The sequence below is a fragment of the Apis laboriosa genome, unplaced genomic scaffold (genome assembly GCF_014066325.1).
Source record: "Apis laboriosa isolate Shangri-la unplaced genomic scaffold, ASM1406632v1 scaffold42_cov153, whole genome shotgun sequence".
Classification (NCBI taxonomy): Eukaryota; Metazoa; Arthropoda; class Insecta; order Hymenoptera; family Apidae; genus Apis; species Apis laboriosa.
The window spans coordinates 285,445-353,245 of NW_025223257.1; the positions used below are offsets into that span (position 1 = coordinate 285,445).

General features: G+C 31.2%; 11 protein-coding genes, 1 long non-coding RNA gene and 1 other non-coding gene across 23 annotated transcripts; 3 read left to right on the plus strand and 10 right to left on the minus strand.

Moving 5' to 3' along the window:
• Positions 1 to 14,512: 14,512 nt before the first annotated feature.
• On the minus strand, positions 14,513 to 16,074 carry LOC122716099 (protein l(2)37Cc). Of its 4 annotated transcripts, none has more exons than XM_043938852.1 (4): positions 15,961 to 16,074; positions 15,442 to 15,540; positions 14,933 to 15,354; positions 14,513 to 14,854 (listed from the first exon to the last, which is right to left on the minus strand). In XM_043938852.1, exons 2-4 carry the CDS (start codon positions 15,524 to 15,526, stop codon positions 14,546 to 14,548), a joined length of 816 nt encoding a protein of 271 aa, XP_043794787.1. In that variant the 5' UTR covers positions 15,527 to 15,540; positions 15,961 to 16,074; the 3' UTR covers positions 14,513 to 14,545. The 4 variants fall into 4 exon arrangements, with proteins under 4 accessions (XP_043794787.1, XP_043794786.1, XP_043794789.1 ...); XM_043938851.1 differs by having other exon boundaries at positions 15,928 to 16,046; XM_043938854.1 differs by lacking the exon at positions 15,961 to 16,074 and adding an exon at positions 15,810 to 15,828.
• A 508-nt stretch (positions 16,075 to 16,582) lies between these two features.
• On the minus strand, positions 16,583 to 16,656 carry Trnan-guu. The gene has a single exon. It is a non-coding gene; the product is annotated as a tRNA-Asn (tRNA).
• A 258-nt stretch (positions 16,657 to 16,914) lies between these two features.
• Positions 16,915 to 22,965, minus strand: LOC122716081 (vitellogenin-6-like). The gene is made up of 16 exons (XM_043938809.1): positions 22,828 to 22,965; positions 22,686 to 22,724; positions 22,278 to 22,570; positions 22,073 to 22,213; positions 21,836 to 22,006; positions 21,617 to 21,759; positions 21,155 to 21,532; positions 20,740 to 21,068; positions 20,030 to 20,652; positions 19,046 to 19,944; positions 18,853 to 18,970; positions 18,517 to 18,750; positions 18,101 to 18,448; positions 17,744 to 18,026; positions 17,343 to 17,661; positions 16,915 to 17,232 (listed from the first exon to the last, which is right to left on the minus strand). Exons 1-16 carry the CDS (start codon positions 22,841 to 22,843, stop codon positions 17,043 to 17,045), a joined length of 4,524 nt encoding a protein of 1,507 aa, XP_043794744.1. The 5' UTR covers positions 22,844 to 22,965; the 3' UTR covers positions 16,915 to 17,042.
• Positions 22,966 to 24,172: 1,207 nt separating this feature from the next.
• On the minus strand, positions 24,173 to 25,063 carry LOC122716160 (inosine triphosphate pyrophosphatase). 2 transcript variants are annotated; one of them, XM_043938983.1, is made up of 2 exons: positions 24,861 to 25,063; positions 24,173 to 24,770 (listed from the first exon to the last, which is right to left on the minus strand). In XM_043938983.1, exon 2 carries the CDS (start codon positions 24,767 to 24,769, stop codon positions 24,197 to 24,199), a length of 573 nt encoding a protein of 190 aa, XP_043794918.1. In that variant the 5' UTR covers position 24,770; positions 24,861 to 25,063; the 3' UTR covers positions 24,173 to 24,196. The 2 variants fall into 2 exon arrangements, with proteins under 2 accessions (XP_043794918.1, XP_043794919.1); XM_043938984.1 differs by having other exon boundaries at positions 24,996 to 25,044.
• Positions 25,064 to 25,439: 376 nt separating this feature from the next.
• Positions 25,440 to 26,920, plus strand: LOC122716159 (26S proteasome non-ATPase regulatory subunit 7). The gene is made up of 4 exons (XM_043938982.1): positions 25,440 to 25,649; positions 25,813 to 25,905; positions 25,989 to 26,167; positions 26,242 to 26,920. The coding sequence occupies exons 1-4, from the start codon at positions 25,475 to 25,477 to the stop codon at positions 26,755 to 26,757; spliced, it is 963 nt and encodes a 320-aa protein (XP_043794917.1). The 5' UTR covers positions 25,440 to 25,474; the 3' UTR covers positions 26,758 to 26,920.
• A 785-nt stretch (positions 26,921 to 27,705) lies between these two features.
• On the minus strand, positions 27,706 to 35,281 carry LOC122716156 (protein artichoke). Its single transcript, XM_043938975.1, has 11 exons — positions 35,149 to 35,281; positions 33,594 to 33,809; positions 32,338 to 33,508; positions 31,569 to 32,275; positions 30,726 to 31,050; positions 30,356 to 30,622; positions 29,810 to 29,963; positions 29,525 to 29,737; positions 28,689 to 29,412; positions 28,285 to 28,607; positions 27,706 to 28,213 (listed from the first exon to the last, which is right to left on the minus strand). The coding sequence occupies exons 2-11, from the start codon at positions 33,758 to 33,760 to the stop codon at positions 27,729 to 27,731; spliced, it is 4,536 nt and encodes a 1,511-aa protein (XP_043794910.1). The 5' UTR covers positions 33,761 to 33,809; positions 35,149 to 35,281; the 3' UTR covers positions 27,706 to 27,728.
• Positions 33,356 to 35,169, plus strand: LOC122716161. 2 transcript variants are annotated; one of them, XR_006346970.1, is made up of 3 exons: positions 33,356 to 33,488; positions 33,582 to 33,811; positions 33,891 to 35,169. It is a non-coding gene; the product is annotated as an uncharacterized LOC122716161 (long non-coding RNA). The 2 variants fall into 2 exon arrangements; XR_006346971.1 differs by having other exon boundaries at positions 33,582 to 33,747.
• An 855-nt stretch (positions 35,282 to 36,136) lies between the features above and the next one.
• LOC122716158 (L-threonine 3-dehydrogenase, mitochondrial) lies at positions 36,137 to 39,258 on the plus strand. 4 transcript variants are annotated; one of them, XR_006346968.1, is made up of 7 exons: positions 36,137 to 36,697; positions 36,825 to 37,088; positions 37,348 to 37,608; positions 37,972 to 38,238; positions 38,303 to 38,510; positions 38,941 to 39,021; positions 39,136 to 39,258. XR_006346968.1 is itself a non-coding variant. In XM_043938981.1 (6 exons), exons 1-5 carry the CDS (start codon positions 36,544 to 36,546, stop codon positions 38,461 to 38,463), a joined length of 1,107 nt encoding a protein of 368 aa, XP_043794916.1. In that variant the 5' UTR covers positions 36,137 to 36,543; the 3' UTR covers positions 38,464 to 38,510; positions 39,136 to 39,194. The 4 variants fall into 4 exon arrangements, 3 of the variants coding, with proteins under 3 accessions (XP_043794916.1, XP_043794915.1, XP_043794914.1); XM_043938981.1 differs by lacking the exon at positions 38,941 to 39,021 and having other exon boundaries at positions 39,136 to 39,194; XM_043938980.1 differs by lacking the exons at positions 38,941 to 39,021; positions 39,136 to 39,258 and adding an exon at positions 38,617 to 38,888.
• LOC122716157 (DNA primase large subunit-like) lies at positions 38,451 to 40,959 on the minus strand. 2 transcript variants are annotated; one of them, XM_043938977.1, is made up of 7 exons: positions 40,570 to 40,959; positions 40,096 to 40,433; positions 39,791 to 40,024; positions 39,563 to 39,697; positions 39,127 to 39,505; positions 38,907 to 39,062; positions 38,451 to 38,831 (listed from the first exon to the last, which is right to left on the minus strand). In XM_043938977.1, the coding sequence occupies exons 1-7, from the start codon at positions 40,733 to 40,735 to the stop codon at positions 38,572 to 38,574; spliced, it is 1,668 nt and encodes a 555-aa protein (XP_043794912.1). In that variant the 5' UTR covers positions 40,736 to 40,959; the 3' UTR covers positions 38,451 to 38,571. The 2 variants fall into 2 exon arrangements, with proteins under 2 accessions (XP_043794912.1, XP_043794913.1); XM_043938978.1 differs by lacking the exon at positions 39,791 to 40,024.
• A 295-nt stretch (positions 40,960 to 41,254) lies between these two features.
• On the minus strand, positions 41,255 to 42,984 carry LOC122716124 (nucleoside diphosphate-linked moiety X motif 19-like). The gene is made up of 5 exons (XM_043938902.1): positions 42,812 to 42,984; positions 42,225 to 42,561; positions 41,879 to 42,114; positions 41,599 to 41,757; positions 41,255 to 41,533 (listed from the first exon to the last, which is right to left on the minus strand). Exons 1-5 carry the CDS (start codon positions 42,884 to 42,886, stop codon positions 41,255 to 41,257), a joined length of 1,086 nt encoding a protein of 361 aa, XP_043794837.1. The 5' UTR covers positions 42,887 to 42,984.
• A 503-nt stretch (positions 42,985 to 43,487) lies between these two features.
• Positions 43,488 to 44,157, minus strand: LOC122716125 (succinate dehydrogenase assembly factor 3, mitochondrial). Of its 2 annotated transcripts, XM_043938904.1 has the most exons (3): positions 44,110 to 44,157; positions 43,907 to 44,027; positions 43,488 to 43,731 (listed from the first exon to the last, which is right to left on the minus strand). In XM_043938904.1, coding segments are annotated over exons 1-3 (303 nt in total). In that variant the 5' UTR covers positions 44,112 to 44,157; the 3' UTR covers positions 43,488 to 43,551. The 2 variants fall into 2 exon arrangements, with proteins under 2 accessions (XP_043794839.1, XP_043794838.1); XM_043938903.1 differs by having other exon boundaries at positions 43,907 to 44,151.
• Positions 44,158 to 50,704: 6,547 nt separating this feature from the next.
• LOC122716094 (cysteine dioxygenase type 1) lies at positions 50,705 to 54,012 on the minus strand. Its single transcript, XM_043938846.1, has 5 exons — positions 53,532 to 54,012; positions 51,596 to 51,737; positions 51,411 to 51,516; positions 51,165 to 51,334; positions 50,705 to 51,055 (listed from the first exon to the last, which is right to left on the minus strand). Exons 1-5 carry the CDS (start codon positions 53,759 to 53,761, stop codon positions 51,020 to 51,022), a joined length of 684 nt encoding a protein of 227 aa, XP_043794781.1. The 5' UTR covers positions 53,762 to 54,012; the 3' UTR covers positions 50,705 to 51,019.
• Positions 54,013 to 54,993: 981 nt separating this feature from the next.
• LOC122716135 (calponin homology domain-containing protein DDB_G0272472-like) lies at positions 54,994 to 61,957 on the minus strand. Its single transcript, XM_043938924.1, has 8 exons — positions 60,809 to 61,957; positions 60,202 to 60,669; positions 58,422 to 60,128; positions 58,023 to 58,244; positions 56,221 to 56,867; positions 55,601 to 56,152; positions 55,285 to 55,509; positions 54,994 to 55,141 (listed from the first exon to the last, which is right to left on the minus strand). The coding sequence occupies exons 1-8, from the start codon at positions 61,955 to 61,957 to the stop codon at positions 54,994 to 54,996; spliced, it is 5,118 nt and encodes a 1,705-aa protein (XP_043794859.1).
• Positions 61,958 to 67,801: the final 5,844 nt, after the last annotated feature.

The window sequence follows — 67,801 nt, forward strand, 5'->3', positions numbered from 1 at the left end:
AGAAAATTGACCTCATCGTCGAGCTCATCAAATTTAAAATTCTCGACCGGAGAGAATAGATTTGCGAACGCGATAATCAAATTTATTCGGAAGTGCAAGTTTAGTTTTAGGTTAGCGACGCGATCAGAGGTCTCGTCGCTAGGAGCGGTAGATTTAGATTCTTTTTTTTTTTTTTTTTCGAAACGCTTCACCACGCTTCATCGTGAAATGAAAACGATTAAACGTGGCGCACAGTGGCTCGGCTCGCTTAAATCGCGTTCGTTTCGCGTGCACGTTTCACACCGTGAAACTCATTAAACGATCTCTCCGTCCGCCATGTTTGCATATTCAAGCGCGACTACCATTGAAACGCGTGTCGTCACACTTTTTATGCACTTTTCCACGTAATTTGTCACCGGATGCGCAACGCTTGCGTCCCAAACCGCACCAACCATTTTTTCCCCGATGGAAAAATGTGTTACAAAAATCAAAAGACCCGCGCTTTTCAAACTCTCCTCGCCGCAATCTCCGCGCCCTCCCCTCGCCTATTCTCCAAACCTTTCTCGGACTCTTCTTTCCCAAACGGACGACTCTCGCTCGAATATCATCGTCTTCAAGACACTCGCCCACCTCGTTAAACGCCCCGACACTCGTCAACGCCAACAGAACGGTCTCTGCTTTTTTCAATGCGATTCTTCTTGTACGTTTTGCAACGAAGAAGGATGCCCTGGGTCCTCCACGGATTTCTTCCCGTTAACGATTCGCTCGTGGAGGAAACGAGAGGAGGATCGCGACAGTTCCGTCTGAAAGAAAAAAACTTGAACTCGAACTCTTCGAAACGAACGCGTTAACGCGATAATTAACCGGTGACGCGGCTCCAAGTGTCACCGAGTAATTAAATCGCCGCGATTTACGCCACGATGTAGCGTGCAATTTCGCGTCTTCTTTCTTTTCCTTTTTCTTCCTTCGTCTTTTCCTTCGAGCGAAGCGCGTAACGTAACGAAACGTGGAAGAAGACGAAAGGTAACGGTAATAAGCGATGGATCGATAAGAAGCGGCGGAACCAACGCTCTCGGGGAACGACCATTCTCGTTCGCGCATTCTAATTGGAAATTAATCAATTTCTCGTAGCAAAACATTTAATAGGATAATTGAAACGGTTGTCGGTAGCACCCGCTGGGTCTTATTAACGCCCGTTTAATCGGTCGACCAAAGATCAAAGAGAGGGGGCACGAAGAAGGGGCGGCGAAGAAATTTCCAAGTAACAACTTTCTAGACACCGACTGACCTTTTTTTTCCCTCCATTCTTCGAAAGAAACCGAATTCCTCCCATCTCTGTCGCTCTCCCGCCGAAGGAGGAACCATTATGCAAATGAAGAAGCACCTTTTCGAGAAAAGAATCCGTGCGAAAGATGGAAGAAGAGGAGAAACGGAGAGAGAGCGAGAAAGAGGGAGAGGGAAAGAGAGAGAGAGGGGGGTTCCTCGAGGTTTATTTATATTCAAGCTGATTTCCAATTATCGAAGATACGAAGGAACGAGAGCACTGCCGGCAGCGTACGAACGTACGAACGAGGGGAGGAACAGGGGGAAGGTGCGTGATCAGGATTCATCTTTGTGCTCGCATGTCCTGTCGCAGTTTGCCGTCTTGCCTTCTGTTCCTCTTTCGCGCTTCGGACCGGTAGCTTCGCCCCGTCTTCTGCCTTCCCTCCTCTCGTGTTAACGTCCGCCGTTGGCTCCCCCACGAATTATTTCGTAAAAAAGTACGCGGTTCAACGCGTGAAAAAGAAAAAAAGAAGAAACGAAAACGGAGTTTCTCTCCTCGATGAACTCTCTCTTCGTCACGCGCGAATAAAAATTATCCTACTATCGTTCGATGTATTTTTGCGATTCTTTCTCTCTTTTCCAATCTCGATTTCTTCTCTCTCTCTCTCTCTCTTTCATTCTTTCATCGAGCCGTATCGCGAAAAATCAAATCGATTCGAACGGATCCCATCGCGTTTTCAACCCTGAAAAAGAAGGGGAAAAAAAAAAAAAGAGCGAAGCCATAATAAAAACCTTGGTGATGATTCGCCAAGGAATATAATTTCGCCAACTTGGATTCGCCTCTCGGTCGAATTGAAAGAAGGTAGCGTTTTCCACGACAATTTCCTCGGGACAAACTGAAACGAAGGAATCTCTTAACTTCGTTTTAACCAATTGTTACCGCGAGTGGCAAGACTTACTCCCCCCGTCATTCCGTCCATGGATAAACGAGACGCGTATCCCTTCGTGAAAGTAACGCCCTATACCACACGTACATATAATATATATATATATATATATATATATATATATATATATATATANGAGGATAGCTACAACAACCTAGTGGTCGTTCGAGTGAAAAGACCGCGTCGAGAGCCGCGGCGTTATTATCATACCTTCCTTTTTAATAGGAAACTTCGCGGACGGTTGGAAGACTCGCTGAAGGGTGAAAGGGGTAAGCGATGCTCCCGGGGAAAAGGAGGAAAGCGATGACGAGGAGAGGGAGATGAAAAATGCAAGACAACCGAACAACCGCGATCCGAAGAAGCGAGATAGATTTCGTAGTAACGGAATGGAGGAACGGAAGGGAAGATGAAGGAAGATAGAGAGAAACGAGGACTCTCTCGCGATTAATGAGCGGTGTTTGTTGTTAATTGCTGCCGCCATTAGGTTGGCATCTCCTCGCGAGCTTCCCCACCACCTTCCCCTAACCTTCTTCCTCTTCCTCTCCACCGTCTCTCCTTCTCTCCCCGTCTCTTTGCCCCCTTTCCTTCTTTTTTTTTTTTCTTTTCTTCTCTATCTTCCCACCTTCTTCTTCTCGCGCTGTCACCCAAGGGGGTGGTACACGGAGTTATACGAGAAATACACGTACACCCGATCCCACGTATACACGCGCACAGATCGAAACTTCGACTATCGTTGGATCCGTTTCTGCGTGTTTGCAAACGAATACTTTTGTGGATCGGTACATAATGCCATCCAGCTATATACATTTTTTCCTTCTGTTTATATAGAGTACGAAGATATATATATATACAAGAGCCGTGCACATCTAAAACTCGCCGAGTTAAATCTACCACCGAGTCACCCTCCAGCGGCTCCTCGAAAGCGGGGCGCGCATGTTAATGATCGCCCGCCGCGGCCTTTATCTTTTCCACCTCATTTGCGCGCCACGAGTGGGACCAGGGAGTTTGCGACTCGCCAGAAGAGAGAGGCAGGGGAAAAAAAAGGGAAGGAACGACGACTTCATCCCTCCCCCTCCCCGACTCATCCCAGCCGCTAAAATATTTGCTCGCACGAAGATCACCGTAACCGTGCTCGAGGAAAGGTGTACGTGTATCGCGCGCGAGAAGTTCAGACCGAAGATGAGACTCGCCCCCTTCCACCCACCATTTTTTCGACTTCATCCCCTTTTTTTCCCAGCCCGACCACAACCAACCACCGGCGTCAGAGCTTGAAGAGAGACTTGAACGAGGAGCTTCTTCTACAGGTACGATTCGTGTGGGTGAGCAGCAGTGACGAGCGAGGGTGGCGCGGTTTCCTCTATCCTTCTCGTCTGTTCCTCCTTCTCCTTCTCTCCCCTTTTCTTTCCTCCGAGGGTGCCGCATGGTTTCCCATCTCTTGCTCGAACGATGACGCGATTTACGGAGAAATTAAGACGCGAGATACGACTACGAGGCGAGAGAGCTGGGGTCATTTTGACGATTATTACTACTTCTTCTACTTTTTCTTCTTCGAGTTCTCTCTTCGGAGAAATTTAATTATTCGTACCCCCCTCTTTTCGATACTTTGCAACACGTACGATACGCGTAAGAAATTCGGTGTGTCCGATCTTGTCCGATCCGAAACGATACGATTTTCTCGAGATATAGTTCGAGAGAGAGGGGATCTTTCGAGAGAGAAGGAAATAGGGGAATAGGGTAAAGGGAAGAAAGGTGTTGTGTAAAGGTATTATCGAGGAGTACGACGGCAACAGCTCGCAGCAACTTTCTTCTCCAACAACTAATGTGATAATTACTCAAGCGGAAGTAATAAAATTAATCTTGGTGGTACCGCCTCATCGCCTTTCCATCCTCCTCACCCCGCCACTCCTTTTAATCCACCGTTGAATTTTGGTGGCTCTGCCCTCTTATAAATCAAAGCCAGTTTAGCTTTTAATAATTCGACGGAGGGGATGGTCGAGCGGATAATATACGCCCCAACTTCCTCCTTTATTCTCCAGCACAAGAAGAGTGTCCCGTTAATATCTGCGATGACAAGTAATTCGTTACGCATTTTCGCGGAAAAACGCGAGAGGGAATAATCTTTGAGGGATATCCCGTTTTCGAAAGAAAAAAAAAAAAAAAAAACNAAAAAAAAAAAACACTCTCACTCTTTCTGCTTACTTTTAATTCTTAATGCGATTAAGATCAAATTGCACGGATCGTTGCGGAAAATTTGTGGAAGAAAGGGACACGAGAGTACGAGAGAGAGTGGTTGAAACGTTTGTCTCCCGGGAGCGGAGGAAAGTCTGAGGGTACACTGGGTAGGTTGCTCTGGGTAGGTTCTCTGGACATCGAGTAAGTATCAGTAAATAATCGCGGCGGACGTTACATTACTCGGCGGAATTTATGATTCGGGCCCCGTCCGGTCACGTTTGCCGGAGGGCTCCTCCTCGAAGACGCTCCTCGAACAGCAAAAAAAAAAAAAAAAGAAACTTTGCCGAAGAGGGAAGAGGAAAGAGCGAGGAGAGGGAGAGAGAGAGGTATCCCGGAACGGGACAAGGAGGAAAAAAGGTCGAGGTGATGATAAAATCCTAGAATAAGAGACAGCCCCTGAAACACGATCCAATTTGCCACGGCGCGCTTTTTACCAACGTCTTAAATATTTACGCGCGTAATCGAGACGCGTATTCGAAGAAAAATCCAACATTTTTCCCTCTTGATTTGATAACTGGAGAGGAAGGAAAATGGTGAAAGAGAACGCAGAAAAATGGGAGAAAATTGGAAGAGATTCAGCGGGGAGAAACGGGAGGGGAAAGAGTAAAAGGTAGACGGGTGGAGAGAATCTCGTGCACGATCGCTCTTTTAAACGCATCCCGAGCTAATTTGCCACGGCATGTTCACGAGGTGATAAACACTAGGAGGATTCGAGTGTAAACTCTAGCTCGTATCACGATTTACCAGCACGAACGAATCTTTAACGAGTATCATCCGGTCGAGAGAAATTGGAAAAGAACGAGAAGATCGGAGAACCGGTTATCTCAAGATTTCGAAGCATTGTGGGGGGAAAGGAAGGAGGAGAGGTTGAGGAGTGAAACGCGGTGACACGCGATTCGCAACAATGTATTCTTTCGTTTCTTCGAAAAAAATTAACGCAACAAACAAATCGTGAAATACCATGAATTCACGAATTGTTTCACGAAGAATTTCCTTCTTAAAATTTAAAAGCGTGATTTTAATAGGAAGGAAAATCTTCGCGGATAAAAGCAATTAAGTTAAAAGTTATCGCGGACTGACCATCTCTGGGAAGATTAATTTAATACCCGAGTAAAATCAATCAACGAGAATTGATGTTGGTTCGAAGAAGAGTGGATGCCGAACGACTCACGGGTCGGCTGACCAATTGTACGAAGCGAAAGGAGGAGAAGAAGAAGAAGAAGAAGAAGAAGAAGGCAGTATTTGCTTTGCGACGTAGCGGGGCCCGTAATCAGTGTAAATCAGGGGACACGTAAATCACACCCTCTGCGGTAAGAGGTAACGGGTAGTGTAACGCATGGCAAGAAGAAATAAGTGATCGTACGCCAATAGTAATTTAAACTCGCTCCCGTAATACTTCGTAGCATAGTATTTGAATACCAATTTCCTCTTCCTTTTTCTCTTATTCCAGATTCATTTTTAACTCTATCGTGTCTTCCACGATAACGAAAAATAGGTAAATTATTAAAGGGAACGAGTTACTCGAACGAGAAAAATTGGTATTGTATTATTTTCTCGCGATTACGAAATCAATTGATTTAAAGATTCTACGGCAAGATCGAGGCGATCGAGACGAGTATATAATAAGGAACGATGTAAACCGTATACTCGTATTTTTGGCTACGTGATTCACGTGAACGGCTTGTGTGGTCGTCGGTACCGCCCCCGATTGCTTTCCAAACCCCGTGTAAGAGAAGCGAAACGAGAGATTCCATACCACCTGTTAATCACATATAACTGATTAAATTATTAATATTCGGATAATTATACCGTCCACGCCTCGCCATTAATATATTTTCGTTATCGATTCGTCATCGAGATTCGTCGTCCCGATCCCACGATCCATGATTCGTCGAATCGATCGTACGTGCATCTAATTTAAAGCAAAAGGAAACGATTTTCGAATGAAATTTCCAAAGTCGTTCAATCTAAAAGTTCTCGTTTCAACCTTATTGGAATACTCTCTCAGGTACATACTCGTATTTCCCCCCTCATCGATGCATACGTGTGCATAAAGCACGTGCGCCTTCGTGACTGATTCACTACACGCTCGAGCACGCTCGAGGATCGGTCGGTGCAGAGAGATCCGTCGATTGCAAATCCGTAAATCATCGGCAGGAAGAGGCGTTTACGCGCAAACGAATTAATTGAAAAGGCACCTCGTCGTCCTCTTTCTTCCCTCCCTCCCTCTCTTTTTCTCTCTCTCTATTCGGCCCTTTTACCTTCTTCTGCTTTCACCCTTCGCTCCACTCCATCTTTTCTCCTCAATTTTTACCTCTATTCTCCTTTCTCATTCCCTCTCCGTTTATCCTCCCTTCCCGCTTTTTTATTTACAAACCGATATATCGAAGAACAGCAGCATTGCTTGTCTTTCTCGAAACGACGTCTATATATATATAAATAGATTGATACGTTTACAATTCTTTTCGAAAGTTTATTATAGAAACACATATTTAAAACAGGAGGAGGAGGGAAGGAGAAGAGAGACGAGGCGAGTAATTGTTCGCACAGGGATCCCCAGGTTGATCCCCGCACGATGAAATTCGAATCGGGGAACGATCGTTTCTCCGGTGTTGATCCCTCTTCGTTCTTTGCACACCTACATCTTCCTCCATTCCTCTCTCTCTCTCTCTCTCTCGCGAAACCTACGGTATCGGGCTATCTATCTTCTTCAGGTTCCACAGCCCGGTCAGATACACAATATCCCGATACCTTATCGCCCACATGATTTCTGGTTCGTCTACGTCCAGAAGAAACACACGCACGCGCCCTCTCCTATATCCCGAGCATTCGCTTCCTCCCCTTCGCTCCTCTTCGACGGGCCAAGAAGTAACACGGTCTCTCGCCTTCTCCTTCTCGGTTTCTCGCTTACCATCTCAATAACGCGAATGACTGAATGGGCCTGGAGCCTCGAAATCCCAACGAGATAACCTTTATTGTAATTACAATAAGGCATTATGCGCCGAGATCCACGGGGGTCGGAGGTCACACTTCGGCTGAGATCTTCACTCTCCTCGAATCTCTATTTTCCATCACCTCTGTGTCTATATTCGTTTCTCTCTTTCTCTCCATTTTAAATCTATCAACTTTGATCGTGGATCGAGAAAAATATATGCGTATATGGAGCTTGGTATCATAATTTTATGATAATTCTTCTTATTTCGTGCTCCTCGGATTTTCGATTACGATAATGTAAAAGAAATATCGAATTCGTCGAATATCTATAAATCTTACCTATCGAATTACCGATTTCTCTGTACTGAAAGGAAAAAATTCACACTCTAAGATTATAAATTTTTACGCTCGAAATGAAATAAACTTACACGGTATGGAAATTAACTACTCCTTTCTGAATTGAATCTCCTTTAATCTTTCCTTGATGAAACATCAATGATTTGATGTTAGAAGAATGATTAGAAGAATGGGAGCAAGTAGCGAACTTTATCTGAAAAAAAAAAAAAAACGAGGAACCGGTGACTTAATCGAAATAAATTTGGACGGTTGAAAGGAACGAATGCGTCGAATGCATCGAAATCGTGGCAGAACGAATCGTGGTGATATTATCGAGAAGGAGTGGCTGCTCGTATGCACGTATCGCGTTTCATGGCACGGCCATCTTTATATATGCAGACGGGCCACGCGTGGAAGGTCTGCGGTAGGCGACATGTTCACTGGACATGACTTATTGCCTACAAGCGCCACTGTAAATCTCGGCGTTACAACGTCTGCTTCTGCCACCGAGGCGCAAGGGCGGCAACCGCACACCGAGACACATGGAGATCTTTGAAAAGATGCTTGGGGGGTGGTGGACCTCTTTTCTCTCTCCCTCTCTCCCTCTTTCTCTCCATTCAACGTGAAATTAAGCTGGTTGCACTCGTTTCAATTAAATTCCAACAGGATAATTTTTTTTTTTTGCTCCTTCTCTGATGATTTTCTATTTAATACGAATATTGGAAATGTACGAGCGTTATTTCTTTTCTTCTTTTTTTTTTTCCCCCTCCTCTTCCGCCGGATAAAAAGTTGAGAAAGAGGACGATGTTTCTTCGACTGACGTCACGGATTTGACGAAATTACGCAGAAAATTATAGGTCCAACTTCCGGTGCTGAAGCGGAAACGATCGAAGACGCAACCCCATTCTTATGAAGCGAACTGTAATCAAACATTGATTGACAAGCGCGATCAATAAATTAGATTCGAGTGTATGTTAATTCTTGTTACGAAATATTCTTGTTCGCGATCAGAAAAATTTTGGCTTTTCTTACTTTAACGATCGAACTGCCGATACGTCGAATGGGGCGAAATCTAATGATAAGGTAGCCCTAATAGCCGACTGACTATAGGTCTCTTCACGGCTCGATTCTAATTGAATTAGAAGATCCGGAGGATTTTCGAGGCAGGGACCAGGAGCAGGTTAACCCACCATTTACGAGCAACCCTTCATTTCGAATAGCGAGAGCGCCAAGGAAGATTCAGAAGCACCCTCGGCCAGTCTGTTTGCTTGGCAAACGATAAAATAATGAATCCCCGCACTACGCGTTCCTCTATTGGACTCGAGGAATTAAAATCTCGTGCTGAATTAAGAGCACTATTCGATAAATAAATTAGGAAGAAAGAATCGCGTAACTTCCTTTGGAAAAGTTATTCCAAAATTAAAGGAAAATATAAAGCAGGTGCATTAACCTGCTATACGTGTTACGTCAATCTTTTTTCCCTTCTTAATGAAGATTTATGATATATAATCGCGCTTTCGTGATTTAGATTAATCTTGATAACATTATTAAACAGCAAGCATAAAAATTTCGATAAAATGGAATCGTTATTTTCTCTTAAGAAAAAGCTTCGTATATATCATTCTATAAAACGAAATCTTAAGTTTTGATAAAAAAAAAATAAAACCAATATCAAGTTTAATCTTCGTGAAAAACGTGATATTATTTATAACTATAAATATTTCTTAAAAACCTATGCCGTACACAAAATACAGTACGAGGTAAAGAAACTCACGAATCGTTAATTCCGACGTACCTCGGGCGTACGTCAAATTGACATCCATCTTCACAGGAACCGTCAATTTCACGACGATTTGCACCCGCGGGAATTCGTCTTCACGTGCAACGAGTGACCGTTCACGAAAAAGCTCGAACAAAAAGGAGGATCGGTTTGAGGAGAGAGAGAGAGAGAAGAGGAAGAAGAAGAAAACAGGTACCGATGACCGCGGCACGTCGCGTGACGGAAGAACCCATGATCACAGGCACACGCACGCGCGTATTTGCATCTTGCATTCGCGTCTATTCACGATGAAAAACCAAAAATTTGTTAACCAAGAGAAATAATCTATCTGTTCAAGACGAGTCTTCTTAAGACTTAAGAAACATGTCTATGTTCTAACAAACTTAATTTTTAATTCGATATAAATTCGATGAACGATCCATGAATGGATCGAATTCGAATTTTTACATCTCGTAAAATTTAAGATAAATTAAATTAAATAATTCGAATTTTATTTACATCGATTCGATATCAACCCCGTCTCTTGTGACGATTTTCGTGAAGGTGCATACGCATGAAGGTAACAGCATCTGAGGATGTAGCAATTACGTCTGAACTCCTTGCCACAGATGGACGGGACCGCAACCACGGAACGCCCCTTGCGTTACACACATGTTACAAGTTCCCTTCTGTCCTTCTTCCCTTTCCTCCTTGCCCCTCTCCTCTTCATTCCTTCCTGACCGAATTAATGTTCGTACGGTCAGCACGAAAGACGCTCCTGTGGGAACAGCAAGACGCGGCTTTGTCGACGTCCATCCTGGTCGAGGAACGCCTTGGTGAACGATTACGGAGGGGGAAGGGGAGATAAACTAGAACAACACGAGTAGGAAGATGAACTTGGAGAACGCATTACGGGTTAATGAGGACAAGCCGAGTAACGAGCAAGGTAAACTAGAGAGTATCAGCTGAAGAGTTGAGCACTTGGAATTCATTAGATAATCTTGTATAGAATGTACGTGCTATCGATGTAACTTAGAAACTGATATCTGAAATGACGATAATTTAGTCAGATTGGTAAAATTACAAGTCAATTACAAAAATTATATACGAGTTCGAGTCTCTTGTTAAATTCGTTGCTTCGTTGTAAATTGAAAAAAATTCGTTCTAGTTTCACCGTCAATCGTATATGCAAGATGATCGCTGGATAACGGTGACCCTGAACACACAGCAGGTAACCCCATAGCCGTGAACTTTCTTTTCTCGTGTGCCGTTGACAATGGAGAACGACGCTCGTCTCGCGGAGTTCTGCACGCGATGACCTGCGTACTTCCTGAGCACGCTCGAAGAGGAAACGTCCTAACGGGAGCAGTAGCCCCACTTTCTGTTCGAAAAACTTCACCCTTTGTTCCACGAGGCTTCGCCGCTCCGTTCAAACTAGCCGAAATCGGAATAGAGACACGCGAGAAAGAAAATAGCGTAAAAATAAACGGCGAGGGGACGGAGAAATGATTGTTTAAATGACCGGTTATCAAGCGCAGTTGGCCAACTAATTCACGCAATATTAAGCGTAAGTTGGTTACCTCTCGTCAAGACGCTCGAGCTCTAACGCACCCTGGAGGTCGTGAAAGGGATGAGACGGCAGTCACGTGTATTCTGCCCGGCATAGTCGCGAGATTACAGGCCGGCTCGAGGCTGACTGCGATGTAAATCAATCTGCCACGGAACTTCCCCGAGGGTCTGGTCTAAACTGTTCGTTCTATGGCGAAAAGTGAATGGCAATCGTACGAGGTGTCGGATGTTCGAAACTAAATTTTCTTATTGCTGCTCTCGTGCATCAGCGCAACAACGTTTTCGAACCTAGAGAAGAAACAAAAAAAAAAAAAAAAAAAGAAAAAGTATGAGATGAATGGCGAGACTACCGTTGGTCGTGCATCAACTAGAAGAGGATCAACGACAAAATCGTGCCAGCTGCATTTATTGAAAATTACTCCTCGCGTGCGAGCTGCACGAAAATGAGAACGATGAGGGTGAAGAGATGCAGTCGAACAGCCGATCCCAAGATACGATTATGCTAACCGAATGGCGCTTGCCTTAATAAGTTGAAACACATTTAAGATGCAACGTATCATCGTATATTGGGATTCCTAATTTTATTCTTCGAGCGATAAATTAATAGATATTTGATGAAATATCAAGTTTGATGAGAGAAAATATTATACATAAATAGACAACGATGACGACATTTCGACATTTATTGATCTTTCTTACCGAAAATGATAGCAATGACTCGCACGAATCTTGCTATCATTTTTGCTATCATCATCCGTAAAAGCGACTAATGAAAACACACGAAAGCACAAAATATGGTTATTTAACGTCGTGACCCATTCAATTTTCTGGACTTTAATTCGGACGATGGTCAATGTGTTTCATCATATGCCCCGAAGTCCTATATTCTTTGTGTGTAGAAAGAGGGATGTAATTATGAACCATCGAGGGATGTTTTCGTTTCCCGCTTTAATTAACAATATCCGTACAGTGGTCCACGTTAGTCGCTTCAAAGCGGTGATTTCTTTAGCATGAACGAACAAAATGCTACGTGGATATTCGTTATCGTACACGTGACTCGTGATTAATTCTAGAATGAAATAGAATAAAGTATGAATATATAGAACGAAGAATAACGAAAGTACCATATATATATGTGTGTGTAGAAGATATTATAAAAACTATCACCTTACTTTCTGGATATTTACGAAATTGTGCAAGTTACGAACTCTGGAAAGGAAATTATCGCTTTAGGCGATCGTGTCTCCGAGGAAGGCCATCGGCATATGCGGTTCGCGTGCATCAATGCAACCGTAGGATCGCAGTAACAGGTGCAGATGCAGAGGAAGCAATCGTCAGCTCGACAGCCCGCGGTGCATGTGCGCCTATTATGATTTCTTTCGTAATTAGTTTCCCTTCTCTCGTTCTCTACGTTCCTCGTACGAGTGTCCAGCTATTTATTTATTTCGTTGTACATACGCATGGCCTGTGTCGAATTCTTTTTCTCATTTGCAGTACTTATGTCATAGGTATTTGGAATACCTATCGACATAATCCTGATCTTCCTTCAGAAATTTTATTATTATTTAATTTTAACACATTCTTACACAATATTGCATTACTATTATTTAAAAGCGCATATCATTTCACGTGTCATAATTTTGAAAATATCGCGAAAATTTCATCATTACTCTTCGCGTTCGTTTGCCGTTTATGGCGATGTAGCAATTTACATGTTTGCATTAGTATCAATAGGTAAATTGCTTACGCTTACAATCATTGTCGTTTCAAGTGAAAATTTATCGAAAATACGGTATATTATGGAAAATAATTAACAAAAGCTATGAACTAGTAACTTATGAGAATCCCTAAATTTATGACTTTTCTATTTTAAGTCATAAATTAAAATTTATTAAAGAACGTTTTAATAATAAGCTTAAGCCGAGTGTATACAATTAAAAAATACCTGTATACCTTCTCGATCCATCAATGTTCATAGAAACGAGGTAATGTTTAAGTTATGGGATGGTCCTAAGATCTCAAGGTACTACATATCCGAGAAAGCATCTTGCCAAGGGATTTCACCGAGGGTTAGCTGTTTGCGCCTCTCGACAAATAAGGGGAAGTCGTTATCCTCTGGATGGGAGGAGTAATTAACTGCTTCTACCTCCTTTCTATCCGTCCCACCTCTCAGCCAGTATCCTTCCTTTCCGGCTTCGGCTTCTACTCGAAAGAGCAGACTTAAGGAGACCCGCTTAGGCTTTCACGCGGTCGTGTCTTCATTATTCACGCTAATCTGCTTTTGCCTCGTACTCCAACCGTCTCGATCTTGCTCCCTTTCTCTTCGAAACCGAGTTCTCCCCGATAATTCATTATTTTTTATTATTATAAATACTAATCAAATCTTGCATGTTTTCTTCAAATTGTATCTATACTAATGCAAAGAATAAAAAATCGATTAAGCAAAAGAAATTTTAATATAACGATTTATGGAAATTGTGTTAATCTCACAAAGTGTTATTCCAATTTCGACGCAAACTATTAAAAAAATCCCACAATGTTCGTCAAATTCTAACAAATTGTTTTCTTTATTAACTAATAATGCCGACAAACGTTGAACCAGTGGACCCTAACTGCGATAATCTTTCATTAATTTCTGGTCGTTGATTAATCGTCATAATTGATTGGCGATTCGAACGAATGAATGACTGACTGACTGCGATAAGATTTCTAATATCTTCTCGATTAAAATTTCGTGATAAAATAATTAAAATTAAATATGAATATAATAAAATATTATATAATTTCAAGGTATAAATATTTCTAAAGAAAAGATTCAATATTTAGAAATTGAATAAGATGTGAATGAAATAAAACCTCCTAAAAACACCTACTCTGAAAAAAATAAAATTGGTAAATCTTTTACATATTAATCTTTGAAATATTTACTAATTTACACAATTATTCACAAATACACCATATATTAAGTACGTCGTAGGTGTATTCGATTTATCCAAGTTATAATATAAATTTTATTAAAAATTATATATTTCCTGTAAAAATATTCATTATTTTGATATTTAAATAAATACATCTGAATTATTAATTTATATGAATATATGAATGGTCGAATAAAAATAAGGCAATTTGGTAAAATAATCCTGAAATAAAAAAACGATCTCATAAATAGTTAAATATTTCGATTTTAAAACATTGTTTAAAATTTTTTAATTTAACATTTCTAAATCATTTAAGATTTCTAAATCATTCAAGGAATCTTCTTCTGGAAAATAATTGACCTAAAACTACCAAAAATAAATGATATCAGTTTTTCAAGTAATCATTACATAACTGTGAAAAAAACATGTTCGAAATAATTAAGAATATAAACTAAAATTCTAGAAAAATTATTTTCATTTATCTATCTAAGAACATTTTTGCATATTAAAATTTTTCTATTGATAATACACCATTACTGCATCAAAACTCATACATTACAATATAAATGCACAACTTATATATATAATTTTTATTCGAGTTTATATTTTTACTGCGGTAAGTTAAGTAGAACATTTTGACCTGGGGGCAAATAAGCTACTTGACGAGATCTAGAAAGATTATGAGCTATGTCTTCTGCAGCTTCAATTCTTCTAAGTTCAACTAAACCATCGCCTGCTTCACCAAGGGACTTTGCAATTAAACTAGCAGCTTGGGCATCACCTTCTGCACTAATAATAGCAGCTTTCTTATGCTGTTCTGCTTTTTCTACTAAGAAACGGGCCTTTTCTGCTTCTTGCTGTGCTACTTGCTTCATTTCCACAGCTTGAGTAAATTCTTTTCCAAAGGTTAAATGTGTCTGAAATAAAAGAGATTATAAAATCAAATAAAGTATTATATATCGGCTAAAAAACAAGAACAATTATGATACACTTACAATAGAAATATCGTCTAAAATTAATCCAAATTGTGTAGCTCTTTCTGTTAAATCTTCCCTAACCTTTTGAGAGACAATCTCTCTCTGTGTGATTAGTTCTCCTGCATCAAACTGAGCAACTACAGCTTTTAATACTTCATTTGTAATAGATGGCAATACTCTTTCAGCATAATCTATACCAAGAACAGTATAGATCTTCGGCAAAGAATCTGGTATGGGTCTGAAGAGAATACGAAGTGTGATGTTTACGTTTTGCAGATCTTTACTTCCAGTGATTACAGGAATATTCCTTGGTCTAGATCGAACATCAAATATGATAGGTCTCTGTACCCAGGGAATAATAAAATGTGTTCCTTCTCCTACAACTTGGTTCTTTATTCCAGTAAATCTATCAAAAATAACAGCTCTATGACCTCCATCAACTAAAATAAATAATTTATAAAAATTATAAATAAAACTCAATATATATCTCACAATAACTTTGTCGTATAATAAATGTATAAACTAACCATTGTATAAAGCATTATTAACAACGATACCAGTCAAAGTTAAACCCACACCGAGCTGTCCTAATCTATTCCAAAACATAGCCATTTTTAATAAAATATCTGAAATAAAAATAAAAAATCATTTGAATAAAAAAAATAGATAAAATATATTATGATGCAACACTAACCAACTTAACTAAAAGCGTGGTCAAACAACTTTAACCTATAAACTAATAAAATTATAATATGAATTTAAATAATACGAAATAAATGTGAATCATTATTTTTATCGAATTATAAAAGCATAATTATATCAAAGAAAGTAGTATTTGATAAAACTACTGTTACAAAAACAAGTAAAATATTTAAAAATGCTATAAAAAACCAACCACATGCGGTCTCGAATCGAATCAGTATATGATTAAAAATACGTGTAATTAAAAATAGAAAATACTATTATATTAAGTAATGATTAACATTTTTCTTATTAATATAGTTTATTCTTACGTAATAAATGCTGTCTTTCGAATAAGAACTCACTTTTCTTCTCGTATTGCGTATGGGTGTCGGCAAAAGTAAGATGGAGTCTAGCCAAATTTCAAGCAAGTCGACAATAGCGCCACTTAGTTTTTCGGAGGTAAATTTAAAATGGAAATATTACGAATAAAGAAATATAGAACAGTCGCAATATTCAATATATATGGAAAATAACTAAAATTTAAATAAGATTACATAATATATGTTACATATCAAGTTATATATTACATAATTTATACTCCAGAGTTTTATTCTAGCCTTTTATTTTATTATTTTCTGTTCCTATAAAGTATTTTAGTATGTAATTCACTCGTGAAATTTCTAAAATCTATCAAAAGAGGTTAGTACATCATTATTTTCATTACGTAAAATTAATTTAATATTAAATATTAAATTTTTGATTGTTTTTAAATATTTGTAATGGTTCTGTTGCAATAGGTATTAAAATATTAGAATATTACACTTATATTCACTTATTTATATTACACTGTTATATTACACTTATTTATATAATATAGATTTTTAATAGATTTATAGATATAAACGTGTATATTATTCTTGTCAATAAATATAGAAAAATTATATTACTTTGATTGCAAAATTAATAATAACGAAAAAAAATAATCGCCCCCGGGTGGGCTCGAACCACCAACCTTTCGGTTAACAGCCGAACGCGCTAGCCGATTGCGCCACGGAGGCCACGTGACAAACGTGTTCAAATTATAAAATTTAAAATTTATTTTTAACAGTATATTTAAATTTTCTTTTTTTTATATTTATAAGATAAATTTTAACACATCGTTTCTTTTTCTTTGATAATTAATATGATATAAATATACGTATATCGTATATTATAATAAAAACAAAAGTTAATGATAATCTTTATAAAAAATTAAAAATTTTCCAAAGTAAAATTTTATTTTTTTATTCTTTGTAACTACATCATCATTCCTAAAAAGAAATTATTGATTGTTAATATAATTATAATATTAAAATCAATAACTGCTATTAAATGATTCTAAATAATGACACTAAACATATTTCATAAGATGAAAAATATGATTAGATGATTTCATTTCATTTTATTAGAGATATGAAACACTATGTACGTCTGGAATTTCATCTTTATGCATAACATCCATGTTACCACAGATTCCAGTTACTTGACTCTGAAGATTAGTATGCAGAGAAACTGTTACACTGTCTACTTTATAGAAAATATGAACTGGTATTGTTTGTGAATCAATTACTACATAGTTATAGGCAGTGGTTAATCTGTACAAAAAAAATATATATATATTACAGTTATATTATAATATATAGATAGAAATATCTTTAAAAAATAAAATTAAAACAGAATAAATTTATTGAAAAATTAAGTTTACCTCATAGGATAAGAACGTGATTCGTTCTCGGATACTGTAATACCTTTTTGGTAATCATCAATAATTTTATTATCTATTTTCACAGATACTTTTGTCTCAAGAGGCATAATTTCCATTTCATGTTCACCAATATAAACTCTTAAAGCCAATTTCTTATTTTGTACTAATTTCACAAAGATACTATACGTATGATGTATGTGATCACCAGACATCAAGATCCATTCATCTGATCTGATAAATTGAATGATACCATTCCAAGTAATAGTAACGGCATCATTAATAGTGGGATTAAGAAGTCGAGGATAAATTGTGCACAATCCTATAGGCAACGTAAAAATATATTTAGCAATTCAGCATAATAATTTCAATTACCATAATAATAAATAATTAAAAAAACTTACTAATTTTTTCATTAAAATAATCATTCAATATTGACGTAGAATAATGAATATTATTCATCCATATATTCCAAATTGGATTACCAAATGGTAATTGAACTAATTCGTAACTGTGTGTCGAAGTTGTAACAGCTACATTAAGAACAGATGTCAAGTATGGGAATTCTAAGATAATCTTCGCGTTTCCAGGCTGTACATGATTCCAAGTATGTTTCATATGATCGAAGAAAACAGAACGCAATTTATCATGAACTATATTTACAGCCGACATTATTTGCTGAGGTACCTATAAAATAAATAATAAAAATCATTCGCATTAAATTATCATCGCTATCAATCTTAAACTATAAAAAAATTTACCTTTCTTACGGTCATATCTAAAGTATATTTCCTCAAAGTTGAATGAAGTATATCTTCTTCAATGCATTCTTTAGTCTTAGGAACTTTCGAACTCTTGGTATGGAACAAAGGATTCTGACTTTGATTGTAACATTCAATATACATGCTGTCATAGCTCATTTGATTCTTTTGTTCTTCTAACATTTCGCCTTTCATGATGATTGTGACATCCATTTCATCGCGTACACACTTATCTTCTTTCGTTTGTCCCATAGTAATCGTCATTTTTGTATTAGTTTCCTTCTTTCCATTAACTGTTAATAAATCATCAGTAATCTCTGGATATTCATTCTGTGCCTCAATACATATCTAAAAGAATATATCGAATATTCTTTACTGAAAAAATGCTTCACTTAGGAATTTTAATTCTTACAAACCTTTAAATTTTTCTCTTCTGGTATGGTACGAGTAATCATAATTCTCATACTATTATTAACATGTCCCTGAGACAATACAATGTTAAGATTCATATCCCATTGTCTTATAGATTCATTAGTGGAAGCTGCTTTAGCATTTAAATTTCCACGAATATCGATTCTCTTACTGCGTAAAAGATCCATTTTTTGTGTCTCGTGAAAATCTTGAATGCTAACTTTTCCAATTAAGTCGATCTAATTAAAAAAAAAAAAAAAAAGAAAGAAAAAGAAAAAAAACATTAAAAGAAAAATACACGCGTATTCTGATGTTATTATAAAAGAATTTTTTCAATTTACCACCGAAGTAGGATAAACGATACTTGGTTCAGCTTTACATACGAGAGAACAACTTTTTCCTTGTCCCAAAATTATGTCGCTCATTATTTTATGACGGATTGCTATAACAGCCTGTATCCTGTATAACGGAAATAAATTTTGATATTATTCTTTTTCCTTGTTTTTTTTATTATCTCTTAAATTCAATACTCACATACTGTTTTCGATTGTCTTTGACTCTGAAAGTCCTGTAAGCCATTCATCCACAAGAGAAACCGGAATAAAATTATTGTCGCAATGATATTGCATCTTAAAACGAGTTCCAATATCCTTTGAATCGAAAGTATTCTCGTATGTTTTCAAATTGACGTTATTGGTAACAACTTCATAATGATGGCAAGTAGAACAGAACTTTTTCAGCAGATCATGCTCATCGTTTAAAACGGTGATATAATTTTTACCGTAAATCGATATTCCTGCAACCGAGAAATCCGAAACTGGCAATCTTGGCCATGTAACTTTAAGACTTTTCGTTTTCCAGTTCCAGCCAATGCTCATTTCACATGGTGAAACAATATCGAAAGACGATGTCTTACGAACAGAGTGCCATACATCGACAACAGGATTGTAAATTGACATCGTGTGTTCGCCGTGCATCCATTGCTGATATTTAATTTTTGGTTTCAAGATTAAAAGATTTTTATCTTCAGAGACTTCAAAGCTTCCTACGAGGGAGAATAAAGAAGGTACTCTCGTTGCCAAAATGGCTGGTACACCAAGATCAGTAGGTACATGAATTTCGTAATGATCGTGATATAAAACAGTCTGCCAATTAATAACATCCATGTGTTCAGTAATCAATTTTTTCCATTGTTTCAATTCATTGAGAATTTTCTGCCAATTATTCTTGGTGCAATGGAATATCGAAACAACATTGTCGTTCATTGTTAAAATGACATTAACGTTAATATCTTTAATTTTCGGCATAATCTTAGCTGCTGAAATTAATACATTCTTCACGTTGTCGTTTTTAATCGCTTGTACGACATTGCCGAACACATTTTCATCGATATCCTTAATAATCTCGCTCAAACCATCTATATTCCAATGGATCTATGATATATAGAAATATAATTAGATGATATTACAAGAAATCTTATATTATATTTTTCATAATAAAATTTATTGCAATACTCACTCCTAATTTAGTAACAGGTTTACGTGCTTTAACAGATGCGATATGTTCGATCGAACCAACGTACGGTAAACCAGATGTGTGATCCACAATTAAGGAACCTTTCACTCTTTCGTTATATTCATATTTATTATCCACGTAATCGACATAAAATTTGCGCGATAATGGACCAGTAACGTTCCTTACTCGAACGATCTTTAATAATTTCTTAGCCATTTCTCGAGCTTGCATCAGACAAGGATCCACCGAGGTAGCAAGTCCTTTGAGGGTATCCACGTAATAATTATAGAGATGTTCGTTCTTTTCGTAAACCATCAACCAGTAAACATTTATAAATCGTCCTAATTGAGGAGTTTCGTTCATCAGGACATCAAACGCGGCAATTCTAACTGCTGTTGGAAGGGTAATATCGGTTAGAACCGGCCAGAGTAAGTTGTAACAATAACGGGGATGTTCGAAGACTACGTTTTTCATGATCCAAATAGCTTGTGCACGAATGTTGTGCGGTTTATCAGATACAACTTCATCGCCACGGATTATAGGCTCCAAAAATTTCAGAATCTGAGTTAATCTTACGTTTTTCATTGCCATCATGTATACCATCTTCATATGATGCGTCGGTTCGTCTGCAATATTTATTATCGATTAAATATTGATAAGAATAATCAATATTAATAAAAGAAGAGCTAGGTATTATAAAAATTGCATTATACTTCTAATATGTTCCATGAAGTGATGCAAGTATTTATCCAAAAGAGGATCTATAGCTCCAGTCTCCTCGTGCTCAAATGTTTTACGAATCAATGTAGCAAAACAGAATATGCTTGCTTCCTTAACTTCCACAGAAACAGAATCATCTAAGCTAAGAAGTTCTTCCATCTGGACAAGCAGTTTTTTCGAAGGAACTTTCACATGCATCGGAAGATTTCCAAGCATCATAATTGCATTCCATTTTGGAACGCTCTTTGTTCGAACTACATTTCGCGTGAAAAAGCAGGCAGCTGGGGTTCCCACACTTGACAGTATTCCGAGGAAAATATTTCTAATAAAAGAATAAGAATGTGAGAAAATTTATCTCAAAATATATTATCGTATTATTTTCTTCATAATCGACAAAATGTTGCATACCTCTTTACTATCTCATTGGCATCTTTACCATTTTGAATCTCGCTGTACACTTGCTCCAACGATGTGACATCCATGTAACTCATAACGTGTAAAATCCTATTGATCGTTTGATCATGTTTCCAATCCGATTGTTTCTTGTCGATTTGGCTTTCTTTGAGATAACCGGCAACTTCATCCAACATCTTTCTCAATTTTATAATAAGATCATTGAGTTTGACTATGTGTCGACCATGAGTTACGTCTATGTCAGCTTGAGGAACGTACGAAGTCGTAGGTTCATCGTAGATAACATTTTCGATAATTGAAGGATTTAATCGTACGATGTCCGATAAGTGTGACTCGGATACAGAAACAACATTTTTCAGATGCAACGTTTGACTGAAAAAACGGATATTGTTCTAAAATAAAATTATGATATTTTTCAATCTATATATATTTATATTTATTCGTTTTGGAGATTACTTGGTCAGAAGATGATGCGCCTCTGATTCGGCCACCCACGGTAGATAGTTGATCATTCCATGACCAATTAATTTTTTTATAAGAACTTCATTGTCTTGATTTTCTACCACGAAAATGCGTCTACTAGCAGTGCTCATGTCGTCCTAAATATAAGATTAAAGAAAAGAGAAATATAGGATTAAAATTGTTATTTCTATTATTTCAGAGAAAAAGTCTTACCCATTCATTTACATGACATTTCTCAGAATCAAAATGGCTCATCTCGTGGTAAGAAAAATGAGTACAATTCTTCGATTCGTGAATCTTCGTAACAACGAATTCTTTGTTAGATCCTATATGGTCCAATGGATGAACATTATAAGCCACTTGACAAGTACCGTGAACGGTTTCCTAGTGGTAACAACCAAAGAGAACATTAAAGAAAATCTCAGAGTGTTCCCATCAGTCGTTACCTACCTCGTGAGCGATGAAACTATGTGATTTTATCGGAGTTTGAACTCGAATATTAGTCATGTCCAATTGAAGCATGGAAACGATACCCTTTTTCATGTTTTTTGACCATCCTGGCTCGTTTTCCATAAATTTTACACCTTTAAGCTAAAATATAGAAATAAAAATGTTAAGAATTCTCTCTAAAGTTTCTATTCAATTTTCTTCTTACGTGTCCATTTTCGTCATAAATGATGAGGAAAGGATTCAGAATCGCATTTGCTACGTCGGGGATCGATTCCATAACAGACAATGATTCATAATGTTTCACAAATCCATTGTATAGTCCATATTTCACATTGGTCAAATTAACATAATAAGTATTCTTCGAGTTTGTGTCGGTGATATGTTGTACGTTAAGTAAACATTCGATGCCATAGTTGGATACGAATAAAGACGGCTCGACACCAGCCTTCACATCGGCGATGTATTTGTAAGTTACAAGTTTTCCATGTGGAAAAGGAGCTGTAATAATATTAGATAAAATTTATTTCTACAATTCGATTATCACAGAATTCACTTCAAGTTCTCGTTTATTTTAGTTATCTTCGAGAACTTCTTTATATTTATTTTAACGTACCCGGAACGGCAATCACCGTAGTTAGGATCCCCAATAATACTAAAAATTAAAAAATATATATATCATTTCAAATTATTAACAATATTTTTGAAAATACAATAAAATTACAGGAAACTTGTTTTCTTCCTTTTTTGTTACTTACCGATTAGGGTATTCATTATAGTGTAACCCTTGTAAGAAGACTACTAACTCTGCTGTGCTGCATTCTCCTTTTATATGGCGAAAAATCTGTAAATCCCGGTAGAATAAGAAAATGCAAATATAAATGATAACCCCTCTCGAAAGGGTGTTGCGAACTGGCTATGCCGGTGTAATCAATGAGGAAGATAACCCGTTCGTGCACCATCACAAGTTACATTACTACGTGAATAATTTTTTAAAAATATTATCAGAATCAAGTTTAACTTGACTCATACTTTTTATACCTGATTGTATATATTTCTATATATTAAAAAATCTTCATTCTTTTTTATTCTACGCACTCATGAATTATATGTTTCATTAGATATTTAGATATTTCTATTTTATTTATAAACAAAGTTGCATATAGGAATAGAATTAAAATTTTAAAATCCAATTTCTTTGAAACTATTATAGATATCTTTTGTCTAACAGTTATGAATGAAAAAAAAAATACTTGTAACTTTTTATTTCACTCATCCCGCATACAGATTTTATTGCAATTTTCATATATCGTAAAAGATTTTTATGTTGACACGGAATATCATTGATTAAAAAATTGATTGAAATCATTTATTTTATTACGATAGAAAATTGATTGGAATTTTCCCTGAGATTATTTTTTTATACATGTAAATTACAATATTGTTGATTAATAAATATAATTGACTTTATCAATAATGTTTAAAAAAACAACAAATAATTCGATTGCGTGTTTACCGTCGCACATGACAATCAACAATATAATTGCAATGATTACGTTATACCATTTAAGTCGATGAACAGAAATTAATGGTACTATAAAATAAAGACTTCCCCTTCTTTGTATCTATTTATAGAATTTAAAAGATCGAAAACTTAAATTTTTACCGATAAAATAATATAATACAATACAAATACAATACTAAAAATGATTGCATCATTTTACAAGCATTTAGATAAATATATCGTCAGTATTTATAATTTGTGGAATGTTGATTGTCGGAATCAGTTTTTAAATTATTTTCTTGCTGTTTACCGTTAACTTAAAAAAATTTTTTAATAAAAAAATCTATCGGCTATCGCCACTTCAGCCAAAATGTATTTTAAATGCTAAATCATATTTGATAAAGCCAGGATACTACGTAATAACACTAATAAAAGTTCTGTGTTTCGATGATACATAATCATTCATTAAAAAATATATATTTAAATAAATAGTAAACAATTTTCTATCAAGAAACAATTAATATATTTTTCAATTATGATAATTTGCAAATATAATTATTAATATTTATAGGAATTATAAAAATAAATAAATATTGTACTTTTAAAAAATCCAATTTATTGATTTATTGTTCAACGTTTTTCAAAAAGTATTCTTTTAATTTCTCCAGTGCTTTACTACGATGAGAAATTTTATTCTTAACTTCTTTCGGTAATTCTGCGTAAGTTTTATCATTGTCCAAAGGCTGAAAACATGAATCCCAACCAAAATCTCGTGGACCTCGAGGACTCACGATAGTTCCTTGCGTTCTACCTTGAAACAATAAAACTGGATCTTCCAATTTTCCTGAACAATAAGCAAAAGTGCAAACTGCTTCCGCAGTTTTATCTTCCCAACCATTAAGCATTTGGTATAATCCTTCTGGTCCTAATTTGTCTAAAAACCATTTAATATAAGGACCAGGTAAACCGCTCATTGCATTAAAACATAAGCAAGTATCTTCAATAATAACAGGTCCTTTTATTAAATCAGCTGCTGCTCGACATTTGTTTCTGCAAATATCATCTATTTCTCCTTGATATTCTGGAAGATCAATCTTCTTACTTATAATTTCTAATGGAAAATTTTTTCCCAGAATAGCCACAAACTCCTCTAATTTCTTTACATTTCCAGTTACAAAAACTATTGGTTTCGACATTCTGTAAAAAATTTTGAAATATAAAACTTCGCGCCTTTTTTATTCGATTGGTTGGTAGACATGGCTATGATATATCTATAGATGTGTATACCTGCTATGAGGCGAAAATGTGAAATGTGTTGGTTATCTTTTCAACTAAATTAAATAAGATTTTATTTAAGGATATAATTAAAGATGTATTTTATGAATATTATATTTGTTGCACTTTGTTAAACAATTTCTATACCTTCGAATAAAAACTATTTTTCAATATTTAGTAATCGAATCGAAGCATGTGAAACAGCATCTTTTCTCAACAGTGTTGCTAACTGTAATTTCTTATCCCAAATGAAAATATATTATTTATAATTATAATAAAAAAGATTTATTTTAATCTTGTAAAAACTTTATTTTTTATTTTATTTCACTAACATAAATTGAAAAAAATTATATAAAAATTAAATATAAAAATTTTTTAAATAATCTTAAGAGAAAGTTATTTCTGAATTTTGAATTCAATTATTTCTTTAAATATTATAATATTTTTACTTTTTAGAAATATCTTTGCAATTTAATTTTTAACATGATATAAATTATATATTTTCTTGGAAACGGTATTTATATTATTTACTTTATATAGAAGGGTCTTTTATGAATGATTCAGTGAATAACTTTGGATGTTTCTGCTGTGGCTACATTCACGAAAGTTAAAGGAATTGCTCAAAAATGCCGAGTCAAGAGGTTGTAACAACGAAAGTTGTGGTGCATCCTTTAGTTTTATTAAGTGTAGTGGATCACTTTAATCGTATGGGAAAAATTGGTAATCAAAAAAGAGTTGTTGGTGTTCTTTTGGGATGTTGGAGGGCGAAAGGCGTGCTAGACGTGTCAAATAGTTTTGCAGGTTAGATTGACACTACTAATATTCACCATTTCCTCTTGATTTTTATAGATTTCGGTCATAAATTTATTATTTCTTCATTAATTTATTGTTTCTATAATAATTTTTATAAATAAAATAAAATTATTTTCATTATAAAATTAAATATTATTACTTTTATTTATAGTTCCTTTTGATGAAGATGATAAAGACAAAAGTGTGTGGTTCCTTGATCATGATTATCTTGAAAATATGTATGGAATGTTCAAAAAAGTTAATGGTATGCATTTATTTGTATGCATGTGAATTTGAAAGCAATCAAAAATTTAAATTTTATATTTTTTTTCATTTATTATATCTTAGCTCGTGAAAAGGTAGTAGGTTGGTATCATACTGGACCTAAATTACATCAAAATGATGTTGCAATTAATGAATTAATCAGAAGATATTGCCCCAATTCTGTTTTGGTCATCATTGACGCTAAACCTAAAGATCTTGGTCTTCCAACAGAAGCATATCAAGCTGTTGAAGAAGTTCATGATGTAAGTCTCATAATATATTTAGTGTATTTGATATATTTATATCATAATCATTATAATAAATAAAATTATTACAGGATGGCTCTCCAACATCTAAGACTTTTGAACACATTCCTAGTGAAATTGGTGCAGAGGAAGCAGAGGAAGTAGGTGTAGAACATTTATTAAGAGATATTAAGGATACCACAGTTGGTACCCTTAGTCAAAGAATTACAAATCAATTATTAGGTTTAAAAGGCCTTCATGAACAAATTAGAGAAATTAGAGATTATTTGCTGCAAGTTGGTAGTGGTAAATTACCTATTAATCATCAAATTGTTTATCAGCTACAAGACATTTTTAACTTACTCCCTGATATGACACAAACTAGCTTTGTTGATTCACTTTATGTGAAAACAAATGATCAAATGTTAGTTGTGTATCTTGCTGCTCTTGTTAGATCTATAGTGGCTTTACACAATTTAATCAATAATAAATTAACTAATCGTGACGCTGAGAAAAAAGAAACAGATAAAAAGGAAACAAAAAAGGATGAGAAGAAAGAAGAAGAAAAAAAAGATGAGAAAGATAAAATAAAAAATAAAAGTCAGTGAACAAAGTGAAACTGAAACTAATTTGTGTGATTGAGACTGTTAACATTACAGAAGTTCACAATTGCAAAGTTTGTTTATACATGTACAAATGTATTTTGTGCTTACAAACAATTGGTATTTCAAATTAACACCAAAATAAAACAAATGACGAATGTTTTTAAAATGTTCTATCACACATACATTAAATAAAAGATATAATGGTAGAGATGCAGTTACACATTTCCATGATTTATAGCAAACACAAATTCGATTAATAATTTTGCACAATTATTAAGAATTTTAATATTAAACGTTTATAAGATGTATAACATAATAACTGTGTTCACAGATAAACTTTTTTTTTTTCTAGGAATGAGCAACTGCTTCAAATTACCTCTAACTTTTATATAATGTATTAATGGATAAAAAATTTCGTGATTTTTTCATGAACCAATATCATTCAATTGTCATTAACGATACATTTGAATGTACCGAAATTTTCTATATTATCTGAAAATAGCAGATAAGATTCTTATAATATACAGTCCTTAGGTATTATGAACATGTTTTCTAGAGAATTTAAGCATTCTTAATCATTACATTACGTTACTAATAAACAAAAATCGATCAATTCAAGCTTATAATTTTATTTATTTTTCATGAATATATAAGAACTCTATAATATAGTCATCAAGAGATGCACAATGTATCAATTATGCATTTCTTTGTATCATAAAAATTCACATTTAATCACGAAACATGAAATTTTAATCTAAAAATAAGTTTTTATAGTGCAGGTACCTGTTCAGAAGATGTAATTTCAAATAAATAATATGTTTTTCATTATCAAAACATTTAATATAATCTAATAACACTTGAATTTTCTTCATTTCGTTTTCATCATTCAGATCAATCATATTACGCGCAATTAAAACTTCAAAAATGAATTATTCAATAAATTAATTATTGAAAATATTTAATCTTTCATGTTTTTATATGAAAATGTATAAAATAAGATATATTTGACTTAATAAAGTCCATCGAGCCACACTTGTCTTTTCACCTCCACTATATACTACACCAACAAAAGGTTCTAAATTAGTATCGTTATAATGTTGAAAATACCAATTAAATGAATTGTCTTCAAGAACTTCAGCATTCTCATTGGAAGATCCATCTATTCCGAATAGTTTTTCCTCTTCATTTTCCAAATTTCGTTGAACAGCTTCAGCCATAGATTTCTGTTTTTCTGGTTCAGCAACGAGACCAATACGTGGTGATGGAACTTTTGTTATTGTTGGCCTACCTAATGGACGCAAATTTTGGATCAATGAGGGTATTTGACCTCCTGGAACTAAAAACGCTGAAAGCGGTGATGCTTCCGTTTCTCGAGAAGCTTGAGATGTGGAATTCTTCCGATTTTCCGAAAATGTTGAATGAAAAGTCGAACGTTCTGTTATAATAGCACTCGGATCATCTATGATTGATATTAAAATATTATTTATTTGAAATTATATAAAAAAATTATGATGAAAAGTATAATTTTACCAATTGATTCGTTTCGAACGTTTGTCGCGAGACTGGACGTTTCTTGAAATTCATTTGCTTCGGTATTCCAGTATACATGTTTTTCCCCTTTTGATATCTCCGTCGATGTTTCTTTGGATAAAACATCTTTCGTCGCTTCCAAGGCATTTTTCGGCGTAGTCCAAACGATTCTACTCGCGACTTCCACTTGTAATTTTTCTTCGTTTTTAATCGCTTTCTTAATCATTTCCAGATTTTCTCCGTTATAAGCTTCAATAGAAGTTCCATTTGCTTCGTGATGCGATTCATCTGATGCAGTATCCTTCGTTGAATTTATGGCAGAACTAGAAAAAGATAGAACAGATAGATAAAATGTTTATGATTATTTTTCTACATATGCATTTCTATCTAATCAATCTGTTTACCTAATTTTTTTCACGCCATTTATTTGCCAATGAAAATCAGATTCATTAACAGATACTGTGGATAACTCTTCCCTTTCTTTCGGCCCTACTTTAGACTTGTTTGTTCTTAGGTAAGTTCTTTCAATTTTTGCGATTGTCCCGTTTCCGCTCTTCCATCGTTTCCGTTCTTCTTGCGTAGCGTTCGAGTTCTTCGAGGTTTCGTTTTTAATTTGTCTCTCGTATGTTAATCTAGGATCAACGATAGGCACAAATCCACCTTGTCCTCGCGGTAATGGTATAAAACCTCCTCTGTGAATTTCTGGTTCCGTAGGCGGAAACGTCCTGTAACGACCTCTTTCAGGTCTTCCCGAAGAATCTTTCCTCTCGAATTTTCTTCTTGAATTTCCCCAAAGATTGAAGTTAAGACTAGGCAAAGGTACCCCGAAGAAGGTAAAACCGGAACTGCTAGGAGAGGGAGGCATCGAGGTAATTTTTTTTATGGGAATGGTATTATTCGTCGTAGTTGAAATCTTCTCCGTCGTCTGAATGGTTTTCTCATTGCTCGTTGGTACAGTGGTTATAAATTGAGTAGATGTGAATGTTACGTTTGATGTGTCATTTTTATTCATATCATGATAATCAGGATACTCGTAGAAATAATCAGTATCTTGAATATTAGGAGGATTTCTCGTCGAAGATTCCTTTAAATTCATCCTTAACGGTACCATCTCCGTTGCTCCAAATACTAATGAGATATTTAATAAACATATTGTCGATAAAAGAAAATGATAATTTGAATATTTTTATAATATTTTTATATATATTTTATAATTTGATTGTGAATAGCTGTTACTCACTAGAAGAGGAAACAGGATACGCTGCAATGTCGATCATTTCCGCCTCACAGCCAGGATGAATCGGATCGATTTGTCTTTCGCGTTGACAATCCTGACGCGCTAATCTAATTTCTTTGAATAAAGATCCATCGGCGCATCTTGGACCTTCGGAGGAAGCTTGCTGTAACCATCCTCTCAACCATAACATTCCACAGGAACACGAAAGTGGATTACCTTTATCAAAAGAAAAAAAGAAAATTAGGAATCAGTACATGAAATAACGGAGAGAGAAAAAAATTGAAGTACCATCGATATCTAAGACAGCGATATTCGATCTCAATCTTTTGAAGGCCGCTTCCGAAACGGAAGCCATTCGATTACTTCTCAAGCTGAGAACCCGAAGTCTCGGCATTTTATCGAAAGGCGAACCTTGGATAGTGCAAATACGGTTGTTGTCCATCTGCAATTAAAGTGGACAACGTATGTATAACGATCCGCTATCTTGTTAATTAACGATGCTGCTATACAATTGCTCTGCTAGCATAACGAGTGGCCTCGCACCACGGTTCGTGGCGAAGTTTCACTCTCGACGAGAAAGTATTCCTCGTTATTACTAAAGACTATCCCTACTACTACTATCATTTGCCCATTCTATGTTCGCGTTAAATACAATGGTTACGAAAATTTTTAATACGATTTTTATCCTAACTATTCCATGGATTCTTGCTTTCAAATTATTTATTTAAAAGAGAGAATTATCACGCTATTTCAGGTTATTAATCCTTTTAATTAGCGAATTCCTTAAATGATCCATAAAATAATTCTTTCTCCTTTTACTTTCAGTTTACTTACTTTTAATTCAACTAGCCATTCCATCGATGATAAACTGTTGCTGGATACCCTGGATAATCGATTATTGCTCAAATCTAAAACTTCCAGGGAACGCAAGCTATCCAAGCCAATGTAATCCAACGAAGGTAAATGATTGTGGCTTAAATTAAGGAAGAGAAGGTGAGGCACGTTAATGAATGCATTACTCGCAATTTCCTGAATCCGATTTTCCTGAAGTTCCGCGCTTTGCAGTAATGGCAACTCGGTGAAAGCTCCGCTTGGAATTATCTATGTAATTCGAAATGACGATAAAAAATGGTAGATTTTAATAATAGTTTTTAAGAAAATATATATGTATATATGCATATATATATATATTTTTTTCTGCTACCTGCAATCGATTCTTTCCAAGTCGTATCGCTTGCAGCTCTGGCAGAGCTCTGATAGCGTTTCTCTCGATAATTCTCAGATCGTTATTTTCCAGATCAATTAATGTTAACTGTGGCAGGCCATCGAAGGCGCCCTCGCGCAACTCACGAATACGATTCCTGACGAGTTTGAGCTCGAGCAAGGCCGATAAACTGCTCAATGTTTCCGGTGACAGGATGTTCAGCTTGTTAAAGCTCAAGTCTAATACTTGAAGAGCTGTTAAGCCGTGTAACGATCCGGGTAACTCGGTCAAAGTATTGTGCGACGCGTACAATTCACGAAGGTCTCTGCAATTAACAACGTTTCCTCCCTTTGATACGGAATCATTAAATGGAAACAGGTGTTTCGTTAATTCGTCTGTTTAAATGCATTTAAATAAATTTAAGATCAAAACTTTAAACTTTAATAAAAAATTGTTAGGTTTCGAGAATCTGTAAAGAGCATATTGCTATTAATATCTATTCAGTTGAATGATCGATAAATAATGATTAATTAATATCGACTTTTTTTCTTCGATTAATTTAATCGATTAAAGTTCACTTGCTTGTTAAAGTAACGCAAACTACATAGTAGAAAATTAACGATACGCCAGGATAGTGCTACCTAACAACTAGAAAGAGACATTCAACACGAAGAACTTTCTAGGTACCAATTTGCTAGTGATGCAACCATATAACCACAAGTGAAACTGCTTTTCTATTCGCGTGTTGACGTGCAAAAAATGGCGCATCTTAATATAGTTTTGTACGCAATATGGTAGCATTATATAGTTATAGAAACTGTAATTTTTTTCAATGGATATTACCTGGTATTAGAAAACGTTGCATGAGGTATTTGAGCAAGATTATTCCTGCTGAGATCTATCCTCTGTAATCGAATATTTTCCTGGAAGATATCTGGCCTTAGAACTTCCAAACGATTTCCCCGTAAGCTCAAATCCATCAGCGATCTCAGCGGTCTAAAACTTCGGCCATGTAGGGTGACTATTCGATTGTATCTCAAATCCAATTGCTCCAATCTCGATAAACCTTCGAAAGCACCTTCCTCTATGAGTCGAAGAGAATTGTAGCCGAAGTTTAACTTTCTCAAATTCGGCAAATCAGTCAGACTGCCTGGAAGTATCCTCTCGATTCCGTTTGCACTCAGATCCAAGGATCTCAGAAGCGGGAGATCCAGATCTTGAGAAGATATTGCTGGTAAAATAACCATACGATTCATAGGCATGTAAAGGTGCTCTATGTTGCTCGGTAAACCCGGAACTATTTCAAGCATTCGATTCCAACCGACGTCCAATTCGTAAAGATTAGTCAAATGATTGAACGTGAGCGGATGGAGAACGGAAAGCGCGTTTCCAGAGATGTTTATATGCTCCAATAATGGCGTGCCCAAGAATGAATCGGGCTCTATAAGGCCAACCGCATTTCCACTGAGATCCAAACGTCTCAAACTTGGCAAGTTCGCTAATAAACGAGGTTCTATATGGCGGAAGTAATTTTCAGAAAGATCTAGTCCCTGAAATTGTAATATGTCACGAGATTATGACAAGAGATTAGGAAATGTTTCCCATCACTTACTTTCAACGCTGGTAAGTTCCAGAACGGCGCTTCCAATAAGTTTGACAATGAATTATTTTTCAATCGAAGTTCCCTGAGAGCGGGCATCGCGGTGAAGGTTTCTCTTTGCAAAAAGGCCACTCTATTGTGATCAAGGTGAAGTCTTTCCAACGTAAGATGTCCCCTTAACGATCCAAAGGGTATCTCTTCGATTTGATTGTGGCTTACGTCGAGGAATTTTAATCTGGGCAAAGCTTCCATTATAGATCTCAGTTCAGACACGTGACTTAGATCGTTGTTGATTAACCACATCTCTTCCAATACGTTTCCAGATCTGTGCGGGAAGAATTCAGGATGTACGTGATGTATGAGATTGTGATTGAGATCGACAATTTTCAATGCCGGCATTCTTTGAAATGCTCCAGCGAACACTTCGGTAATATAATTTCTCGACAAATACAAGCGCGAGAGGACCGATAAATCTGTGAATGCCCCTTCACCAAGACGATTTATGCGATTTCTGTCCAGACGTATCATCGAGAGGGAAGGCAGATCCATGCAAGCCCGTCCAATCATCCCGGCATCCACGATCGAATTTCCAACCAACGAGATCTCTTTCAATTCTGGTAAATCTATCAAAGCTCGAGGATGGACCCAATGAATTCCACAGTCCGTAATATTCATCAACTCGAGCCGCAGCAGACCCCGGAAGAGACCAGCTTCCAAACGTATTAAACGTGGACTACCAAAAACGTGAAATTGTTCCAAGTTAGGCAAGTCTCGAAAATTTCTTGGGGCTAATTCTAACAGAGCCGGTGAGTTAATCTGGAGATATCTGAGTTTTGGTAGTCCAGAGAATCTAGGAAGCTTTTTCATCGCTCTACTCTGCAAGGTTACCGCCTCGAGACCCAGTAAATTTTCGAGGCTGTCTACAGGTAACGAACGTAAATCCGGTTCCACGATAAATAGTTCTAACAAGGAATCGTGAAGACCCTCTAGCCACCCTGACGACACTCTTTCAAGACGATTGTTTCGAAGCATTAAACGAAGAACACGCAGACTAGCAAAAACTTTGCCTGGCAGACTAGGTAGATTATTGTTCTCCAAGATCAACTCGTCAACTGGTCGATCTAAATAATGACTCACTGCCTTTAGGCCCTCGAGAACTTTTGGTAACTCACTGTGACTGCACCTATTGACACAAATAAGAAATGAATCTTGTCTGATGATCTTTCTTTTTCTATTTTCTTTTTTTTTCTTTTAAGTGTGACACTTGCCATATTTGAATCTCCATGTCACGAGTAGAACATCTACAAGGTAGAATCCTCTCTTGAGTAGGACACCCGTACTCCGAATTTAACTGAGCATCGACACTGATAAAGGATAACAGTGTCAGAAAGCAGCCAGTTATAAAGACGCCTCTATCCCACGGTAATTTAATCATAGCGCATTTGGATCTTGGTCTACGACCTCAAACACCAGTCCCACATTTTCTGTAAAAATCATTTTATCTCTAACTGTTCAATTTATAAAAGCATAAATCTAATTTTTTCTTTTTTTTTTTTTTTTTTTAGAAATTTGGATATTGTAACTAAATGTTAACTGTCTTTGTACATAAACCGAAGAACATGCTGTATATATACATGGTGTCGACACGTCACGGTCGTAGACGACAAAATTAATGTTTCATACCGTAAGCTTAAAGTTAAAGACCGCTAGGAAAATCTTTCCCCGCGATAATTACTGTCACCCGAAATTGCACGACACGGGTATGTCTTGATTAAATTGATAAAGCATTTGTATTAATCGCAACAACGTATTAAAACGTTTATTTATTTCACGAACAATAGTCAAATGCTCTTATCTAACATCTAATCATCAAAAGAACAAGATATTTGAGTAAGTAATTTAAGAGAATCGATACGGAAGACGAAAGTCTTTTTACTCTATCTGATAGAACGAAAACAAAGGTTTTCTTCGAGGATAGTGTTCACGGGTGACTACGTGTGTTTCATAATGCGCCTTCCGTAAGTAGAAACAATCGAACGACCTAAAAATGCATTCGGACGTAAGGAATGTTGATATGAAGCAATTGTTAATTAAAATATTTAATCAAAAAAACTGTATACGTGTATACAGCCCGTAACCATATGTTTTGTTGAAAATTTAAGGGAGCGCGTCAGAATCCAGATATACAGGTCGTTACACTCACGTGATTACATTTGCATTCCTCTAAACTAGATTAACCTGATTGTTACCTGATAATACCTGAACCTATTACCTGATTGTTAGGAAATCGGTTTTCATCGTTCAGTGAGCTTTAAAATTAAACTATTCAATTTGATCTTTTCTATGAACATTCCTCGTTAAATGAGTCTTCGCGTGACGCAAATTGCAAACGGTTGACATAATCCTTTGTTGTATATCCTATTAGTTACGACTTACAATTGCGTATAATTGATACAGGTGCAGCATCTTTTTTATTAGTTTTTTATTAGTTATAAACTTATAATGCGTATAATTGATACAGGTGCAGCACCTTTTTTTTTTTTACTGTTAATGTCCTGTAACTATGATTGAACTATAGTATACGATCGTATATGATACCAGTGAAAGTGATATATGTTTCCTCTGTCTCCTTAGTTCTTATTCTTTCTTAAATTATAGCAAGTAATTTTATGCAACTTTGAAATAGATAGTGTACATACATTCTAAGCAAATAAAAATAAGATTGAACGATGAGAATCGCATTATTTTCGTTATTTTTATTATTTAATCAATTGCAATTTAAAATATCAAAATTACTCAATTCTTCGTATCGATCATTCCTACCTTTAGAGTTCTCCTAACTGACCAAAAGTCTCGATTTATTCCCGAATAAAAAACGTTTCCACTTTTCAAAATTTTATTGATTATCTTTAATTTAATTATTTATATTTTCTAGAACAATGTGATTAAATAGCACTGCCTATTCACAAATTAAAAAACAACACGTCACGTTTGGAACGTCGTTTCGAAAAGTTAGAAACTCGGTACTCTCGTTACGAACAGATACGAACTAACTACATGAAGAAGTTTTGTACAAAACGTGCTGATGCACAAAGTCGAGGGGAGAAGATGACTGTGGCGTGGGTGATGGCGAGCGGGACGAAAAGAGAATTGCGAAGTGCTGTGTCCAACCACCGTGAAGGCACGCTTCCAGGAAATTCTTCCCTTTCCACCAAATCTTTACCATCTACCAAATTGGCGACAGTGACAAATTTCGAATTTAAAATTGCCTGTCTTATAAATTTTTCAGGCTTCAAATCTATCAGAAGATTTTAAAAAAAATTACGAGCGATTTCAACTAGAGATATTTTACAAATATTGAAACGATGATATAAAAATAAGGTTTGTAAAGATTTGTAAGTTAATATTCGTATTATTTAACTGTAAGATCACTGTAAATAATTTCAGTTTATAATGTAATGTTCACAACAATTTTTTGATTTATATCGACAAGAATCACGATTTCTATAATTTTCTTGAAAACGTGCAGCTAAACGTGTTCCAGTCCAGATGATATGAATACCATCTTCTTTTATTCGCTTTTGTCAAGATGTAGGAAAATATACATTAATTTGATTCAAAATAATATTGAAAAATTTTCCATTCCTCCAGAGCTAACCAGTATTTAATTACTGATTAATCATTCAGATATAGCACTTGAATATCTTTTTATCTATTGACATCTAAAATCTATATTAAAAAATAAATTGAATTAAATATTAGAATATTTAAATGAATAATTCACAATAATATATGATTTTTAATAATAATAACACTATATAAATTTTTATTAGATAAATATAAGTACTATAAATATATGAATTACTTATTTTAACTAGATTCATAAAAATTAAAAATTCTGCATTTATTAACGCACAAATACAAAAAAGAAAAAATCTGTGTTGCAACTGGTTTTCAGAATCAAGAATCCTGTTATAATATTATGATTATGCGAGCCTATGGCAGTTATTTAAAGATATTGAAACAGAAAAGTCCTTTTAATTTATTATGTTCCTTTGAGAATTTCTTTATGCAGATAAAAGTTTTCTTCGAATTTTTTCAAATTTTTTTTTAATATATCTAACGTGACTGTAACTGGAAAAAAGAAGAAAAAGAAGTGTATTTCATTAAGAATTGCCACTTGTTTTTGATTGAATTTTTTATTTCGGATTTCAAAACATGTGGTGTAAAAATTTATTAAAAGTTTATCAATGGTTTTCAAGAAACATTTTAAGAGATTATTGCATCATGAATTGTTCATCTCAAGAAGTTGAAAAAATTGAAATTAATAAATCACGTATTATCAAAAAATCACCAAGAATACTTATTACAGGTGCGTGCATGATTTTAAAATATCAATTAAAATATTTGTTCCAAAATTAATTATAACAAATTTTTCTTTGCATCTTGCTATGGATTTACATAAAAATTTAATATTCTTTACATTTTTATATTATAAGGTGGTCTAGGGCAATTGGGTACCGAGTGTGCAAAACTATTTCGTAAAAATTATGGAAACGAAAATGTAATTTTATCTGATATAATCAAACCGACAGAAGAAAATTTATCAAACGGACCTTTCATTTTTGCCGATATTCTTGATTTTAAAGGACTACAAAAGATTGTAGTAAATTATAGAATTGATTGGCTTATTCATTTCAGTGCTCTTCTTAGCGCTATAGGTGAACAAAATGTTCCTCTAGCTGTAAGAGTCAACATAGAAGGTAAAATAATCATTGAAGTTCTATAAAATAGATTAGATTGGAATGAAATCGAATGTCTTATTAAGTGAATCTTATTAAATATCATCGTAATAATTATAATATTAATATAATCATGAAAGAAAGTATAGAGAAAGTATGTAGCTTTCATAGATATCTTTAAAGAATATCTTCATATAAAATTATTCAAAACGTAAAAATTTTTTAAAATCTAAATCTAAAAAAATTTCTATAAAAAAATTAATATAATACTTTATATTAGGAATGCATAATGTTATTGAACTAGCAAAGCAATATAAATTAAGAATATTTATTCCTTCGACAATTGGAGCATTTGGTCCAGATTCACCACGCAATCCTACTCCAAATGTAACTATTCAACGTCCACGAACAATTTATGGCGTTAGTAAAGTTCATGCTGAATTATTAGGTGAATATTATCATCATAGATTCGGTCTTGATTTTCGATGTCTTCGATTTCCGGGAGTTATCAGCAGTGATCCACCAGGTGGTGGTACTACAGGTATATATTTTATTATTATTTTGATTTTTTATTGTTATTTATTTTGTTTTATTTTATTTTTATTTTGTAATAAATATATTTTATTATAAAAATATTTTCCTACCTTAAGAAATGGAGCATTAAAATAATTACATAATAATGCAATTTATTGGTCTTTAGGGACAATAGTATGAGTAAATTGTTGAACGTCTCTTGATCGTGAACCGTGAGGTCGTTTCTTGCATTTCCCTTATTTTCTGAAGCGTAAATCTTAAAATAACAGCAAAGTAACATTATGAAGAAAACTATATAGTTTGTGATAAAGTAATTTTTAATATAATTAATATTTAAATGAATAATTGTATAACTTTATTTTTTTAATAGACTATGCAGTAGCAGTTTTTCATGAAGGATTACTCACTAAAAAGTATGAATGTTATTTAGAACCTTATACAAGATTACCAATGATGTACATAGAAGATTGTTTATCAGCGCTTTTTCAATTTTTAAATACTCCAAGTGAGCAATTACAAAGAAGAGTATATAATGTTACTGCTATGAGTTTCACACCTGAAGAATTATTTACTGAACTTAAAAAATATGTTCCTGATTTAAAGATTTCATATAAACCGGATGCAAGACAATATATTGGTTCGTAATATTTATAATTATTAATCTGCAATATATATAACAAAACAACATATTTAAATTTTAGCTGAAAATTGGCCACAAGTTTTCGATGATAGTGATGCTCGTCGAGATTGGGGTTGGCAACATAAGTATAACTTAGAAAAACTTGTAAAATCAATGGTACGCGATGTAAAGAAAAATTTTTCAAACAAAAGATCATTAAAAGAAGTTAATAGCTATGTATGATATGATTTAGATAATTGATATAAATTATATTATATAATTATCTTAAGGTATGAAAATACTATTTATTTTACAACAAAATATAAAACTTAGAAAATATATTTTTTATAATTACATATCTTCACTCATTAATTTCTCAATATCTTCGTCATTTAGATAATTTTCTATTCTTCTTGGAGTTAGTTTAGATGTTCTAACTGGAGTCATATTCATTTTATCAATTTTTCTCGATGGTGTAGTATTTCTCTCTGTACTTTTTGGGGTAGAAATATTTCTTGAAGGAGTACTTCTGTCAATATTGGGAGTACTAACTCTAGGAGTTCCAACATTTAGTTTTCCAGTTTGAGAAAGTTTTTCTTTATTTTCAAATTCTGTAAAACAAAAAAAAAAGAGACAAATTTATTTATTAAATTTATATATCTTTTTAATTTAAACTATTATTATACCTGCATCTTTAGTCAATATGGCCCGACTTTCTAGGAAATATCCATTTGGATGAATAATAGGTTTATCTGGCAAACGATTATGTAAAACTTTAAAGTATGCTGTACAAGCACCAAAGTAATTATCATTTTTTGCTAGTTCTGTTATTTCATTAATACCTAAAATATATAAAATTTTAGATATAATTCCTTACAATAATAAAAAGAAAGACAATATACTTACTTGCTGCAGGTATGCCATAACTAAACAATTTTTGTTTTAATGATGCATTATCCATATGTTTATATGGACAACCATTAAATTCTCCAGGACTTTGAACAGAAGACATAATTTTTTGACATCCAAGAGGAGTGTAGTTTGTCTGTCTGCCTTCTTTACCATAAGTATGTCTTATAGTATAGGCATATTCCTTATCAAATTTTACTGAATCAATTTTTTTTGTGAACTCTGTTTTCCAAAAGGATAAAGAATCTTCCATTGTTACACCAATACCTTTTATAAATAAACCATATTGTATACGCCCACTGTTTTTCAGATGATGATTAGATTTAAGTGCTTCATGTAATATTCTCATGCACATAGGATATGATGTTTTTGATAACTGAAAATTATATAATATTATTCAAAAATAAAATTATATAAAAAATAAATAAATTACCTCATCTAATTTATCTGTGGGTGTAGCAGAACTAGTCCAAACAACACATGTTTTATCAGAAATATTAGGTACAGATTTAAGATATGATTGTATTCTATCATCACCATGCATACGCATAATAGACATTTTTGCAGCCTGTGCATAAGATTAAACTAATTATAAATCTAAACAACATTTGGTTATATATATATACATAATAATGAAAAATAATATAAAATAAAAACTTACTGGCATACCATCAAGTAAGTTTTTTCTAAAATAAGAAAGAAACAAAGATACTAAATCTATTTGTGGTATATATGCTATTCCTTGACTTAGATAAACTCTACGTGATCTAATTAAATCAGAAACTCTATAAAAAGACACTTTATAAAATTCTGTCATATCAATATTTAAAACTTTTATGGATGAAGTAGATAAACGAAGTTCCTCCCTAATTTCATCCTTTTCTTCTTGTGTAATCTTAAGAAAATAATAATAAAAAAAATGATCATAAATTTAATGAATTATTTTACTTTAGCTCAATTTCTTACCTGCTGACAATCAATATTATGCATACTAAGTAACTTTTCTATTCCTTCTTTATCTAGTGAACTAAATCTTAATTTAAATAATTCTATTTCTTGGTTAATAAACCACATTTGACGATCTGATTCTTGACAATGTGATAATCTTGATATAAAATGTGATATATGATCTTTTCTTCTACATTGTAAATCAATTTCTGTTGATGATTTGCAACCTTTTGCATATAAAAGATGTGCAAAATATTTAAGGCCATCTTTCATTAAAGCTGTATGTAGATTTTGTTTACGGTCTTCTTGTGTCTTAAAATCTGTTCTTATTGCATTGTTTTCCACATGTTGTAAAACTATAAAATATGATGATCATATATATATATATATATATATATATATATATATATATATAAAACTACTTTTATTCATAATAGAAATTAATAATAATTATAAAATAATAAGTTAATTATAATTTTCTATAAAACTTACGTTTTAATCTTTCTCTACCCAGTTCCTCAAATTCTGTAAGTGAAATTTCTCCTGTTGGAGGAAAATCATACATATGCAGGTCATGTTGATAAATATTTTGAAGATCAGAATAATCAATATTATTTTTAACATTAATTGTATAGCGTCTTCTTTTAGTATATTCCATTTTCTATAAGAAAATATATCCACTTTTCTTTTATTTAAAATGCATTCATAAACTTACGACATATCGTTCAAACAATTTTTTACATAAGAAAATATTGTATAACATTTACAGTTAGCAAAACAGTTAACAATAAAAAATAAACGTATCTACTTAATATTAATTTATTTATGCATATACAACTATTGCCAACACATTTTGAATGTAAAAAATCTAGTATTTCACAAGAAGCTTAAGCCGCCATTACTATCATACTATCTTTCCCGCGCTTTTTTCCCGCTATTTTCTTACAAAAATAATTTAATGATTTATATATTATTCATATGTAAATATATATATATATATATATTAGTTTTTTTTTTTGAAAAACAATATCAATATATATTTATTAAAACTTAGTATATAATTCATCAATATCTTTTGATAAAATGAATTCTTGATTATAATATAATATACAATAAAACAGTACGTATATATATATTAAAAAGATACTACTATACATCATTGTATTGAATAAATCTATTATGGTTTAATATGTTTATGTACTATTGCAGTAGAAATATTTTTCAATTGAAGAGGCGCTAAATGGCCATCGGCACTATCAAAATTTTGTACATAAAGTTCTTTCACTTGAATATTGAAAAATTCCATTCTATTTTTTATAGGAGATATAGCTCGAAATTCATGAATAGTAATATCATTTCTATTAATAATTTGTTTGTCAAGAAAATTAACTTGATTCGGATACATTGAATCTCCTGGTAAAACATGTACAATCCCATCCAACAATTCTACCTTTACCTAATATAATAAATATGTTATTAAAATTGCTTTTTAATATATTTTTTTTAATATTTTTTACATACTGGTAGATTTAAGAGCACTCCTATTTTACTCCTATCAATTGCAAAATCCAACAAATTATCTATGCTTTCGAACTTTGCTATTCTTGCAATTTCATATTGTTGTGGTGGTGGAAATGCAATTTTTGGAGTTGAAAATAAGAAATTTCCAGGCATATCCCACTAAATTAAAATATCTCATTTAATATTATTATAATTTTTAAATATTAATAATATATTCATAATTATATTATTCATTTATTTAAATATAAATTATATTATTCATATATTAAAACAACTTTACTTTCAAATCTTCTATTTCTGTTGGCTCATGAAAAGTTTGAGGTAAAGAAGAAACACAAGCTAAATAAAAAGCAGTGTTATAACGTCGTCCAGTAAAATAAGTCGGTGTTAACCAATTGCTCCATTCATAAAGAGACCATAAATCTGGATAACAATTAAAATTTTCACACAATGTATAAAATTCTCTAGCATCATTATGCACTCTTGTTTGCCAATTATGCAATTCACTTTTAGAAACTGTACAAAAAAAATTGAAAATTTTATAATTATTATTTATTTATTTTAATAAAATAACTTTTTATTTTGTAATATTTTCACAAATATTTTAATATTTTATTTAATCGAACTTTTTATGTTCTGTGCCCAACCAAAAGTATCTTCTCGAGATTGTTTGCAAATAAGTATACCACATTCTTCAAAGGTTTCACGAATTGCAGTAATGCGTAAAGAAATTTCTTTTGGCAATTCATTCGATTTGAATTGGAAAATTTGAGGACGAATAGAAGTATTTGGAGTCAAAGATGTGAAACTATTAGTATCAAAACCGAAGGTAGTAAAAAGATCATGCCATTTTAAATCAGCATCGGACGGATCTATTATTCCTCCAGGAAATACATATGTACTTGGTAAAAATTTTGAATTTTGATGACGTTTCAGGCACAGTAAATTGTAATTATACTGAAACTAGATGATATTTATTAATATTTTAATTAGTATTTATATTGTAATTGTTTTTCTAATTAAAAGCATAATATAATAATTTAAATTCTCGCGCGTATTTGGCGTATGATTCCATTTTCGATATTATTATATTTTCTAATATTAAGTTATATTTTATTATTATTTTTTTTTATTATAATAACAGAAAATAATCAATATATTTATTATGTACATAATAAAGTTTTTAATCAAATTTATTTAATATATTACTTACATTTGTCAGTGATGAACGAACATATTTTTGACGTGCCGTTAGTATTAAACTTACAGATTCTTTCCAAGCCTTCATTCTTTTATTTAACGTATTTAAATTTTATATTATAAATTGTTATTTAATGTATCTAAGTTTTATAATATTTGCAATTTATACAAAATAATTGACATAGTTATAATTCCATAAAATGTACTTATAACCTAATTGAATAAATATACGTGCATATTTAGATTTAAACATTAATAAAAAAAAAACAATTAAATAATATAACGATTGTATATATATATATACTCACCGATGTCGTTTTGTTCTAAATAATTATTAACTGCATATTTTTAATACTTTCTTTATTTGAAGAATTATTAATTATTGTTGAAATTGTAGTTTTATGATCATATTTAAAAATTGTTTAATATTATTATTTAGTCTTTCTATTATAATTTTTTATTTATATTTTATATTTAAAATAAAACATTATTATATTATTACATATCAGTATAATAAACTTATGATTGTTTCTATACAAATTTATCAAATATTATTGTCAAGGAATATTATTAGAAATTTAAAAATTATAGAGTGTTATAGAAATTTTTGTTCAAATATAATAATTTATAATTTATATACATGATATTACATTGATCATAAATAATTAATAAATTATATTAATAATACATATATTATATACAATATTATATCTTTAATATTATTATTATACAATACATTTTAGAAAGAATAAATTATGTGTTTTTTATATTTTTATTGATTTTACCAGTTGATGCAATCATTAGTTCATATAATTGATGTAATTGTTCATCCCTAAATTTATTAAAATCTTCTTCTTTTAAATTTTGACCTAAAGGTTTAGCTGTATGTGGTCCTTTTAGCCCAAGTTGTTTTGTAAGCATTATAGCATACTCCTATAAAATGAAGTAATTTTATTATTCATTTTAGAAATAAAAACTTTTAATATTTTAATAAATATAAAATATTATTTTATTTTATATTTATTAATTTATGTGATAATAAAAATGAAACATAACCTAATGATGTTAAAAAGATTAGATTGAATTTATAAAATTTAACATTACTTACTGTCCATTCATTCATAAATATAATTGCTATATCTTCGTTACAATTTTTATGTCTTCTAAATTCATCTCGAACGTAATTTGTTCCTAAAACTTGAATTTCAGGTGGTAAACCACGATGTAACCTTAAAATTGTTTTGTACAGTATTCTGACACGCTGTATATGAAATAAATTGCTCATAATTTATTTATTAAAAGAATATATACATGCTAACAGATTGATATATTTTTTTCACTATTACACTTTATTAACAGATAAATTAAATTAGAAAAGATTTTAGTAGAATCTCGCACCAAATATATATTTTGATGTATGCAATAATGAATATGAAAAAGGAAAGAAAAATAATATATATTTGCATTCATAATATTAGATTCTATATTAGGATATTAATTCTATTTTGTTTGAATATATTGTTTCACAGGATTATATATACAAATTGAATTATAAAATTTAATAAATATTTATAAATATTTAACATATATTGATATGTCATCATATATTTATAAATATATAAGGAAATTAAAATGATATTAAAATAATATTATATAGATAATTATATATTGTATAGATAAGATAATTAATAGAATAAAATTAAAATTATAATTAAAAATTTTTTAATTATTAGATTTTAACAAGAATTATATATAATCCTGTTTAAAATATAAAATGTTGTGTATTTTGTTATATAATATTACGAATCTTTTCTCGCTTTCAAGAATTTTATCAAGAAAATAATTTCTTAAAATAATAAAAAACTTGAAAATTTAAATTATTAAAATGAACTTATAATTTGTTTATATTTTTTTTTATTGTTATATTATTGTATTCTTTATTATTATATTCTTTATTATTTATTATATTTTTTATAAGAAATTTTATAAAGATTATTGATATTTGTTTAAGATTTATTTGAATGGATTGATTTTCTAAATTACATTATGTTATAATGACTTTGTCTATATTTTTAAATAGAATCCTTTACAAAGATTTTAACCAATAGCAAGTATTGAATTTTTTTACCAATCACCTGTCTTCTAAGATCCTTTAATTTATAATGTAATATATTTTTATTAATTTTTTAATTCAATGTAAAAAACAAAAGAATATAAAAATATTTTGAATGAATTATTATAAAAAATGCTTTCCATTAATTTTTTATGTATAAAATTTGTTTTATAATTTTTATGATATTAAAATATTTTATATTTTACCGTATATTTTATGAACTATTTTGCGTAGGAAATGTCTTCCGCGCGCGATTTTGACCAATCAGAAACGTTTGTCTTTTCTTCCCAATTACGTCAGTATTGTTCAACATTCGTCGTTGTACCCTTGTCCTGTTAAGACGCTTGCGTAGTGAGTTCGATTTAATTTTCAATTTTATTTTTTGTTAAGTGGTTTAAGTGATTATAAAAAAAAGAAAAGACTTATTAAGAATTCTAGGTAAGAAATTTTATATATAAAACTTCTTTTTTACGTAAAATATAACTTATATAAAATTTTTTTATTCGAAAAAAAATTCGTACTATTTTCAATTCATCTTCCAATTTTTTTATTATATAAAAGTTTAATTTTTATAAATTTCTTAATTTTTTAATATTTTTTTCAAATAATTTGCATTTATTTTTGTATAAAACATATTTAGAACGATTAGAATATAATATTCTAAATTAGATATATTGTTTAAATTAATGTCTACGGGGTTCAACAACCCTTTTACACGGAAAAGATATTTTGGCCATTTGTAAATTGTTAGTTTTAATAATCTTTTATGCTTTGACCTCCATTTTGAAAAGTTTTTTAGTAAGTGAATTTAGACTGTGAATTTTCTTCTTTAATATATTTTATGATGAATTTTTATACTTTACTGTTTGTTTTTTTGTACTAAATACTTTATTGTTTTTTTGTTATAGAATTAATTAAATTATGAAAATTAGGAGCTTATTTGTTGAAACTACGTATTGAGATTCGTATATTTTTATAACAATTTCATTGAAATTGCTGCATATATGTAAGTAAAAATTATAATTTGAGAAATTTATAATATAAATAATATCGAATTGTACTAATTATAAAAATTTAATTTTCTATCCATTGAATAATTTATATCGAATATAATTTTTATATCAAAAATATTTTTTCGATTTTTATATAACTTAGATGGATTTTTCATGTTTTCTTAAATAAAATAATAAATTAATAAAATGTTTGCTTTTCAATAAAATAAATAATTTTTACGAATGATCTTTTATCATTAAAATAAAAATATAAAAGCAATGATGATTTTTTTCATATTTGCATATTAATATTTTAATATATTTATAACAAAAAGAAAAGTATTTGAAAAAAATGTGTTTTTTTTTTTAATTTTCCTTTTGTTCCCTTTTTAATACTTATTTCTTTCAGCAATTTTGTGATCGTGTGCAATGCGATCTTAGAGACAGTGTTTGATACGCGGTATAATATTATTTATTTAAATATCATATAGCTTATATTTTTTAATTGAACGTAAAAGTAGAATCAGTGTTGTTTGTTGTTCAATATTTTATTTCATCTTAAGTTCATAAAGATTTCGTTTATCGCGAAATTAGAATCAAATCTGATTGAGAAGAGGATCTCCTTCGAGCTATAATAAAAAAAGAAACGTGTAAGTATTGAAAAGTAGCACAACTTTTCAAAATATTTAATTAATTTTATATCTAATTGAGTTTTTGTTTTAATTTATTTCAGAAAAAGAATAAACAGAAATTCAACAAATATAGATCAATAATAATCACAATGTTGTGCTACATGACTATATTTGTAAGTTTATTTCTTTACAAATAATATAAATAATAATAATTAAAATCATTTTAACTATATTGAATCTTTTAAAAATAAGATTAATGTAATAATTTTGAATATTTTTGATTACTTTAGAAGACTTTTATTCTTACATTTTTCCCTTATTTCTGATTCAGTGTTTACAAGTGCACCTGTAGAGTTATCTCAAATTTCAACCTTGACAAATAAGGAGCATCAACCGTTTGTTATGGCATAGTCTACATGCATTCAACGAACGGTGAGTCAATACATATTTCAATTTATACATATTAGTTGCGTGTGAGCATAGTGATTACAAAAATAAGATTTTTGTTTCATATATTAATATTTATTTGTTTTTTGATTATGTTTTATATGTATTAGTTTAGGTTAGAATCTTCTTGTTTCTTTTATGCAACTTATGATAATAGAGTAGAAGTCGGATGATCCTCCGATTTCATAATAAATATTTATTTTTTGTTCTTTTAAATTTATAATTTATAATGAATACTTTATAATAATTTTGTTTTATAGTAAAAAAGTAATATTATAGTTTCATATATAAAATATGTAAAATGATAATATTATGAACAAGAAGATAATTCGCGGTTAGATTTTAATAACAAAGTAATAATTAAATATTCTTAATATATGCATATATATATTTCAAAATATTACTTCATGATAGGATCAACTAAGGGTATAATAAAATAAAATAAAGAATAAATATCAATAATTAAATAATATACATATTTTTACAATTGTCTAAATTTTTTGATAAAATTTTTAATACATTTTTAATAAATTCGGCATTTTTTATTTTTTTTAAATATTCATAAATAAAAATATTTCATAAAAATAGAAAATTAGCTCGCTTAGATATATTATTAATCTATTTTTTTAGCTTAGGATTTTCAGCATACAATAAAGGTACGTGATAATTATTGTTGTCGTGTTCATTTCTTTTTACTTAAACTTATAAGCGGGCTCAGGTGCTTCTCTTATGAGTAAAGGTGGTGGACACGATTTAATTATTAATATTTATTTTTGGCGGCTGACAATTCTTAGCGTTTGTACACGATGTAAATTTCATAAGTGTGAATGTGGAATTTGTTAAGTTTATGAGATTTACATCGAATAAAATAAAATAATTAATTTAAAATGATAATGAGAAAAAATATATAAATGAAATTTGAATTTAAAGAATTCAAATTCTGAAATTTGATATTTAAAATAAAGATTATAAAATATTTTATTAAAATATATATACATTTATACATATCATAATCTATATATAATAATTTATGATGTATGTAAATGCATGATGTTCCATGAATAAATAAAAATATCATATTATGATAAAAATATAATTTATCATACAATTTATATACAATTTTATAGAAATACACAAAGAATGTAAAACTCAAAATGAACTGATGAAATAATATGAATATTTAAAGAATATAAATAAATATTTAACGCAATATTCGCTAATATTGTCAGTCGATTTCAGATATTCAGGTACGTAACTTAGTGTATGAAAGATTGTATGCTACAAGCTCGGGTGACGGAGGCGTCCCGGGACGTATCTCCCTAGTGTAGGCATTTGCACCCGGGTGTTATGAGAGAGAATCGTGATGTGAATGTATTGGTATAAATGATTTTGCTAATTCTTTTTAAATATAGAGTTAGGTAGGTAGGTAGTATACTTCTGATATGAATGGGTTAAATTATAAGTAGGTAGGGCCAGGAAAAGCAGATTATCGCATTTCTCATTTCGGGTAGGTTATTCGATCGCACGATATATCTGCACCTGGGATTCAATTAGAATCAATTAATTTTTCATTAATTGATTTTAATTATTTTATTTTGTTATGGTTCGTACCTAGTTTTTAAGTACGTTCGCGATTCTAGATCCGAACGAAAAATGAAATATATAGTGTGAAAGTGATTCTTCTTAAAAATTCGTATTAAAATATTGTACATCAGCTATTCTTCTAATGGTTGATCGTGATATGATACATAATTTATAATAGTTTTTTCTTTAATCAAAAAGATGATTAAAAATAGTGAAATAATATAATGGGGTTAATGCAAGAAATCCGAAGAAAAGACTAAAAGCTGAAGATTTTAAAGAATGGCTTTTCATCATTTGATGGAAAGCCATTCTTAAAATTATTATCAAGGTATTTATTAATTTATTATTACATTTTATTTGTTATTGTCACTATGCTCACAATGTATCGATACAAAATAAGCATGATATAATTATTAGTGATATAGAATACTAAAATAATTTACAAACATTATTTTTCAAAATAATTTATGATTACATTTTATTTGTTCTTATCAGTATGTATCGATACAATATAGGCGTGATATAATTGTCAATGATATGGAATATTAAAATTATTTGCAAAAATCATTTTTCAAAATAACTTGAATTTCAAATAAAATCTATATTTCCTAAGAATTGTATTTAAATGAATTAATATTTTTTTAGAAAATTTCTTTTAAAAAAAATTTATATTAACTATCGAAAAATATTTACTATATTGAAAATATTTTTATAATAAATATAAACAAATAATTATAAGAAATAGATAGAGATATATTGAATATGAATATAGAATAAATATAAAATAAATTGATTTGAATTAAAAAAAAATCATCATTGCAATAATAGCTTCAACAATAATTTTATGAATAATTATTAATGACTTTTTTAATTAATACTTTAAAATGTTTATATGAAGATATATAAATTATAAATACTTTATTTTATTATTACAATAATTATTTAATTATAATAATTATTATTTAAAATATATTCTTCAAAATATGATATAAACATGAAAAATCTTTTTCTACAATTAAATTTATTTATAGATACATATTTTGTAATATATTATTCATTATATCTTAATTGTGTTGTATAATACATATAATTTAAATTAATAATATAAAAATGAATTTTTTTTTTTGTTTTATTTTCTTCATATTTTCTTCATTGATATTTTTTATAATCAATTTTTTTCTGTTTCAGTTTATATATGATTATTTTTTATTTTTAGCTTCTTTCTTTTTTTTTCTTTTCAGCTTTAATAAACATACTTATTTGTTTCAGATTTTTCATAAAAATTACAGGTAAAAATATAGATAAAATATTCAAAATTTGAAATATTAAAAATATTAACTTTTCAAATATAAAAATTTTAATTGTTTAATATTTTCTTTATTTGTACTAATATATATATACTAATATAAATATTAATTACAATATGTTCTAATATATTTTCTTTCAAAAAGATTTTTATATATTCAATTTAAACATTGTTAAATATATTATTAATTTATGTTAATGATTTATGTTAATGAAATTATTATTATTATTATTATGATTATTTTTTATTTTACATAATATCTCATTATTGTTGAAAAAAAAGTTTTAAATATTTATATCATATAACATATTTTTCTGTTTCAGAAAATATTTTATTCAGGTATTACTTTTTTTTTCAAATTGATTTTTATTGTTTTATTATTATTAAGAAGTTTTAAATATTTATGTTATATAAAATAATATATATTTTTCTGTTTCAGAAAATATTTTGTTTAATTATTATTCTTTTTTTCTTATTCAAATTCGTTTTTTATTTTATCATAAGAATTTTATTTTTAATTAAATTTATGTTTATTTGTTTCAGATATTATACTATAAGGTAATTATATTATTATATCAAATATACTATGTCTTAATATATTCTGTCCATGTGGTGCATGTATTTAAGAATAGATTTTTGTTCAGAACAGACTTTAATAAGTCTAAATATTCATTTGTTTTTTAGATTTTATAGATATTAGCTTACACATTATATATTATATATCAATGTTAGATTTTCAAAAATATTACCGATAATTAAATGTTTTTATGTTTATTATTATTATTATTATTATTAGGTATTAAACAGTATGATTTATATTGATATAATAATATAAAATATATCTCTTTATTTCATAAAATTTCCCATTAAGAGAGGGTTTTTAAATATTTTTATATGAAAACTGAATATATACATGTCTTTCTGTTTCAGGAATTATTTTTTTAATATATAATATTAATATTTCAGGTTTAATTATTTTGTATATTATGTAATTATATAAATCGAATTGAAATTAAAATATTATCTAAAATTTAAATATCTTTAAGTACTTAATTTCTTTTTTTTATATTATACAATATACGAAAAACTAATATTTTAAAATTAACATAATTTTTAAAAAATTATCATCAACTTTAATTTTGAAATATTAATTGTCTTCAGGACATCTGGCGTCTTGAACCTCCTGCAAGATTAAAAGATTGAATTGCAATTAATTTTGATCATTTTGATAATATTGATAAAAGAATAAAAACAGAAGAAAAAAAAGTAAAAAAGATGGATGATAATTATACCCGATTCCGTTTTTCTCCATATTTCGACCAAAATGTAACTTTACATGAAGTCTTTTGTCCAGTTTGCTTATTGAAGACAGAACATGAAGAAAATGGGGGTGAATATAAATGTAACGAAACAGCAGGATTTACAGTACTCGGATTTTCAACTCGATGAAGTCCTAAGGAATCTATAAAAGGTAGGTCTTTCTTTTATCTAGTTATTTTTATTAATATTAAACGATTTTATATTTATAAAAGTATTACCATTGATATAACATATTTCATTGAGACCAAGAGTATTTCTTTTTAATTCTTGTAGTTCTTCTGATTCTTTCATTTCATTGTTACTTTTAGGCCATGCATATCGTGTCTATGGGAATAATTAGATTAAAAAAATTGTTCATTAAAAATATATATATAAATAAAAAATAAAATATTTCGTTTAATACCTCACATAGTTCACCTTGAAGAATTTTCATTATACAATGTGCATTTGCATGATCATGTATGGCTGAACCATGACCTTCTCCCCAACATAGAACCATTAGATTAAACCTTCCATTTCCTTCATCGACTAAATTCCTTGTATATCTAAGCACAGTGATTCATTTAGTTGTTTTCTTTAAGAACCTTTTATGTATAATTAAATTATATTAGCATTAGAATGAATCACATAAAACTAAAAAAAAATAAAATTCATTAGAAGATAATGAACTAGATTTATCTAGTACACGTTGAGCATAGATAGGTATTTTTTCTAAATCTTTTGGAACGTTTCATCGTTCGTTGCTTTCGATCCGGTGTCGTGTGTCAAAGAACCGATGTTCTGAATCAAGTGTAACGTAAGTTAAAAGAGGGGGGCATACGTGGAAAGTGTGTATAACCAGCCGTTCACCGTACAAACACTATTGATTCATGTGCAATACACATGGACACTAAAGTGTTCCGCATACTTAGGTTTTGGTTGCAACGATTTTAAAACTTTTTGATCATGTCTTTGATCGTAGATCATATTTGAAATAACACAGGAAAAAAATATTTCCATACAGAGAAGTGTAGATAGAATGAAATTATTATTGCATTTATTAAACAACTAATAACGAAATATTAGATGTTTATAAAATATTTTAACGAGTATTTTTTTAATCTTTATTCATTCGATTCGTTTTTCATTTGTTCGAAATATATTTTATTATTCTTCTTTTTAAATGTCCTATATACTATGTTGTGCATGAAATACATACTTTCGCCACTTTGTCATGTGGAAATCGACATATTAGCAATTTCGTGTAATGTCATATAGCCATATGTTTTATAACGTTGTCATTATTATTTTTATAATTAACAAAAGAATATTCATTCCAATTTAATATATTTTATATGAATAAGAAAAAGATTCATTTGTCTTTTCAACTTTTCAAATTTTAATTTTTCTTGTTTCATTTTTTCAAAAAAAAAAAATATAAAAAATTCTAAATCATTTAATTATGCTTTAAATACATGATTGATAGTTGTGATTCTATTTATATTTATTTTAATATATAATTCATAAATTTTAATTAACAAAGAAAATTGAATTATTAATTTATAAAATTTAATTAACATACAATAAAAATTAAGATGCAAATAGATTATTAGACAATTATTCATCATTGGATTATTACCTGCAATAGAATTGCATAGATCATTATTCTTATTTTTCTGGAATATTTCTAATAGATTCTTATTTATTGTTTTCATATTGATAACTTTCGAATATACATATTATGCTACTCATAGTATTATTGTAATAGCAGTATATAGTGCGAAGTACAAGATTGCTGCACAATCTTTCAATATATGTTTTTTTAGATAAGACCAACGACGTATTCAGTAAATTTCACAGACAGTAAATTTTCAAATTTTTATGACTTCTATCACATGATGGTCTCTCTTCATTTTTCTTAAGGTCATTTACTTTATGTTCGCGTGTCAATTTGCGCAGATAATACAGATACATGGATGCTGAATTCATTACTTAAGATTGATTGTGTTTTGAATGAAACAAAATACGTAAGACACGATTAGGGTTAAAGAAACAGTAACGATAACCTATCGTGAATTTCGTCATATTAATTTTATTTTACGATTGCGATGTAGTTGTGCCATGTTTTGTTTGTATGATGTCCGATAAAATATTTACCAAGAAACTCGATCATTCGCAAATGTAAGACGCGTCGATTGATTAAACATAAGAAAAAAAATCTTAAATTTTTATTTTTTCGTAAATTAAACACTTAAATTCCTCTTATAATCAATATTTTAATTCAATTAATTAACACAATGAAATTGCACGATATATATTAAATAATAGTTTGTAAAAAAATTCTAAGCTTATCAGTTTACCTGTATCTATCAAACTTGGCATATTTTTTCCATTCCAAAGGGTTACTTCTGTACAAGGCCATTAGATTTTGAACTTCATCTATGTTCACATGGTCAGTTTTGAAAGCTTCATGCAAAGCATCAATAAGTTCACGAAGAGTTAAAGAAACTCGTTGGCGTGCATTCTTTTCGTTTAATAGTTTGTCACGAGAAATACAAAGTAATCTAGGATCTTCACTGTACACTTGCATTTTTTTTCTATTGGTCAACTTTATCTTCCTTCTTCACTTATACTCGCGACGAGAATTAATAAAAAAAAAAAATATATATATATATATATAACAGAAATAATTACACGAAACGAAGAATACAATAATATATATTTGAATTGATTCGCAAAGGAAAAAAATAAGTTGTTTAAAAATGAAAGCAAATGAAGAATACGATTAACAGTGGAAGAACACGTTGTCGGTCTACGGCTCGCACCGATCTAGTAAAACAGGAGACAGCGTCTTGTACGATACCTAAGATACCCCCTACTCCCACCAACTCTAACAGTTTTAAATATTTCGTATATAGTTGTGAGTTAAATCTCGACTAATTTTCTTTTTTTTTTTTTTTTTTTTTCATTTCGAATAAAGTGGAATAACAGAACAATATAGCAATATGTATATTCTTAATATTTTATTAAAAATATTACATGTTGCACAAAAATTTTCTTATAAGAAAATGTTAAAACTAAAATAAGAAAATACATTTAACATCTATGTTATTTAGCCATATCACAGTATATTTTTACTCATTTTTATAACATAACAAATTATTATATTTAAGCAGTTTTTTTTCGAGTAAGAAAATTAATGAAATTTGATTAATTTATGTTTTAATTCTTAAATTTTTAATTTTTTATCATTATTTATATTTAATTTATCTTGAAAATTTATATGATAGAAAGTATCGAAGTTATTAGGTTATATTAACATGCATTATAATTTACGAAATTATATTTTGTAAATATATCTTAATTCTTTCTTTAATCACAATATTTTGTAATCTATTAAATGCTCTGTTGTAAATGTTATAGTGATAGAGTGTTGTAGGTCATAAGATATAATTTAACAGAATAAGAAAATATATTTTTATCTAAACATTTATACGTTATTATAAATTTTGATTAATTATAAAAAGAAAAAAAAAGACATTGGAAAATTTCTTTATATTTTACAAATGAGAGCGGGGATTTCATTCGATAATGAATTAAAAAATGTCTTGTAGAAACAGAAGATCAAGAGTGCAACAGAATCATATAAATCGTTATAAAATAAATAAACAATATATTATACTTATGAACTTCGTTCTAAAGATTAACATATGAGATTCATTACACAATAACGTAAAGAACATAAACAATATTTTTAGTTTTGTTTAAAAATCTTGAACAGTGCATTGTACTTCTAAGTCAAGTAACCACACAGGTGTCATATTAGTGCACACAAATTGTCTTTTCGTCATTGTTCTTCGGTTTCGTGGATGTTTTTCCACATGGAACGCTTTCCTTTTCTTTCGTACGACAAGGTGAATCAATGCACCTGCATGGCCTCGACTTGTTGCGCTCTCTGGCCGTAATGCAGCTGTAGCAAAGAATGTAATAAAAAAATCAGCAACTGGAAGTACCAGATCTACGTTCGGGGCAATTAATCGAGGAAATTGTTGAAATTTCGAAATTTTTTCTTCTTTTCCTTCTTTCGTTCATATAATTATTAGATATACTTACTCGCAAGGCGAATTTTTGCAATAATAACATTTCACTTTTAATTTTTTCTGAGTCGATTTGTTCTTCTTGCATCTACAAGGTGATGCTTTGCAAACACGACAAATTACTATTATTTTCTTCTGTTTATCACTTCTCGTGTGATTCGATTCGCATTTGCAAATAGTAGGTAATTTATTTTTCGATTTATCAATACATACTGCGATGATTTTTCGCCGCGTTTTAGGACTGTGAAAAAAAAAAAAAATAAAGGAATCTCAATATTACGTGATATAATATAATTTTTACTTTAATTAAATTCTGGTCAAAGATATTATACCTGATGCAATATTTTATCTTTCTATCCTCTCTTATCTCGTTTTTCTCTATGTTACAACAACAAGGAATTTTTTTACATCGTGTACAACATGTAGACGCGCTTATTTTTTGTTGTAATTCATCCATCACGTCGGAAAATACGCTCAATCGTTGATAAGGTAGATCAGAATTATGCGATTTAAGTTTTTCACAATAACGGCATTCATTCATAGAATCGGTTTCATGTTCGATTAAATTTCTGGAAAAGTAACGCCGTACTTCTTCTCTGGGCTTCCATGCCGTAACGTACATGGTACGATCGTTATCAGATTCATTCATGATCGATCTTCCATCGTGTATTATTTCCTGATTTTTACACGTACACAAATCTATGGGCAATTGACAGTACGAACACTTTCGTACGGGCGCCCTACACGTGCATTTTTCACGAGGATTATCGCAATAAAGACAAAACATAGATTTCATATATCCAGAATTGTTTTTAATTGATTTATTATAATTCCACTTATTTTGAGATTTAATATAATCTGCGTAAGAATCTGTCTGTCTGTAACTTTAATCAATTAATAATTAAACTTAATCATCAATAATATATATTATAATAAAAGATAAAAAATTTACCTGAATTCTGAATTTCGTGATCTACAAGAACCGTTGCAAAGGATTTTTCTTCTACAATTACAATCATCCCAATTTCTATCGTAATATGAATTTGGACGAGCACTTTCTTGAGAATTGGTATGATAACATTGCTTTTCCATTTTTAAACAACTTTTAAGATAATTTGTAGGTTCGGTATCATATTTCTGTACGGGTGCATTATAACAACAACTACATCTACTTTTTTTGGTAGTAACACATTCGTGAGTATTTGAATACTTTTCATAATTCGAATCTGTACATATCGTATGAGATTCCATTCCGGAAGATTTTGTACATACCGTGGTAGTTTCTTTTTCGGAACATACATCGAGATGTATTTTTTTAACTGGTTTTTCTTCTTCTTTTATTTCAGTTACTTTAGGTTTAATTTCTTTTTTTTCTTGAATGGCAGGTTTTTCAGGTTTTTTTATTATCTCTTTTTGAGCTTTGTCTTGAGGAATGTCTCGAGATTCTCGAGGTTTTTCAGGTTTTTTTAATATTTCTTTTTGAGCTTTAGTGATATCTTTAGATTTTCGAGGTTCAAGTATCTTTTCAGACTTTTCATTATTTTTATGTATTGTTATTTTATCTTGATTTGACAAAACAGGTATATCTTTATTTAGTAACTTTAATTGATTTTGCTTTTGTTTATTAAAAATTTGTTTCTCTTTATTAGAAATTTGTTTTTCTTTATCAAAAATTTCTTTTTCTTTATTAAAAATTTGTTTTTCTTTATCAGAAATTTCTTTTTCTTTATTAAAAATTTGTTTTTCTTTATCAGAAATTTGTTTTTCTTTGTCAGAAATTTTATTTTTTGCATTATTTTTTATTTCTTCTTTTATCAGCAGAGGAGAATTGGGATTATTTTTATTGTTTATTTTCTTTATCTCATTTATGGTTTGGTAAGGTAGTTTCATTAGATTCATAGGATTCGGTTGAAATTTCTGATTTCTCTCTATTCTTATTGCCGTATGTGGATTCATTTTAGTGGGAGTAAATTTTACTAATTGTTTTTCTGCATTTTTTATTTCAATTTTAGCATTTGCTTGAGTTTTATCATTTCCTTTCTTTGGAGTTTCCTCAGTTTTACCTATTTTCTTAAAACCTTTGATAAAGAAATCTTTCAATCTTTCTTGGAAAGTTTTCTCTCTTTGTTTTATTTCTAACATTTCTGCCTCCAATAATTTTTCTTTCTCTTCTTCTGGAATAGGTATTTTCTCTTCTTCTGGAGTAGGTATTTTCTCTTCTTCTGGAATAGGTATTTTTTCTTCTTCTGGAACAGGTATTTTCTCCTCTTCTGGAGGAGGTATTCTCTTTTCTTCTGGAAGAGGTATTTTCTCTTCTTCTGGAGGAGGTATTTTTTTTTCAGGAGGAGGTATTTTTTTTTCTTCTAGAGGAGATGGTATCTTTTCTTCTGGAAAAAGTAGTTTTCTTTCTTCAATAGTTAGTCGTCTTGGTTTTTCTTTATATTTTTTTAAAATATCCGGCGGCGATATTGGAACTTTCGGAATATATGGTGGAATATATGGTGAAATGGGTGTAAAAGGTGATATCATAGGTGGTACAGTTTTTGTTTGTTGTAAGAGTTGTTTAAGTGCAAATGCTTCAGGTCTCACTATTTTTGATGGTAAAATTGATATTTCATTTATTGGTGGAATTCTTTTTTCCTCTTCTATTTTTTCTTCTTTTTCCTTTTCTATTTCTTTTTCTTTTTCTTTTTCTTTTTCTTTTTCTTTTTCTATTTCTATTTCTTTTTCTTTTTCTTCTTCTTCTTCTTCTTCCTTTTCTATTTCTTTTTCTTCTTCCTTTTCTATTTCTTTTTCTACTTCTTTTTTTTTCTCCTTTTCTATTTCTTTTTCCTTTTCAATTCTTTCTTTTTCTTTTTTTACTTTTTCCTTTTCCTTTTCAATTTTTTCTTTTTCTCTTTTTACTTTTTCTTTTTCCTTTTCTATTTCTTCTTTTTCCTTTTCTACTTCTTTTTCCTCTTCCTTTTCTATTTTTTCCTTTTCTATTTTTTCTTTTTCCTTTTCTACCTTTTTCTTTTCATTTTCTACTTTTTCTTTTTCCTTTTCTATTTTTTCTTTTTCCTTTTTTATTTTTTCTTTTTCCTTTTCTACTTTTTCCTTTTCCTTTTCTATTTTTTCTTTTTCCTTTTCTACCTTTTTTTTTTCATTTTCTACTTTTTCTTTTTCTTTTTCTACCTTTATTTTTTCCTTCTCTACTTTTTCTTTTTCTATTTTTTCTTTTTCTTCTTCATCTTCCACTTCTTTCTCTTCTTCTTCCTTTTCTTCTTCCTCCTCTACCTTTTCTTCTTCCTCCTCTATCTTTTCTTCTTCTTCTTCTTCTTTTTCTTCTTCTTCCTTTTCTTCTTCCTCTTCCTTTTCTTCTTTTTCTTCTTCTTTTTCCTCCTCCTCTTCTTCCTCCTCCTCTTCCTCCTCCTCCACCTCTTCCTTTTTTATTTCTATTTCTTCTTCAGGATATTCTTTCTTTAATTTGCTTGGACATGGTACGCATTCTATAAATTTGTCGACAAGATATTTTGGACATGGTACAGATTTTACGTATTTTTCTTCAGGATATTCTGAACATGGTACAGATTTTATAAATTTGTCGACAAAATATTCTGGACATGGTACAGATTTTATGAATTTGTTTTCAGAATATTCTGGATATGGTACACATTCAACAGATTTGTCACTAGAATATTCTGGACATGATACGGATTTTATAAATTTATTTTCTGAATATTCGGGACATGGTACAGACTTTATAAATTTATTTTCAGAATATTCTGGACATGGTACAGATTTTATAAATTTATTTTCAGAATGTTCTGAACATGGTACAGACTTTATAAATTTATTGTCAGAATGTTCTGAACATGGTACAGACTTTATAAATTTATTTTCAGAATGTTCTGAACATGGTACAGATTTTATAAATTTATTTTCAGAATATTCTGAACATGGTACAGACTTTATAAATTTATTTTCAGAATGTTCTGGACATGGTACAGACTTTATAAATTTATTTTCAGAATATTCTGGACATGGTACAGACTTTATAAATTTATTTTCTGAATATTTCGGACATGGTACACATTTTATGGATTTTTTTTCTTCTTCTTCCTCTTCCTCCTCTGTTATGCACTTACAAATTAACAATGATTCTTTATCAATTATTTTAGATGAACGCCTTTTACGACAATATTTGCATCGCATATTATATTTACTATTTAATTTTTGATCTTTTTTGCGACATTTGCATAAACTTTTAATAATTTTAGTATGTTTCGTTTCACTTTCGCAAGTATGATAATTCATATTAGGATCTAATTCTTCTGACCAAGAATCAGGTAAAAAACATTTTATGTCTCGATTGCTGTTAGTCGATTTTGAAGACCATCCTTCACTTTCTGAATCCGATAAATTTTTTTTAGGATATATCGTGGAGCAAGGTTTTTCTATTTTGTCACATACGATATATTTAGGCCTTTCAGAAAGCGTATCGGAAGATTTTTTCACACATACATCGCTAACACTTGCGTCTTTGCATTTACACTCGATCAAAGTAGATTCGATTGTTGTCGAGCTACTTTCATCTTTATCAAGATCGTGACAAATTTCAAGAATATCACTACTATCTACTTTTATCGTGCTCTTCGAATCTGAAAATTTGGAACTACAACTGCATATAAGACTGGTATCATTACTTTTATTACTTTCGTCTTCCTTCGAGAGACTGTCCAATGAATTTTCTACAGATTTTTTACGTTTATTTCGAATGCAAGTAACAAGCTTGCTCGACGAAATTTTTGATGATTCTGTCGTTGTTTCTGAACTAGATTCAGCGCACGGTTGAGGTTTTTCTTGTTTCTTACCTTTTTCCTAACAAATAAAACAATTAATTAGAACATTTCTAATAAAAATTATCTTCAATAAAAAAAAAAAATAAAATTACTTGAGCATTTTCAGTAGCTTCCGAACAGATATAAATATTTACATTTCCAGTCATTTTACGATTATCAGTTTTCAAATTATTCGATGATTTTGAGCGTTTTGATTGTTTCGTGATTTTCTTTTTTTCCTCTTCAAGTGCTTTCTTTTTTTTACGCAAACGTTTTACATGTTCTTCGTGTAATTTTTTAAGATTCATACGAGCAATGTTATATTTTTCTTGAAGACGATTCGATTTTGTAATTTTGCAACGATTATTGTGATGTTCTTGATTTGCCTGAATCCCACGTGCTCGATGCTCACGCTTGATCTTTACTGGAATTTTCTTAACGTAACAGATTGATCTATCAATCTTTTCTTCCAGATTCTTATCAAGATTCTTTTCTTCCAGCTTCTTATCAAGATTCTTTTCTTCCGGTTTCTTATCAAGATTCTTTTCTTCTGGCTTCTTATCAAGATTCTTTTCTTCTTTCTGCTTTTTGAAAAAAAAAATATGTATATATATATATATTGAAATAATTACATAATTTTTTTCATTTTATTTACACGTAAATTGGTAATAAAAATTTAGTAAAAAATTTAAGTATCTTGGATACTTGCATCTTAAATACCATTCTACATTGCTCCACAATAGTCTGCATCGCTTCTTTAATCGAACTATTGATCATTTGTGTTAATTTTATGGGACTGATTTTACAATCTGATTCACATTTAACAATTTCTTTTATTAAAGGACTTTCACAAATTTCAGAAATGTATTCTTTCTTTGGACAAGTTTGCAAATTGCAAATATCGTACTCATCCAAATATATTTTTTCATCTTCAATTTCATCCACCATTTCATCTTCGACTTCATCTTCGATTTCAACTTTCACTTCATCTTCTCTAATATCATTTTCTCTTTTAATATCGTTGATCTCCCTCTTAATATCCTTGATTTCCCTCCTTACATCGTTGCTTTCCCTCCTAACATCATTTTCCCTCCTAACATCATTTTCCCTTCTAACATCATTTTCCCTTCTAACATCATTTTCTCTTCTAACATCATTTTCCCTTCTAACATCATTTTCCCTTCTAACATCATTTTCCCTTCTAATATCATTTTCTCTCCTAACATCATTTTCCCTTCTAACATCATTTTCTCTCCTAACATCATTTTCCCTTCTAATATCGTTGATTTCCTTCCTAATGTCATTGATTTCCCTCCTAATATCGTTGTTTTCTCTTCTAATATCCTTGCTTTCTTTTCTAATATCGTTGTTTTCCCTCCTAATATCCTTGCTTTCCCTCCTAGCATCGTTATTTTCTCTCCTAGTATCATTATTTTCTCTTCTAATATCGTTGTTTTCCCTCCTAATATCCTTGATTTCTCTTCTAATATCGTTATTTTCTCTCTTAATATCATTGTTTTCTCTTCTTATATCTTTTCTAATGTCTTTGTTTTCCTTCTTAATATCTCTATTCTCTTTCCTATCATTCATATTAATTATCTTTTCATATGCATTTTTGATTTGAAACAAATTCTTTGGATTTTCAGATTTTGTTGCAATAGTTTGAGGATTAGCATGCACTGCTGCATCTAACAAAAGTGGAGGAGGAAAACTCGTTGCTTTTTCGGTATGGAATGGATAAACTAAATTTTGATTGATGTGATTTGGAAATTCTGATTTTTCTGATGGAGATAATGTATTATTTTCATTTTTTATAGATTTTAATTCTGAGTCCGGAGTTTTACGATGGAACAATTTAGCAAGAAACATTTTAATATGTTGCAAATATCTATTATTTTCTATTCTATTTCTTCCTTTTACATTTGCTTTTGTCAAATTTTATATATGTGTATATATTTTTCTCCAAATATACACGTCCTTCTTCGTTTTTTGAGAAACATTTCTTTCGACATCGCCGAAATTTATTTATATTTTAGAAAACAATAATTTTATTTCATCTCAAATTTATCATAACTAACATTTTTATTAAACATTTGTATTAAAGGTTATACATTTTAATAACATATAAAGTTTAAAACAATCGAGAGTATTTTTCATCGATCAAAATCCAAAATGAAGTGTGTCGTATATGATTTACTTTCGATAGAAGTACATAACACGTACATAGTGATTGAAGCAAAAAAAAAAAAAAAAGCGATCATATATTTTTATCCGATAAAAAATGTTGGAAATTTATTCATTATTATTTGTTGTTTCATTCATAGATATATAAGATTTATGTGGCACAACTACAAGCGGAGGATGTCTCACTTAAAACTTCTGAATCGTGTGGGCAATCACAACTTTTCATTTGTTCAAACCTTACATTTGCTTTGTGAATCTTATGTTTACATCTAGGCGACTAAAAAAAAAAAGAATAATAATAATAATAATTAAAGAATATGTAAAAAAAATATATAGAAATTATAGAATTGTAATAATTAATATCCAAGTTTCAAATTATTTTAAATAGCGTTACCATTTTATGAATGAATTTTTTCAAATCCGATTTTTTTTGACTTTGATTTTTGACAGGATAAAGTTGTTTTACACGTTTACTTTTATCTGCTTTTTCAGACAAACATATTAATGGTATGCCTTCGCAAGATTTACGATTTTCTCGACATCCAATTCTTCTTTGAAATTCGTTTAAGACATTTTTATAAGTCTGCGATTCTTGATAAGGATATCTATCATCCTGCTGAATTACTTTGAACTTAAAACAAAATAATTCTTATTTTTATCAAATTCAACGAGTATCTAGTCTCATAATTTCAAAAACTTACTGAACGTTCAGATGTAAGAGAAGGATGGATCCTTTGAGTCTCCATTCTGCTACTCGTTGAACTGTCTAAACATCGAAAAGGGCTTCCAACTCTATGTTTTTTCTTTTCTTTTTCTTGAATTAATTTCATTCTATCGTGTCTTTTCAACTCTTCAATTAATTCTGGAGTTTGATACATAGGTAAATATCTTTTTACCATAGGCATTTCGGGTCTTCGCGTCGTTGCTTCTGGTTCCGTCGTGATAAATTCACGAGGAATTTCAGAAGCACTCCTTTTATAAATATGCGTTCTACAATTTCGTGGACAACACTCGCATTCGTATGGGAAATGAACATTTTCGCACGATTCCCATTCTTTTGTTTGTCTTCTTTCTCTAGTAGGTGTTTCAGGAACATATCGACATGGTTTTTTTAATTTGGATTTGTATTCGTATATTTCCTCATCATCCGTTAATATTGATTCCTCTGAACAACTGGATTTTCTTCGTTTCGAACGGCTACGATGATGTTTTCTGCACCTAATTAATTTCAATTCAATTTATTAATCATTGAAAACAATATATTTACGTCACTTTCTACTTTAATATTTACCTTTCCCGATATTTTTTCCTTTCCCTGCTTGACTCTCTTGGAAGTTTACTAATCTTTTTTACGTCTGGATTTCTAATATCTAGTTTACCATTTTTATCGTCTTTATCGTGTTTATAAAACTTTGTTTGAGTGAATCTGTTTTTATCTGGTAGTAAATCGCTTGTTTTATCAACTTTTATTTCTATGGGTTCCGTATCATCAAGTTCCGTTTCTTCATCCGTATCAATTTTTTCCTTAACTTTCGATGACCAAAAAGTTTTCAAAGGTTTCATGGTTTTCAGAGGCTTTATAGTTTCCAAAGGTTTTATGACTTCCAAAAATTTCCGACTTTTTTCAAAAATTTTAGGTTTTTTCCTTGAAATTTTACTTTCTTCTTTCGAAATTCTAGGTTCTTCTATTCTAGTTACTTTATTTGAAATTCTAAATTCTTCTTCTTCTGAAATTCCAGATTTTCTTTTTGTAATTTCAGAACTTTCTTTTTTAGGATTTCCTTTCAAAAATCTAGGATACCCTCCCGAAGTCCTAGATTTCCTTTCTGAAATTCCAAGATCTTCTCTCGATAATTCTGATTTAACGTCTTCCATTTGACGAACACACTTTCGTGTACGTAAATTTTTAGTTTCATCTTCCTCGAAATAACATGTGTCTTTCACAGCGGATTCCAAATGCCTGTTTTGTATTGCATATTCATTAAAAATTCATATTGAAAAATAACGCTAACTCTTTTTTCTTTTAAATATATAAAATTACTTTGGTAATTGTTTAGTGGCGAATCTTCCATACGGGACTATCTCACTAAAATTTTCATCACAACCATCTTCCGTAGTTGGCCTTTTAGTTCTTCGTTTAGCGAAATATATATTCCCAGTGGATCTGTCTTCTATTTTTAACAGACTCTCGTTTTCATCGTCACAGGAACACGAAGAAGTGGAATCTTTTATCTTTCTTACTCTTCTGTATGATTGCATCGGCATCGATTCCTTTCTCGTAAGCATGCTGACAATTTTATTCATAAGGGATGGACGTTTCTTTTGCAATCCTTTGCACGGCTTTTCGTCAACCTGCCAAAGCAATAAAACTATATTTCAGCGAAACTTTAAGCCTCCGAACAAATAATGATAGAGAAATATGGAAAAATTTGAAAGATTTAGAGTGGTTCATACTTCTCCTTTACCGAGCCAAGGAATTCTTGCAACCGCATTGACGATTCTATTTATACGACCCAGTTTCCTCTTATCCTGTCGATCCCTCGGGAGCAATTCATCGTCGTCGTCACCTACTTCTATGTGTATTACTTCTTCCTCGTCTACTATCTCGCTCGTCCAGGATTCCGTATCGGCGATTGAAGTAGACGAATCGGAATCTTTTTCAATCGGTCGTTTTTTTATTTTGGCACATACTTTTCTACGCGCCCTCACAACGAAGGGAGAAATCAATGATTCGCTGCTCGAGGATGACAGTTTTACAAATGGTTGGTTAAATATCTGAATAATATTTTAATTAAAAAAAAAGAAAAAAAGGAATTTTATTTTATAAATTAACCAAAAACAATTTCATCATCTTATATTGAAACGCACTTGAATTGTTACGTCGTCCCTTATTCTTTGTGCTTCCACATCTTTAAAAGGTATTCTCCGTTTTACAATTTCTGGAGGTTCCTCTGGAGGTTCTTCTTCCTGATATTCTAAGACAATTTAAAACAGTTTTTTTTTGTAATGAAATTAATAATTCTAGTAATCTAATAAAATATACTTGAATTTATATGTTTTTACCGAAACTAAGGATAGGTTCTACTTCTGGTTTTTCAACGACTTCTACTGGTGGTTCCACTACTGGTGGTGGCTCTACTGGTGGTGGCTCTACTGGTGGTGGTTCTACTGGTGGTGGTTCCTCTACTGGCGGTTCCTCTATTGGCGGTTCCTCTATTGGCGGTTCCTCTATTGGTGGTTCCTCTATTGGCGGTTCCTCTACTGGTGGTTCCTCTATTGGTGGTTCTTCTATTGGTGGTTCTTCCTCTATCGGTGGTTCTTCCTCTATTGGTGGTTCTTCTTCTATTTCTTCTTCCTCTATCATTTCTATTTCTTCTTCTTCTGGTATTTCTTCCTCCTCTGGTATTTCTTCCTCCTCTGGTATTTCTTCCTCCTCCGGTATCTCTATTTCTTCTTCCTCCGGTATCTCTATTTCTTCTTCCACCGGTATCTCTATTTCTTCTTCTTCCACAATTTCTTCCACTTCTTCTTCCACTGGTATCTCTTCTTCTTCCACTATTTCCTCTTCTTCCACTTCTGGTTCTTCAGGTTCAGGTATTATTGGTGGTATTATTGGTTCATCAATTTCTGAATCTCTGAATATTTTAAAATTATTTAATAACGATTGATGAAATCGAACGAAGATATTTTTATTATTAAACGATTTACTTCTCCTCACTCATATCGGTCAAATCACCATACTCCACCGGCATTCGACAAATTGTGCATAATTTCTGCAAATCCGCGAAACACTGCGTGCAATACAGACCAACGCAACCAGGTGTTGGGCATTTAATATGTGGTTCATGTTCAGGACGTTCGATCGCGCCACATAGAAGGCATGCAGTTTGTTTTAATGGGAATAACGTGTTCAAAAATGGACACATAGCCCACAATTTCTCCTTTAATGTCATTTTTTCGACAACTTCGTCTCCGCTCAAACCGAATTTTCGGCGCAATTGACGTCTAGCGAACTTCAAAAAACTCACTCTTGATCTAGTCATGTTTTTTAGAGATAAAAATAATTTAATAATTCTTTCAACAATAGAAACGAAAAGGATATCATTTATACCTGATTATATGATTGTACAGCCAAATTGCTCTTTGTTTCGCTCTGTCAGGGTAATATTGGCACATGACCACTTGTCTTAATCGTAAACCATAAGGTTCAAAGAAAGTTATCAGCCAGCATAAAAGTATTATAGTGATGATTTGGACATATTTATCCGTATTAGGAGGTATAGGATCCGGGAGACAAAGCAACGTATCTATTTCCGCTTCGTTTTCATGAGGTGTAAACGATTTTATGATGCTTCTATAAAGTTCAGCTAAATATCCATCACCGGCTACATGAATAGTTATCACACTTGGTCGTTCCACCTAAAAATTATCGTATAACGATATATATATATATATATATATATATTTATACATATATATATGAAATAATGGCGATAATACAACTCGTTGTTTTACCTTACTTTGATATCGTCCATAGATTTGGATCATTTTTAATATCCAAAAAAGACTATAATCTATCGCCATGAAGGTGATAAGTTTCATCGTCGCCATGCTTAAAAATACTAAAGATCTAGCTAATTTAACCCTTTCGGGCTTGATCAACTTGGTAGACGTTAATGATGCATATCTTTTCTGTTCTCGCGGATTGAGAGGCAAAACTGTCTCTTTCTCTTGTCGCGCTCTTATCAAATCGATGGTACGTATATCATTGGTTATGTATCGATTATCATAACGCTCGCTAGTTAACCATTTGTAACGATAATGCACTACTCTGAAAATACGCGATACGCTCGCAGTTTTATAATATTCTTACGGATGTAACGATTAATATTGTCATACTTGAGTATTACGAAGAAAAAGAAGAATGTCGTGGCGAAACTTAGGACATCGAAAATTGCAAAGATTTTGTTGGTTCTCGATCGTATTTCCTTACCAATATTCGTAGTCACTTCTTTTATCGTTTTTGTTTGATTCGTTTCGAAATGAAACGAATGGGAGAACTTAACTTTAACGTAGAACATCGCTTTCATGTGCATTGTAAACTTTTTAATCTCTACAAACAAAGCAATCGATTGAATCGATCTACGAGATGATCGATTAAAGTTCATTCGAATATAACTTACTGTTTCGTACGACACCTACTACAGTCTCGGATATATAAGAGACAAGCATGCAAATAAAATCCAATGGTTTCACTATGTAGCACAGAGTACTGACTATATAAGTTATATTGCAAACCACGCCGAGATACGGTCCTAATTTTGCTTTACAATCGGCAACTGCACCTTCAAAAACGTTTTGACACCTCTCGAAAGGTGTGCCCAACTTTTTATTACACATATTTATAATACTTCCAAGCCATTGAAATACCGAACTGATAACTCTAACTAAAAGGAGCGATAAACTTTGATAAAAGTTTTTCCAATTTATAATATAATTATGCATATAATACGTTGAATTTATACTTAC

What these genes read in the sequence shown, in the direction of transcription:
- LOC122716094 (XM_043938846.1), bottom strand. Translation starts at nt 53,761, where the DNA reads ATGCAAGTGTACAGTGAAGATCCTAGATTACTTTGTATTTCTCGTGAC. An exon ending in GCCAAGTTTGATAGATACAG is followed by an intron (nt 51,738 to 53,531) that starts GTAAACTGATAA and finishes CACTGTGCTTAG; the next exon opens with ATATACAAGGAATTTAGTCG. An exon ending in TTCAAGGTGAACTATGTGAG is followed by an intron (nt 51,517 to 51,595) that starts GTATTAAACGAA and finishes TTATTCCCATAG; the next exon opens with ACACGATATGCATGGCCTAA.
- LOC122716125 (XM_043938903.1), bottom strand. Translation starts at nt 44,083, where the DNA reads ATGAGCAATTTATTTCATATACAGCGTGTCAGAATACTGTACAAAACA. An exon ending in TATTTATGAATGAATGGACA is followed by an intron (nt 43,732 to 43,906) that starts GTAAGTAATGTT and finishes TTCATTTTATAG; the next exon opens with GAGTATGCTATAATGCTTAC.
- LOC122716124 (XM_043938902.1), bottom strand. Translation starts at nt 42,886, where the DNA reads ATGAAGGCTTGGAAAGAATCTGTAAGTTTAATACTAACGGCACGTCAA. An exon ending in TTCGTTCATCACTGACAAAT is followed by an intron (nt 42,562 to 42,811) that starts GTAAGTAATATA and finishes AATATCATCTAG; the next exon opens with TTTCAGTATAATTACAATTT. An exon ending in TTGGGCACAGAACATAAAAA is followed by an intron (nt 42,115 to 42,224) that starts GTTCGATTAAAT and finishes TTTTTTGTACAG; the next exon opens with TTTCTAAAAGTGAATTGCAT.
- LOC122716157 (XM_043938977.1), bottom strand. Translation starts at nt 40,735, where the DNA reads ATGGAATATACTAAAAGAAGACGCTATACAATTAATGTTAAAAATAAT. An exon ending in ACTTACTTGATGGTATGCCA is followed by an intron (nt 39,698 to 39,790) that starts GTAAGTTTTTAT and finishes TCTTATGCACAG; the next exon opens with GCTGCAAAAATGTCTATTAT. An exon ending in CATATTGACTAAAGATGCAG is followed by an intron (nt 38,832 to 38,906) that starts GTATAATAATAG and finishes TTTGTTTTACAG; the next exon opens with AATTTGAAAATAAAGAAAAA.
- LOC122716156 (XM_043938975.1), bottom strand. Translation starts at nt 33,760, where the DNA reads ATGATTAAATTACCGTGGGATAGAGGCGTCTTTATAACTGGCTGCTTT. An exon ending in GCAACGTTTTCTAATACCAG is followed by an intron (nt 31,051 to 31,568) that starts GTAATATCCATT and finishes TGTTAATTGCAG; the next exon opens with AGACCTTCGTGAATTGTACG. An exon ending in CGTTCGAAACGAATCAATTG is followed by an intron (nt 28,214 to 28,284) that starts GTAAAATTATAC and finishes TATCAATCATAG; the next exon opens with ATGATCCGAGTGCTATTATA.
- LOC122716135 (XM_043938924.1), bottom strand. Translation starts at nt 61,957, where the DNA reads ATGTTTCTTGCTAAATTGTTCCATCGTAAAACTCCGGACTCAGAATTA. An exon ending in AAGCTACTGAAAATGCTCAA is followed by an intron (nt 60,129 to 60,201) that starts GTAATTTTATTT and finishes TTTATTTGTTAG; the next exon opens with GAAAAAGGTAAGAAACAAGA. An exon ending in TGCAAAAATTCGCCTTGCGA is followed by an intron (nt 55,142 to 55,284) that starts GTAAGTATATCT and finishes TCTTTGCTACAG; the next exon opens with CTGCATTACGGCCAGAGAGC.
- LOC122716158 (XM_043938981.1), top strand. Translation starts at nt 36,544, where the DNA reads ATGTGGTGTAAAAATTTATTAAAAGTTTATCAATGGTTTTCAAGAAAC. An exon ending in ACCAAGAATACTTATTACAG is followed by an intron (nt 36,698 to 36,824) that starts GTGCGTGCATGA and finishes TTATATTATAAG; the next exon opens with GTGGTCTAGGGCAATTGGGT. An exon ending in TGTAAGAGTCAACATAGAAG is followed by an intron (nt 37,089 to 37,347) that starts GTAAAATAATCA and finishes ACTTTATATTAG; the next exon opens with GAATGCATAATGTTATTGAA.
- LOC122716159 (XM_043938982.1), top strand. Translation starts at nt 25,475, where the DNA reads ATGCCGAGTCAAGAGGTTGTAACAACGAAAGTTGTGGTGCATCCTTTA. An exon ending in AATGTTCAAAAAAGTTAATG is followed by an intron (nt 25,906 to 25,988) that starts GTATGCATTTAT and finishes ATTATATCTTAG; the next exon opens with CTCGTGAAAAGGTAGTAGGT. An exon ending in CTGTTGAAGAAGTTCATGAT is followed by an intron (nt 26,168 to 26,241) that starts GTAAGTCTCATA and finishes AAATTATTACAG; the next exon opens with GATGGCTCTCCAACATCTAA.
- LOC122716081 (XM_043938809.1), bottom strand. An exon ending in TCGTTTATCCTACTTCGGTG is followed by an intron (nt 18,751 to 18,852) that starts GTAAATTGAAAA and finishes TTTTTTAATTAG; the next exon opens with ATCGACTTAATTGGAAAAGT. An exon ending in TAGATATGACCGTAAGAAAG is followed by an intron (nt 18,027 to 18,100) that starts GTAAATTTTTTT and finishes TTTATTTTATAG; the next exon opens with GTACCTCAGCAAATAATGTC.
- LOC122716099 (XM_043938852.1), bottom strand. Translation starts at nt 15,526, where the DNA reads ATGGCTATGTTTTGGAATAGATTAGGACAGCTCGGTGTGGGTTTAACT. An exon ending in TAATAATGCTTTATACAATG is followed by an intron (nt 15,355 to 15,441) that starts GTTAGTTTATAC and finishes TATTTATTTTAG; the next exon opens with TTGATGGAGGTCATAGAGCT. An exon ending in TTTTAGACGATATTTCTATT is followed by an intron (nt 14,855 to 14,932) that starts GTAAGTGTATCA and finishes CTTTTATTTCAG; the next exon opens with ACACATTTAACCTTTGGAAA.
- LOC122716160 (XM_043938983.1), bottom strand. Translation starts at nt 24,769, where the DNA reads ATGTCGAAACCAATAGTTTTTGTAACTGGAAATGTAAAGAAATTAGAG.